This window comes from Chroicocephalus ridibundus, chromosome Z (genome assembly GCF_963924245.1).
Source record: "Chroicocephalus ridibundus chromosome Z, bChrRid1.1, whole genome shotgun sequence".
Lineage (NCBI taxonomy): Eukaryota > Metazoa > Chordata > Aves > Charadriiformes > Laridae > Chroicocephalus > Chroicocephalus ridibundus.
In genome coordinates, this window is record NC_086316.1 from 48124451 (window position 1) to 48195985 (window position 71535).

General features: G+C 41.5%; 1 protein-coding gene across 2 annotated transcripts; it reads left to right on the forward strand.

Moving 5' to 3' along the window:
* The first annotated feature begins 2718 nt into the window (after positions 1-2718).
* CEMIP2 (cell migration inducing hyaluronidase 2) lies at positions 2719-56296 on the forward strand. Of its 2 annotated transcripts, none has more exons than XM_063320164.1 (24): positions 2719-2815; positions 16962-17298; positions 22605-22745; positions 23286-23847; positions 26504-26673; positions 28055-28243; positions 31256-31425; positions 33916-34125; positions 34500-34705; positions 35284-35353; positions 38119-38247; positions 39893-39981; positions 42000-42131; positions 42634-42669; positions 43422-43577; positions 46336-46513; positions 47008-47223; positions 47940-48148; positions 48664-48849; positions 50328-50547; positions 51143-51238; positions 52382-52530; positions 53155-53261; positions 54021-56296. In XM_063320164.1, the coding sequence occupies exons 2-24, from the start codon at positions 16974-16976 to the stop codon at positions 54215-54217; spliced, it is 4143 nt and encodes a 1380-aa protein (XP_063176234.1). In that variant the 5' UTR covers positions 2719-2815; positions 16962-16973; the 3' UTR covers positions 54218-56296. The 2 variants fall into 2 exon arrangements, with proteins under 2 accessions (XP_063176234.1, XP_063176233.1); XM_063320163.1 differs by lacking the exon at positions 2719-2815 and adding an exon at positions 3847-3979.
* The last annotated feature ends 15239 nt before the right edge of the window (positions 56297-71535 follow it).

Here is a 71535-nt window from a genome sequence, read left to right on the forward strand (position 1 = left end):
AAAGAAACGGGCATGACCCCTCACTAAAACTGCTCCCTACTGAAACCCAGTTATGAATTATCTCTACATTCCCCCAATATGCATTTTAAACTCATCTTTTCCCTTAAACTGTTGTTATTTTTTTTTAACTGCTGATAACTTTGGTTGAAGTACAGTATGTCAAAGTAGGAATAGGCTCTTACCAAGAGCAAACCTCCCCTCAGCCTAGGCAGACTTTGTATTATTTCAGGAACTTAACTTTTTTTTGGCCACCTGATGTGTTGGACTCACAGAGAGGTAATTAAAAATCCATGTGTTTAGTATGATAATTTAAAACACAGCTACTATATGGAAAAGGTATTACCACAGAGTACCTGGGACATATGCCAGAAAGGCTTAAATAAGGGAAGAAATATGTGTGTTTGCTCTCTTATCTCAATAGACCAACAGTAAAAGTTTCTAAATTGCAAGGATCTGGATACGAATTCAGAGAATAGGACATAATTTTAACTAGCAACTGGATATACTTACCACTCTCCCCCAGTCTTTTTGTTCAGAAGGACAAAAGTTGGCTTCCTTCTCGCTTATTTTGAAATCATCAGACCATAGTGACTGCATTGATGACCTCTTCCAAGTCTATCTTTTGCTATTTTTAAGGTTTGGATGGTACACTTGGCCTAGGTTTTGTCGGCTTACACCCAAAGCTGTATGACAAAAGAAGTCATACCAGGTGGAGTTGTAATGCTTCAGTGCGCCATTTGTGTTTGATACACAGATTTCAAACACTCAGGTAATCTTACAGTCCAATCTTTCACATACTTAGAGGGACCATTTTAGTCAAATGTGTTCATCACTTCAAAAAATTATAGCTGTTGGGTGATAATTCCATTCTATAAGAGATCTAGTGTTTTTACAGCTGACAGGTGCTTGTGATTTGCCTGACAAGTATGTGTTGCGTGTATTGTCTAAAATACACAAGCACACACACACATACATATATAATGCAATATATTTAGTTTCAGACTACTTAAACTATGTAAAAGTGTCTTGTCCTTTATGCCCCCATATTGTAGCACTAGCAAACGTCTACCCAGCTATCACGGAAATGAGCTCTTTGCAGGCTTACAACTGGGAATGTTGATCACCAGCCTGTGTTTCTTCATTCTGCATACATGTATATAAAAAGTAAATACTTTCTGTTCCTGGACTTCCACCTTTCCAGTGGATAAGGAGTGTTTTGTGTTGATGAAAAACAAAAGTGTTTGAAGAATAACACATTTGAAGAGGTTAGTTCTATTATTTAATGAGAACAGAAAACATATCCATCTGGCAAAATGAGCTTTCCAGGATATTTTTTGTGGAAGTACGGGATTAGGTGAAAATAATTTTTCAAAGGAGAGGGAAGACTTAACCCTAAATAATTTATGGAATACAGGGATTTCCACAAATTAAATGGCATGAACGTTTTTTTACAATTGGCATTCCTGAGGAATAATTCATCATTATTTTTTATACAGGGTTATATGACAAAGGATAATTTAGAGTGTTTTCATATTAAAAAAACAACTTTCAGAAGGTCAGACGTACTAAAAGCAGTGCATGCAGTAAAAACACTACATCTACTAGTTATTTGCTGCAGTTTCACTGTACATGAACACGATTTGCCCAATTAGAAAACTGAATTAATAACTGGACATGTGCATTTCATGGACAAACACAATACTACATGTGTACAATGGATGCCCAGTGCCATACTGATTTTGTTTTTTAAGTGGGCATTTTCTTCAGCTGAAATAGTTGAATTTCACATTAAACAAAGATGAACTATCTTCCATTTGATTTCAGCTGAAGTCATCGGCAAATGTAAAAACACAGTTTACATGTGCATTTGTCGAAATAAGGCAAAAATTTACAACCACACGTGTTAGAAGGATTGTGCTCCTGGGCATTCAAAAAAAATTAAGCTAAACAAGAAGGAATAGAAACACAGAGACGTGATCAAAGTGAAGAAGAAACTGCTTTATTTATGCACCTACGGGCTTCCTTCTCTGTGATGTAGTGAGAAGGGCAAGTTACGAACTGTCCCAACCCCTTTTGTGTCTGCACAGGCAAATCCCTGTCTTGAGTGAAGTATTACTCTAAATCTCAGTCCTGAAAGCTATTGCCTGAAGCTCAGGCTGTGCAGCGGAGCTGCAGTCACAGACACCGCTTGAGTTAGTGCAGCTGCTCAGTCCATCACGGTCCTTGCATTCGGCAACTGCTATTTTGCGGCGGGGCGGTTTAGAGTTGTACTATCCGGAATGCTGCAGTCCTCGTGAAGTACTGCCAAGTGGAGGATCCTAGTATAAGGTCTAAAATCTCAGACCAGTTGCAGTTTATTTGCAGTTTATTGTTTAGTCACTAGATGTCTCCATATGCTGTAAGCAAACACAGACTATGCTTGCTGGTAAACAAAGAAGAAATCGCTAGAACTAAAGTTACGTGGAGCAGCCTTTATAGGAATATAAATGACTTATCACTTCGTTTCCAGCTGTCTGGAATTTTCCCAAGGAAATAATTACGTTGGAAAGCGCTGGCTGTATTTCCCGAGCCATTTCATTGAAAGTCCCTCGAATCTGATCAGGGCGCCTTTTTTTTTTTTCTTTTGCCTTTTTTTTCTGGATGGTTTTTTTTGGGTGGTTTTTTTTTTTTTTTTTTGGTAATGAGTTTGGCCCAACCTCGGTGCTCTGGAGACGGTGGGAGGTCCCAAACTTAAAAGAAGCCCGTTCTCAGATCTACATCAAAGCTGGCAGCCTGAGAGGCTGAGGTGCCGTGGAGCTGTGGGTCCCCAGCAAAGGTAAGTCCTGGGGCTTCACAGTCCTTATGAGTTTCTAAACCAGCTTGATGTTCTTTGCTGTGGAACAGCTGCAGGGACTGGTTCCTTGAAATTCAGAACATTAGGGGGTTCTGTTTGATTTTACTCCAAATCGGACTTTAAAAAATAAAAAAAAATAAAAAAATTACCAGAAAGTGGAATCAAGATTTTCCAGCCAGCTCTTTTCACAGTTTGGAGGCTTTCCCGGGCTATGACTCTTGTAAGTACCTTTATTTTCTATTCCCTTGCAGCCCAGTGAGCCTACAGGTAATGATAATCGTGTCCTACCTTTCTGCTTCTTGCCATCCTTGCCTCCCATCTGCTCCGCGCGTCCCTGCCTGCGGCCTTCACGGCGACAGCAGCTGTGTCCCCCCTCCCTGCCCTCCTGCTCCTTTACCGGCTCTCCCACAACGGGCACCTTTTACACCTCCCCCGGCAGCACCTCTGTCTGCGCGTATAGGGTGGATTTAATATATATATATCTATGTATGTGTGTGTATATATATGTATATATGGGGTTTTGTGTTTGGTTTTTTGGGGGTTTTGGTTTTTGGTTTTGGTTTTTTTTTTTTTTTTTAACCAGACATGAGCATCTAACGCCGTGTTTGGTCTTTAGCTGTAATTTAGCTTTTTTCCCCGCCGCCCGCAGGACAGCTGGGGATCGGGGCAGGAGGGCAAAGCTCCCGCCGCCCCAGCCCTGGGGTGCTGCAGGAGCCGGGGGGGAGGGGGAGGACGGGACGGGACCGGGGGCTGCTGCGGTCCCGCCGGGCCGGGGGTGTCCGATGATGGCCGTGCCGGGGGTGATCGGCCGGTCGGTGCGGGCAGCGCGGCGCCGGGCGGAGCGCGTTGCGGGGCGGGCGGTCCCGGGGCGTCCCCGCTCCTCCCCCGGCGGGGAGGCGGGGGCGGCGGGAGGCGGGACCGCGACGGCGGGGGCGCAGCCGCCTCCTTTCGGGGCCGGGGATCGTCGCCCCGGGGGAGGCGGGGAGGGGGGAGCTGGGGCTGCGGCCGCTGCCAATTGCGTAAGGGCGGCAGCCGGGGTGGGGAGCGGTGGGAGGTGGCGAGCAGCCGGGCGGCCTCCCGCCGTGTCCGGGGCGGGGAGCGCCATGCCGCCGCCCTGAGCGCGCCGCCGCGCCGCGCCGGGCCCAGGTGAGTGCGCGCTCGGCCGGGGCCGGGGGCCGTGGGCTGGGTAAAGGCGGCGGGGACCGGGGAAGGGCGGGACGGGACGGGCCCGGGCTGCCGGGGCGGTCGAGCCGCCCGGGAAGCGGGCCGGCCTGTGGCGGCTGCCCGGCCGGCCGCGGCGGCACCGGCCTCTTTTGTTCCCCGGGCCGGCGGGAGGGGAGAGAAGGAGGGAGGGGAGGGAGCGGGGGCGGCGGGGCGGGGAGGGCCGGGCCGGCGGCGGGCGCAGCCGCGGATGCCGGGAGGAGCCGCCGGCTCCGCCCGGGGCCGTGCGAGCGCGTCCCGGTGGCGGAGGCGGCGTGTGGCCCCCTCCCCAGCCGCGGCCGGGCCGGCAGGTGTGGGCTCCGCGCCCCGCCGGGGGTCTGGCGGCAGGTGCGGCGGGGGGGAGGGGAGAGAAGGGGGCGGGGGTTGGCAGGGTTTCCTCGCTTTTGTGGGCGCTCCCGATCCCGTGCTCCCGGAATCGGGCCGGCATGCAAGGCTGGGCTCGGACCGTGTCCACGGCAGTGGCTCCGCTGGGACCTGTCCCGGTGGGCGTCCCCGAGCGCCCGGGGCTGTGGCGGGTTGCCCTTCGTCTGCCCGGTAGCCAGCGGCCCGCTCCCGCTTGCCCAGAGGCACGGAAAAGACGGAGTGGGTGTTGTATGTCCTAGCCCTCCTAATAAAAGAGGGTGTGCGGTGATGAATGCGCTACATCACATCTTAGATGAGGGGGGGTGAGCTGAAGATGCTATCCTAGTTTATATTTTAAATGTGAATTAATGACACGGATTCTTCAAAAGGGAAGAGATTTGATACTCCTGAATGGTTATAAAAACAAAATACTGCCTGGGGCTTGACAAAGACAATGCATTAAGGAAGATAAAGCGGTGCTTCAGATTTTGGGGTGGCATCAGTCAAGTTTTGGTGAATCACAGAAAAAGATTTGTAGCAGCTCATCTGCATTCCTGATGAGAAGTGGCCCATGGGTAGCAGTAGGGAGGAGGGGTGGTTCATCTTTGTTCTTTGGAGCCCGTAGCTCCCGGAGGTGCTTTGTCTACACGGATGATGCGCACTGCCTGCGGGAATGTGAAATCTTCTGCCAGATCAAGTTTTTTGGGCTTGCTCCTCTTGCTCTCTGCCTAGTAATACAGCATCCTGCAGAGTGTACGCCAGGGGCTCAAGCTAGGCAAAGTGTCGAGAAGAATAACAGTTTTATGTAAGGCATAAGTAATGCCCCTAGCTATGAAGGGATTAAGGAAGAAAAAGAAGAAAAAGAAGAAAAAGGGGGGGGTGGGCGGGGGTGGGCTGGAAGACAAGAGGACTGCTCTGAGGTCCTTGCTAAAGTGAGATTGCTGAAGCGTCTCCTGAAATTTAGCGTCTGATCTGAACAGTAGGTGTGGCATGTGCTGTTTTGTGATGTGGATAGGTATTTTCTCAGTGGCAGACTGTAGGGTTTTTTAATTGGTAACATTAACACTTAAGTCCCACAATATTTTGTGGGGAAAGTGGTGGTGAGGGTTGGCCGGAAGCTTTTAAGCTTCCCATCAGACTTGTTGCTAATCGGTGGAGATACTAAGCAGTAGAGGACGGTGACCCCTGTGTGGAAGAAATGTTATTTTCAGCAGGCCCTGTAAAATCCACTAACGGCGTCCCAGCTGTAGCTGGTCCCACGAGTGGAAGAGTTACCATTTGGTGGCACAGTTCACATTTCTTGCAAGTTGACGAACCAGGGGATGGGGCAGGGGAACAAAAAGGTTGTTTTTCCTGTATGGCGTGAATATAAAAGCAGGTACAGCACAAGGAGATCTACTGATCCTAGAAGCTTGAAGAACAAATTGTGGAATTTCCCATTATTTTACAGTTTATTTAGTTTTTAAATCTCAGTTGATATAGCTTGTACTTGAAAGGAGGTTAGGAGGCTTTATTTCCTTGAGTAATGGTAGGGTGCAGTGAGACAGGTGCTTTTCAGTCCGATTTTAAGTACTTGAAAGCAACATTCTTATCACCAAAGATGCAAATAGATGCCAGCTTACCTTGGACAATCTGGACTAGAAACTGTTCTTTAGTTGCAGATAACTCATTAATTTGCTTTTCATGCCAAGCACAGTCAATAGCTTCCTTTATCTTGTGTCCCGCAAGTTGCAGAAAAATCTTTAATAAACAGTTTTAGCATACTATGTTTGTGCATTTTGAAGTAAGTCAGTTCAGCTTCTTGGCGTAGAAATCCTGTTTGCAGAAAATGAGCAGTGTTCTGCCCATAGTTGTTTTTCCTCCACCTGAGGGAAGAAAGATGGGTATTGGAAATGTCAAGGGTGTTATTCAGCGACTCAGTTATGTTTATCTTAACCTGTGTGAGGTAGCCCTTTGCTTCTTTACCCCTGGGAAGGCGCTGACCACCCTCTTATGCTGGGATCAAAGCTCCACCTCCTCTTTGTTCTGCCTTGCCCAGGAGATGGGGGGGAGCCGGGGAGGAGGGGGCGAACCTATTCCCCAGCGGTTGCTGGTGGCTGATGCTACAGCCTCCGCAGCTGTAGAGGTGCCCCCCCCCACCCCCGAGTACCCCCCAGCCCCACAGCTAAAGGAGCAGCTGACGGGTCTCATCCTGCATCTCGGCAAGGAAGCTTGTCCCACAGTGCCTGCAGTGACTCTGTTCTTCACCTTCTGCCTGCCTGCACCAGTGATTTGAAAACTGATGAGAGAAATTAGTGGGAAAATTATAGAATCACAGAATGGTTCGGGTTGGAAGGGGCCTTAAAGATCATCTAGTTCCAACCCCCCTGCCATGGGCAGGGACACCTCCCACTAGACCAGGCTGCTCAAAGCCCCATCCAGCCTGGCCTTGAACACTTCCAGGGATGGGGCATCCACAACTTCCCTGGGCAACCTGTTCCAGTGCCTCACCACCCTCACAGTAAAGAATTTCTTCCTGATATCTAATCTAAATCTCCCCACTTTCAGTTTAAAACTGTTACCCCTCATCCTATCACTACACTCCCTGCTCAAGAGTCCCTCCCCATCTTTCCTGTAGACCCCCTATTATCATCTAGTAAATCTCACTTTCTGTATTTTAAAAAATTATGTGATAGGAGGATAGTCCAAAGTACATCGGTAAAGTTCATCCTTTGCGTTAGCAAGGCAATTGTACAAAATCAGCTAAAATATACATCAAAACATGATAAAAATCTGTATTGTAAATTACAGTTTCTTGTTTGGAATTAAATCATTATTAAATTTGTTTCATTCTCAGTTTATTTTTACTAAAAAGGATTTCACTACTGATTTAATGGAGATTTTTTTGGCAAGACAAATGGGAATGAATTGTTTGTAGATGTGGGTGTAGAAATCCACAGAAGTATTTTCTTGGAATAGTAATACTGAGAAAGGAAATGGAGAGGGAGTAGAAAACTATATACCTTGAAGAAAGATGTGAGGGAGAAAAGTGATGTATTTGCCAATATGGAAAGGAAGTACTGAAGAATTCTAAAGAATGCAAATTCTTAAGAACTTGTAACTGATTTTATTCCTTTGCTGTGGAGTAAGTTAACAAAAGGGAATGTACTGGTAGCTCTTCTATTTTTTTGGTGCATGGGATTAAGAAGAAGGAGGGGAAAGAAAAAGGGGTAGTGCAGTCATGCAAAATGACTAGCTATGCCTGGCAGGATGTTGCAGGAGTTGGCTGTTGGGTGCAAAGTCCTTGGAGTTTCCTAGAAAGGAATTTACCACAGTAATCCAAAATATGAATGCAGCCACCAGCTCAGCAGAATGCATACTTATTGGTGGATTAGCGGGCTTTGTTTTGCTTTTTGAACACTTGCTTCTGTTATGAGATATCTCAAATAACGCTGTTGGTGATTTTTATAAAAGGGAAATGATAGAAAATGTTTTTTTCTTTTCTAAAATTGTACAAGAGTTTTTTATGTTGTGTAGGTTAATTCGCTGTACGTTATTCACCAGGCTCTCGACTTGCCTAGTTCTGTGACTCCTGCAATACCTTAGAGCCACAGAGGATGTTGTCATTCAGACATGCAGTCAAGTTATCCCGCGTTAGCTTAGCTGTGGAAACTCTTTTCACGAGGCTGTTACTTTTAAGGCTTTGTGCTCTCAGGGATTTAGCTGGTAAGTGCCCTGCCCTTCTGCTGGAGGCCACCATTCCTACAGCAAAATGAAAACTGTTGCTATGTTTCAGCTACCAGATGTCAGTCTGGTGCGTTAATTTAAGCCATCAGGTAAAGGTGTATTTTGTGCTGGTAGTGTCAACAGACCATTGCAGCGGCTGAGCTGAAGGGGGTATTTGGCCCTTATAGGAGGAGGTGATTTTGGAAAAGTGGGGGCAGAAGGCGGCAGCTAAGTGAGCTCTTGAAGCACAGTAGAGGAATGACCATATCATATCGAGCGAAGTGTCCATCCAGACAATTACCCGATGTCTGACAGTGATGAGTAATAGATGTCTGGTAAAGATACTGCATAATGTTGCTACTGCTTCCAGCCTCCAACAGCTTAGGGTTCAAGGACTTCCTAAGCTCAAGGCAGTATTATTTATCCAGCAATTCTTGACTGACTTCTATTCTGGACCTTGTTGCTCCTTCAGCCTACATAAATTCTTGAAGTCAATAGCATCCAGTACTGAGTCAGGTTCAGAGACCTCTGTATGTCTGCTTTTTCTCTTTTTTTTTTTTTTTCTTTTTTCCCTTCTTGGAAGACACATGAACAGTCATTTGCCTTCTGAGTGCTACTTCTGACTGTGTGGACCCATGTCATATATCCTCTCTCTTAGTCATCCTTCTCCAGGATGAAGAATCCTTTGGGGGTTCAACCAGCTAAGAGGTACTGATGTCACAGCTGTTCGCTTAGTGGATGTGATTTGGAGCTCTTAGCTTAATTATGTTTTAATGCAAACTCATTTAACTTGGCTCATACAAATGCAGGACAACTCTAAAAGAATGTGGGTGTGCAGCTACAGCAATTCAGCTTCTCAAGCAGCATTGTTTTCTTTGTGGCTGATGCGCGACTGAAAACTGCAGAGACAGTCCTTCAAGTAAGCAGAATAAGGGATGGCATATAATTTACTGAAATTTGAGTTCGACTGAAAAAAACCAAAACCTGTAAGAACTTGAGGGCTCTATCTGAGAAGAAAACCAGGTTAAGTACAAAGAACCAGGATAAAGAAGAAAGAAATGCATAAACTGATATGGAAGACAGCATGTGATATGAGTGATTTAATGTTTTAAATATAGTTTAAACATGACAACCCACTGATTATTAAGTCATTCTGTTAATACATTCAGGAGTTTCTTGGAGTATTTATCCTTATGTCTGTTGACCAAAGCTAAATACAGGATCTGACTCTTTTTCCCTACTGCCTCTTATCTCCTGTACTGTCATATATCTTTATAATCTATTTATGAGAGCTCTTCTAATTTAATAGGAAGAAAATAGGTATCTAATCTCACCTTCGTCCTCTTAAATGGACTTCAGAGAAGAATTCTTCTCTGTTTCATCAGTGATTCAAGGTAGTGCCAGAACTGGATTTCACTTCACTGAAGTATATGACCATCACATAGAAAAATTTTCTGCATTGAAGTCCTAAGCTGTAGCTGTTTTGGATGGGGTTTGTGTTCTAGAGACTGCACATACCTGTAGATACCACTGTTTCTTATTGTCAATAGAAGAAGTCATTTAAAAATACTTATTTTCCCGTTCTTAATTTTTATTCCTACCATCTTCTTCAGGTTCTTTAAGGTGAATGCTGCAAATCCGTTACTTTCGCGTGGAAGCTGTTGACTTAAACAGAGCTATTTATTTGCTTAAAAGTAGGCTTGTACTCAGATGCATCGCTGAGCTGAGGGAGACCAAAGTGTTCTGTAAACTAACCCTCACAATATCCCTGTGAGGCTAGTGACCGCTTTTCTTTCTCATGTTACAGGCTTGGGGCCCAAATAAGCTGTGACTCACGCAGCAAGCTAATGGCACATGCATAAGTAAAATGCAAGTTGCCACTCTTGATCTCTTAGGTGTGTTATTAAATCTTTAATTTCTGAAAGTGAGAGAAATGGTAAAAATCACTGAGTTTGTGTTGCCTATTTCAGCACACGTGCAGTATTTCCTTGTGTGCTCCTTTGGATCCTCTCTAAGTCATTGGTCGATTGTATGCAAAGAAACAAATGATTTCTGAATAATTTCCTCCAGCAGAACATGCTGTTGTTTTAACAATGCATGAAAAACAGAACAGAGTTTCCCAATTTGTGAGTGATTTATAAAGAATAACTGTGTCCAAAAGAAACAGAGGAAAAAAATGAAGTCACTGTAAGTGTCAGGCATCATTTTAGATACACAGACCACAGTGATGCTGTAGTTTCTGGCTTATGTTTCTTTGTTTCAATGGGCAAGATCTGAAGATGTTACCAATGTATTAGAGCACACTGAAAATGGCAGTGTCTTGAGGTCAGTTAAGAACACTTGACTGCTTGCAGGATAATGTTTGGTGCCCAGAAACTGGAAAAGACCAACACGTCCCTGCGGTTTCTGCAGTAAAATGCATCTTTCAAAAGAACTATGAAAATCCCTAAATTTTTGCATATGAAAACATGAAACTTTATGAAAAGTTAGATGTTTTCATCTGATGCATCAAATGCTTTCCTGACAATTATGTCAGTGAAACCACGTGACTGTTTCAGGACTCATTCACACAAACTGTGGGTGAAGGGCAAAAGCCCAGTTGTCATTGGAGAAGGGAATAATTTCTCTTGTACAAAACCCCCCCTTTCCCTCTGACCTTTCTGCCTCATCCTTAATGGAGATCTACAAAACGCCTTCAGAAGAGGCTAGGAACTAAATTCATGGCTCTCCTGTATGCTGTAAGCCATGAACCTTAGAGTGGTTTTGCTTGTCCTGCTGTAATTTCATACTTGTTCCTGCAGGCAAACTCATATTCCATAGGCTACGAATTACCTGTCTCCTTCCTTTGGGAAGCAGTCTTCTTGCCATCTTCTCCCCCTTGCCCCAGCGTCCTTTCTAATCCATAGATAAGTAAATCGTTTTGCACGCCACCTAAATATGTAATTAAACTTTCCCTACTCGTAATATAGGTTTGAAATTTGCTTCTGACTTGGAGAGAGATTTGTGTGCTCAAAAGATTTCATTAGACCAGCTAATGAAGATAACTTCTATCTACAGACCTTGTCTTATACTGTAAATATTATGCATGCTTGCACTTCTGTCTCTTGATCTGTGGTGCTTTGGAAAGACTTGTTTTAGGAAATGTGGTCCTCAGCTTGAGTAGTTTCCAGTGGTTGCGTATCATGCAATTTTATGTGTTTTCTGTGTGCCAAAAAGTTCACTAAAATTAGTAGTTGCTACACAAGAAATTAAGAAAATCTGGTACAGTGTAACTTATTTTGGATGAAGTTACTGTTCTTACTGTGTTGGTGTATCTGTTTTTCACTGACTGTTGCTATTTGTCCTCTGATTTTTTTTCTGAAACTGCTGGGCAAGGGAGAAGGCTCAGTGGTGACGTGCAGCGAACAGCGTATGTGAGAGAAGATGTTTAGAGTTTTCATGCTTTTTTTAGTCATCTGGGATTTTTCAGCCTGTTAGAAACACTGTTGTGATTTCCAGCAATTACTTAACTGGGTTAATGTCTTTTACCGTGCACATATTCTTTCCAGGTTTTGCACAGGTGGGTGGAAAAGTAGGTTCCTACAAACATGCTGCCTGTTATCATAGTGTAATTTCAAAACAAGGCAGTGGAAGAAAATGTGGAACCAGATAGGAGAGCATGTGTTTACTGGGAACCTTTAATTTTCGTAACAGTGAGGTTAAGATTTATTGAAGTGGGGACTTCTAAGGCGCTGGAAACATTGTCCTGAAATTAGTATCTCCACTGCAGTTGACCAGCTTGGAGGCTTGTGAAGGTGTGCACGTCATGCTTTGGGAGTTTGCTTTACACCACTTTCTGTTCAGTAATTATAGCTACTTACGAGCTTTTTAATGCTGACTTCTGGTCACTTTCCCTTCTTTTGGGTTTCTCACTGCCCTTTGATCTCGTACCAGACTAGTGCCTGGGCCAGGAAAGCAGCAGTAACCAATCTGGCGCTGGGCTGCACGCGGAAGTACTTTTCTTGATGTGTGTGGTTTTCCCCCACCCTTCCTTAGTCTTTTCCTTAATAGTGATTATATACTCTCAGATTAAATGGTGTGGTAGTAGGCCAGTGCTACAGCTGCTGGTGTTTGATAGCCCGGAGCAACAGAAGAGAGGTTTCTTCTACTTTCTCTTTTATTTTACTTTTAACGCCTGTGAACTGTGCACCCTTAAAACATGTTTTTAAGGGAAGCATTCATTTCTTTGCACTGTGTGGGGGTAAGTGCACTTTGTTCACGAAGTTTTGAGAAGGTGCAAGGGTGCGGGACTTCTCTAGTGCGTTTGACGTGTTTTGTTATACTAAGCATTCAACAGTGGAAAAGTGTGAAATATCTTGGTATATTTCCCACATTTTGGGTGGTGTCAGGTGGTGTTTTGAATTACCTCCTAAAAGAATCCAATTCCTTTCCAGGAAACAAGCCCTGGCCGAGTAACAGATAAGCATGCTGCTTGCTTCTGAGCGCAGGCTCACATCTCAGGAGGTTCAGATGTTATCCCTTGGTTGTACAGTGCATATGTTTCTAGTTTCTGCCAGTGTGGAACAATGTGGGCTTGTATGAGTGTGTAGTAGTGGCACAAGTTAAAAGTGGTGAAGGAATACGTGAGGAGACTGGAGATGTTGCAGCCTGTTTGGAGGCTCGTTGCTGTCTGCCTGCTGGGGTTTGATGTCCACAGCTCAGATGCTCTGTTGGCAGAGCCAGACATGCAGGTAATCACTGTTGTTACTTAGATGCTGAGCAAAATAAACTTTTTCTTTTTTTTTAAGGTGGTTTAAGCTGTGTTGGCTGATGTGATGAGTCTGAGAAGTACTTGCTTGCTTTCTTATGTTGTGGGAAGGGGTGCATAAGCAGAAGTCTGGGTTGTGTGGAGTAGCACTACTCTTGCAGAAGAGGGACATGCAAACAGTGAAGCCTTCCAGCAGATGGGCGGTAAGGAGTACATAGCGGGCTGAAACATCTGAGATGCTCTAGCTGACTGTGCATTGGAAGCTTCCATGGTAGTGGTGAGCTGGCAGCACGTACTTACGTGCATCCCTGGCTAAAAGTCCCCTGGTGAATAGTGGATTTGAGAATATTGCATAGTACCTTGTTGAAGGCTGAAGGGTAAAAAGTTTTAGAAATACTGAGGTAGCAGTCTGCCTGAATGGCATGGCAAATAACAGATTTACAGAGGCTGAGTTCTGTGTAACTCTGTTAGATAAGGTAACTGGTTGAATATTGCGCAAGAACTCGACTTTTACTGAAATCATGCTGAAGCAAGCCGCAAAGTGAAATACTGCGTCACTCTGTATACTACAGTGCAGTTGTAAAAGCGGTGGTGTTCTTGTCTAGCACTACACCATCAGGAGGAGATGCCCAGATCACAAGCTCCTTTAGGAGAACTTCTACTTCTGTGGGTTTAGGAGAACCTGATGACAGAAGCCAGCCCTTTCTGGTGTTTTTAATTGCAAATCATCTCCTGTGGCCTTTGACATCAACATATCATCATTTTTTGTGCCCCCCTCCTTTTTTTTTTTTTTTTTTTTTTCTTCAGAAGGAACACAGCGTAGGCATAGGTCAAAAGGAAATGGCAGACTTTGGGTGGAGAAGATGTTACATGGAAAAATTTAGGTGCATTGGCACTTGCAAGGAAATGTGGTATTTAAATAGTTCAAACAGATTTCCCCTCCTGCTGCTGCATTTTACTCAAACAGTGCTTGTGCAACCAAGGAACTGCACTCTCTAGAGTGTAACTAGCCATGTAGCAAATCATTACACTTGCATTTGTGTGGTGGTACCTAAAGACTTCCACAGACTGGGAATAAACAAGTCAGTGATTTGACTCAGATTATCAATGTGTCTTAATTTTAAAGAAAAGCCAGTAGCTGCTCTACAGGATAGAGAAGATCGTTCAGCTAGATAATTTCAAATAACATAGGAAGAGGGAAGGAAGTGTTGAAATGGTTACTCCTGTTGTACTGGAAAACTGTATAGTAAATCTTTTAATAGTGCAAAGTATCTCCTTATGCCTTTGTTTTATTATTTTTCTTTTGTATTGGGTAAGACAGTGATTCTGCAGTCTCTTTTCCACCTGCCTTTGGGGTGACCTGTGTTTGCACTTGAGTGGAATAGTCAGAAAACCTTTACAGTTTGCAAAATGAGGCTCGCAAACAAGGCAGAATGCTTTGTACAAAAAAAATATGCTTGAAATATGACACAAGTGTTTTTGCTGTCTGTTGTAATTAACGACTTTTTTCTTTAAAGGGAAAAGTAAGTTAAGTTTTACATAATCGTTCTGGATTTAGTTGATACAGCTGAGCAATTAACAAACTTGTTAACTCTTTGTATCATGTTATAATGAACGCTGTGTACTCATTTTGTCAGCCTTGTAAGAAAGGCAGGTATTGCTTTTGCAGAGGAGAAAAGCCATTTCCATCAGAGGTGACATAAGGGAATGACTAAGACAAAGAGGCTCCAGCAAAGGCTTGTAGAGCACCTTTTATCACACAGACAAAAGGACAAACTGATTAATACTGGATTAGTGTCTAGAAGGGTGGTCAGACATTTAACCAGGGCTAAGGACACTGAGCAAATTTTTACCGAAAAGGAAAGAAATAAACTAGTCAGATAATCCCTTTAGGTGTAGCGTAAAGAGAAGTAAACAGAGGCAGGACATCCGGGAAGAATTTTAGGTGCCTCGGACAGACTGTGAGCCCTGGAGTACCTAACCAATGGGAAACAGGGGAGGGAAAAATTCGGCCAGGATTAGGAAATAAAAAGGTGTGTTTCAAGAATGAAAGTGTGCCTACTTGCTAGGTCACTCACTCTTGCAAGAACATGAATAAAAATGTGCTTCACAGAGGATTCTGCCTGAGCCTGTTTCATTCGGACCGGAACTTACTTCTCACAGTCTGATAGACACATGCCATGTCTGAAAACTTTTAAACCAAGTTTAAGGAGTTGGGGATCCAAACCATTAAAAAAATCTCAATGCTGGATCAGATTGCTTCAAATTTTTAATCAAAAAAAGATACTTCAGTATTTGTTTCCGCTAGGCGTAATTACTGCCTTTGAATTAGTTGAAAAGCTCCTTCTCTACTCAGCTTTTAACACCACTTCTAAAACATAGAAATGATTTGAGTTTTCAATGCTGAGAGATGACTGGTTGAGTGTAAAAGCACGTGTGGTGAAAGCGAACTGTTCCACAGTCCTCATAATGCATTGAGCAGTTAAGTTTGAGAGCAGAGGATTAGGTTTGGGACATATTTTCTCAGAAAGGAGAATGCTGAAAATCGATTTGCCTCAATGAACAGGTGTGAGAAATGCTGCTGGAGGATTTGGCATAATTTTTGCACTCTGGGATGGCTACTCCAGTTAATGTTTTCAGTGCCTTTATTGCCATTGTGCGTACATCTGGAGATGCATTGTCTCCCATGAAAGGGTAATCCAGCCTGTTCAATAGTAACAACTCTTTTGCCTTGAAACAGTGAAGTATCAGATTTTGCAGGATGTGAGACAAAAGGCTCCTTTGCTGCTTCTCAGAATAAGGTTGCAGTTGTCACGTTTCTCCTTCACCAGCGTGCCTGGCACTTCAGAGTATAGCTCAGACTTCCCTTTGTTAATGGAAAAGAAAGAGGATCTTTATGCTCTTCCGTTATTGGTAGTTTTTATTTTCATAATTCATTTTGCTATTTAGTACACGTGACTTACGCCTAAATCCGCTTCAGGATTTAGTTTAGAAAGTTAGGTTTCAGTTAGCTGAAACTTGAGCAGCCTTCTCAAAAAATCCCTGTTAATAAAAAAAAATTAAAAAAATAAATCATGCCAGCTTTGTGAATACTCCATACAATACAACACAATTGACCAGAAAGCCTGGGAAAAGAGTCGAATGCCGTTCTGCCTGTCTCAAAGCAAACCAGAAAAACATGGTAGGTAGAACTGCTGGTGAGGATGGGCCAGGCAGTGATGTTTTTGGCAGGCTTTCCTCACTGGTTGCTTTGGAAAAAGATGGAAACAATGCCAGCAACTGGGGGGCGGGGGAAAAAGTAGCACCTATCGCTTCTGGGTGATAGGTACAGAGATCTGGAGCAGTCATGCTGCTTCCAGGCTTCTCAGCAATGAGAAAAACCACGAGGTCTGCTGAACGAGACGCATATGACTTTCTTACAGGACCATTCCTGATGCACCTTTACTGGCAACCGAATCCCACTGTGAGCGAATTAAGAGTTTGCAGGCTCTAGAGAGAGAGTTAATTAAAAGTGTTGACTAAGTTTCATCAGTGTGAATATAAATAAAATTGGTTTTGGTATTTTACTTACTGAATTTAAATGCTTTTTACTGCTTCCAGCGTGGAAGGAAGGCTTGTCTCTTTCAGCTTCTTTTCCATAAAGGAAAACAATGAGGAGTTTGTTCAGCTTCTGCATGCAGAAGAAATACATTTAGGCATTCTTTGCATAACTGTGGGGAAGAAGGGGTTGCTAGCTTTGTCGTCGTTCAGCTTGTTTCTTAATCACATAATACAAGTTAACTGTGAAAAATACCTAGTGGAACTATTGAAGAAATGGTCTGTGCTGTACTGTGTTTCCCATACACCAGATGCTTTTGAGTTTAATTTTGTTGAATATATATATGCTATTGTTTCAAGCTGTTACACTGTGGCAGATGACCAGTAGCAACTGAGTGATGGATGCCTTGTAAATGCCCACAGTTTCAGAGGCTGTTTTTCTTAAGAAAGCGTGTGGCTTGGAAATTCTTTTTTGTTGTTGTTGTTTGTTTCTTTTTTTTTCTTTTATGTATTGTACTCTGTATTCTGAAAGCCTGACTTTTTTTTTTTTTTTTTTCCCCTCTGTATGTGTTCCAGTGACTTTATAACATGCAAGACACTGATGCCAGGGGGAGCTCCCCTGCTTTCCTCCGGCCGCAGAACGGGAGCAGTCACAGGTCTTCGGGGTACGTTCCGGGGAGAATTGCCCCTCTCCGTCCCCCACCGCCTTCGCAGAGCCATGCTGCAGCCGAATTTACCTCTGCGAGGCAAGAAGCCCGGACAAGACTCCCATCCTTACCAGTGGATCAGCACCGCCGCCAGGCAGAAGCTGCCAGGCATAAAAACACTCTCATTTGCTTTGCCATTTCTAGCCTTTCACTTTTTGTTGCACTGGGGATATTTTTGGGAATAGCTTCAAAATATGCTCCAGATGGTAAGTTCTCTTGCAAACGAAATCATCCTAGAAGTTACGGTCCCCTTGAACGTAGTTCAGTAATTCAGCATCAGGATTAGTGTTAAAAGTTAAGTGCAAAAATAGAACACTTACAGCAATTTTAACAGAGAGAGAAGCAGTGTTTGGGGGCTAAGATCAGCTCCTTTTTCTCTTATCAGTGTTATTTTTATATGTTTTTACTGTGAATGATTTGGTTTACTTACATGAAGCAAACAGGCATAGCAGTAAACAAAGACTACTGGTGGGGCAGCAAGAAGCATGAATGTTGTGTACATGTAATTCTTTTTGTCTGCAGAAGAAGCTGTCTGATAACGTTCACACATTGCAGACAAAATAAAATCAGGTCTGTTTAACCAGTAACCGAGAAAGGTAGTAAAAGAGCGTTCAAGTAAAAACACTGAAAAATCTGTGAGAATTTACACCAACATGTGTTTCCTTTGTTAATACACAAATTGGGCAGGGACCTTTTTGATCTATTAGCCCTGGTTTGTTTTTTTTTTTTTTTCAGATGATCTTAGAAAACAGGGCAAGTTTCATAGAACTTGGAAAACTTGCCAAATGTGTCAGTGGTTATAAAGCATCAACAGGTGATGTGATAAACCACTGATCACTAAGTGTACATCCCTCTGGCCAAATAGTGCTAGGAGTTGCTATGAGGTGCAGTTGCTGAAGGTTGGTAGTATAGGGTGGAGCATGGGTTGTTTTGTTGTTTGTTTGGTTTTGGTTGTTTTGGTTTTTTTTAAGGCAGAAGTTAAACGGGGTTTTAAGTAGGAACTGTTGGCTATTGTAACACAACAGACTTAGACTCTTCAGTAGCTTTTGGCATAGTAACTCAAAAGATTCAGTTTCCAAAGTCAGTGCAACAAACGCTGAACAAATTAGATAATCAATTGAAGATTTCAGATGACAATAGAAAATAAATGCGCACATCTAACTGGAACACCCTTGGCAGTGGCACCTTCTTCTTGGTTGAAGTTTTCCTAATAATTGTGAAGGAAAACAAAAAAAACCTGAGGGAGTAGTGAATGGAAAGTTATTGTGATGTTGTGACCCAGACCACTGGTAGCGGGTACATATCTGCAGTAAGTACTTTGGTTACAGCCAAGTTCAAGAGAAGGCTGAAGGGTGACTTAACCAGTTGACTCTGAGAAGTACTTTGGCGGGGGGGAAACATCTTTCTGCTTTGATATCAAGACTGTAACTTTTAATTAACTAAAAGTTGTAGATTTTAATGTGGCTTTAGTAGAAGTGAGGTGTTATCTTGTGCTGCGGGATATGTAAAATAATAGTCCCTTTATGCTTTAAAAGCTGAAAATGTGAAGGAGTTTTCTTGCCTTTTTTAAAAGTGTAGGTGGTTTTGGAATGGTTTTGCTTCATCTGCATTAGTTCATTCCAGAGGCATTGAGTTGTGTGGATTTTTTTGCACTGAATGCATGGTCAGCACGTGGTTGATGGATCACCCGAGGTACTGAGGATGTTGCAGGAAGAGTTGCTGTGATTTAGTAGATGGGCTTTTTTTTATCTATGGTAGTGACTTAATGTAAGGACTAAGGAGTAATCCAAGGTAGCGAGTGCTTTCCTTCAGTGTCCCACTGCTTCTCGATGGAAGTCAAGGGCAATTTTCAGCATTAATTTTTGCATTGTGTCTTTCTGAAGTTTCACAGAATCATAGAATGGTAGGGTTGGAAGGCACCTCTGGAGATCATCTGGTACAACCCCCCTGCCAAAGCAGGGTCACCCAGAGCAGGTTGCCCAGGAACACGTCCAGGTGGGTTTTGAATGTCTCCAGAGACAGAGACTCCACCACCTCTCTGGGCAGCCTGTTCCAGTGCTCTGCCACCCTCAAAGTAAAGAAGTTCCTCCTCATGTTTAAGGGGAACTTCCTATGTTCAAGTGTGTGCCTGTTACCTCTTGTCCTGTCCCCGGGCACCACTGAAAAGAGCCTGGCCCCATCCTCCTGACACCCACCCTTTCAGTATTTATAAGCATTGATAAGATCACCCTCTCAGCTGTCTTTTTTCCAGACTAAAAAGACCCAAATCCCTCAGCCTTTCCTTATAAGAGAGGTGTCCCAGTCCCCTAATCATCTTGGTAGCCCTTTGCTGCACCCTCTCCAGCAGTTCCCTGTCCTTCTTGAACTGGGGAGCCCAGAACTGGACGCAGGACTCCAGATTTGGCCTCGCCAAGGCAGAGTAGAGGGGGAGGATGAGACCTCCCTCAATCCTGTATTATGCTTTGAGAAAAACCCAACAAGCACCTGTAGAATCCTTTGGAAACCCTGACATAAGAGAAGCACCAAGGAAAGCCTGTCTGGAACTGTAATCTTGCAGTGTTGTTGCCACAGCGGCTCCCCAAAAGTCTCCCAACAGGTTGAAAGGTTGATATGCTCAGCTCCAGCCTAGCACACGCGGTGCTGCAGCCAACGGCACCAGTTCCAGCTAGGTGCGTTCTTCGTAAGGCCTAATTGGAAATCCATATTGTCAGTAATTTTGATGGCTGTTTAAAAGGCAGTGGAGGGAATGTGAGACTTAGCACTAATTGTGTGTAAATCCTAAACCTCCGGCGTACCTTCCCCAAAGGGAAAATGATACTTGTCTGCATTTCTGTTCCTGCCTGTCAGCTGCTCTTTTTCTTCCTCCTTGCTTTTATCTTCCTGTCATCATCTTTTTTTCCAAGGAGTCCTGAACACTGGAGATCAGGGAGAGCACTGGAAATGCAATTTCCTTCCTCATTTCCAAGGGCTTGTGCCGCAGGGTCAGGATGACAAGCTGGGGAGGTTCTCGAGGAAAAGTTCTGCTTGGCCTTTGCAGCTCTCGGCTGGAGCTTGCCCAGGGTAAACAGGATCCTCAGAAAATGTAGCTGCCAAACTGTGATAAACTTCTGCTAAGCATAATATAACACTGATAACTTTTTCCCAGAGGGCTTAAAAACTCCAGACTTGGTGGCTAAGCAGGTAGAAAGCAACTATTTAACTACATCTTGAGAACTGTTTCCTGCCTTTTCTTCTGCCAAATTTCATATCCATGCTCCAGCACATGGAAGGTTCTAGAATATTTTTTTTTTTTGGCAGGGTGGTTTTTTGTGTGTTTTTTTTTTCCCCACCATTTGGAAAAATGTCACTTCCCCCCATTTCCCAACTCAATTAGAAGCAACTAAACCTTAAGGAGAGCCGACCCGACCCGTTTCTATAAAAACGCTTCAAAGCAGAGGCTTGACTTGGAAAATTCTCAACATGAGTGGTTAAATTTGGCAAGGCCAAAACTACCTAACATTTTCTGGTCTATGCTTCTGTTTTTGTTTAACCCTAACTGCAGAGGCAACGACTGTGGTCTGTAAAATCTGATCAGTAATTTTGGAGGTAACATATGGTGAAGTATTAAATATTTGATGTTTCCCTGCACCCCACTGCAGTTGCTAAGGGAGAATTTCAAAATACTTTTTCTAAGCACATCTGATCTGATTGCCAAAAAGTTGATCCACCGTGCTTCAGAAGCAAGCTCGCATTGTAGGAGTGCCTATTTCTGATGCTGATGGCTTCCTTGCTGGATTGTAATGTAAAATAGATATAAATTGTTATTTTTTTTCCGAGTTATTGTGCTGTAACTCTTCTTTCTGACTCAACAGAAAAAAACACACTTACTAGTTCTTCTCTTCTGTGAATCACGCTAAGCAGAAATGATCAGGTTGCTGACTCATGGTTTCCTCTCATTGCCCTTTGCTACCAGCCAGGAAATATGTGTTTCTTCACAGTGCTTGTGTGTGTGGTGTCTGGGGGAAGGGGTTTAGTGACTCTGCATGAGTCAGGCAATAGACCTGCATTTATCTGGGGAGTGCTCAGCAGTCTTGCTGGTTGCGATGCTTCTTGCTTTTTGGCTTTCCCTCATGTGCTGAATTTGATTTTTCTAAATGCTGTCTTCTTAGGATCCCCCCCCAAAGATTTTCTTTTGTTTTTATTTTTATATTACTGCTTGGATGCCTTTTGCCCTTGTGCAGTTCTGCTAATTTTTTCCCACTGGTAGTCAAATCTTGGTTTATGTGGGTTTCCTGAGTTGGAAAGGATTTGAAATGTGGAGAGTAACACCAGAGGAAAAACATTTCTGTCAGCAAAACTAAGGCTGGCCTGTGTTAAACTTGTGGATAGGTTTTGCTTTCTTTAGATTTTGCAAGAATGGGCTATTACTAACAGCTTTTTGCCCCCAAAGTTGCACTGCAGATGTGTGGGTGCTTTTCTCCAGAAGATAAAATTTGAAAAGGCTATTTTGACTCATACTCTGTTGGGCTGGTAGCCTGTTTATTTTGGCATCTTTTGCGTTGTCTTTTGCTTAAGAAAAACACTTTCAGTCTGGCTTTTCTTTTGGTAATAAAATCAAAGGAATATATTTCCCGTTTTTGTAGTATGTCTGTGCTGCTGCGTTACTCAGCTGCTTAATATGCTAAAGATGTGCATGTTGTAAATACCACACCACTGTTAACTTCGCCTGAAATCGCACAACCCTGTTCACTTCTTGCTGCTGCTGCTTCTCCTGTTCTGGCCTCACAGTATGGCGTTATTGCCTGTGTAGCACCAGTCCTTCATCAGGGTTTCAGCAAGGATTGCGTGTGTCTCTGCTCTCGCGTGGTTTGAAGCTGACTTCCGAAGGAGCACAAACCATGAGTTTAGACCCAAATGTCGTGTCTCCCAGGAAACTGCTCTAACCAGTGAGGTATTATACCAAGTATGCTAAGGATGTCTTGTCCCTCTTTATCCCTTACTGACAAACCTACACTGAAAGTAGCAATTCGGATGCTTAAAAGCAAGAAGGGATCAGCCTTTCTTACACAGCGAGAGACCTTGAGGGAGGCGAGATGTTTAGATGCTTTACAACCATGTTGGTAGCTGGCCTAGGACATCCAGTGCTCAGTGTGCCTGCTGTGGATCCGCGTGCTTCCCACTTCCCTCTCCTCATCTGCTGGAGTTAGTGTAGAAAAATCTCAAAAAAATCAGATGGGATTCAGAAGTGCCTACCGTCAGTAGTGTATGTTGACAGTTCAGTCTGTGGTCATCAGTAGTTTAATTCAGTGTAAGAATGCCTTCCCACCCTTGAGAGTTTAGCAGCCTTTCAGATAACTTTTTGGCTTCTTGAATACAAACAGTAGCATCAGTGGCTGCAGTGTTGTAACCACAGAAGGTGGTGGGAGTCGCTTGTGGGTGACCGACTCTGCCTTGCTCGTGTTCATCCTGGTGCTGTCTTGATTGACATGATGATGCTTGTTTTTCAAAAGCTGAATTTCACATTGTATTGCAGAGAATTGTCCTGATCAGAATCCTCGTCTTAAAAACTGGAGCCCTGGAAAAGATCCTGAAAAGAGAGTTTTTATCAAAAAAGGGGATTTGTTTCGTCTGAACTCAGACGCCACAGTACACTCTATAGTTATACAGGATGGAGGTATGAAATGGCATGATGAACATCATGCTTCAGTTTACTGCATAGTTTTTACTTCTGTGATTACGTGAAAAATGTATTGGAATTTTATGTTGCTGCATATTGATCAGTTCTCCTGCTTTTACTTTTCAGCCTGCTGTCAGGCCAGGAATATAATTAAAAAGATGAATGAACACTGTAGAGTCTTTTCAGTGGAGCATTGACGTGGTTTTCGGTAGGGTATAGTAAAACAAGGCTTGCGTAGTAGCCTTCCTTGTACAAGATATGATTTGTCTTCTGATGGGGACTGTGGTATTTTAGTAATTCTACCATATAGACAGAAGAAAATAGGAATAAGCTGACCAAATTCTTAGAAAGATAAATCATAATTGGCAGGAGGTACTTTCCCAAATATTCTTAAACATATATAAGAGCATAACAGCTTAATTAATGGATGTGAAAAATAAATCTGTAATTTTTCTGTTGTTCTTGTTGCAGAACTTGGTTCTTTCAGTCTATCTGAATTTTGCTTTGACTTACATAATTTTTTCTTTTTTCCTTTAGGATTACTTGTTTTTGGTGATGATAAAGAAGGTTCTAAAAATATTACCTTGAGAACTCGATTTATCCTGATAAAGGATGGTGGAATGCTTCATGTTGGAGCAGAGAAATGCCGCTATAAATCCAAAGCAACTATTATTTTGTATGGGAAGTCAAACGAAGGTGCTGATGTGCCAGAATTTGGCAAAAAATTTATTGGCGTGGGCCCTGAAGGAACGCTGGAGTTGCACGGGCACCAGAAGTTATCGTGGACTCTTCTGTCAAAGACTATGTATTTCTCAGGGCTGGCCTATGGTCATTATACATTTAAAAGGAATTTTTCCCGAGGACTAAATGTGAGAGTGATCGATCAGGACACAGCAGAGATTTTGGATGTGCTGAAGTTTGATACTCATGAATTCGCAGAAGAAAGCTTGAAGCTCCAGAACTTACTGAAAAATGGAAGTCCTGGTCGCATTGTTGCTATTGCTGTAGGAGACTCAGCTGCTAAAAATCTACTGGAGGAAACCAGAGTGACCATTCAAAATCTCCTGGGGAGTAAATTTGTTAGAGGATTGAGTTACAGGTAAATAATTTATTTTCCTTCCTGTGCAGAGTAAGGAATAGATACAGATTCTGCCGCCTTTTGGGGATTAAACTTTGGCCGTGTCTGTTCTTAAAGTCTTCAGAGGATTCTTGGTGTTTCCTGTAGCACTGCAGTAGTAGTGTTCAGTGTGCAGTATCTTGATAGCGCAGAGACTGACAGTTACAGGTATCTGTGTGATAGACTTTATTACTTATTCATAATTGCTCTCTTTCACTGTTCTTTACAGAACTGTGTGTGAGGAATCTTTTTCTCATTCAAACGCACCGATAGAAAACAGTTGCTAGGTGAAGCTTTTAATGCATATGATTTTGTCTGGAGTAGAAAGGAATGCCAAGCTAGAAACTCAGTACAGGAAAGGGATGCTAATCCAGTATATCAAACAGCATCTTATTTCATACATGTACACTGCTGAAATGAAAGTACATTACCCCTCCACTGATTCTACAAGGGAACTGATCTGTAAAAGTATTTTGTTACTGAAGTACACTTGTAAGGTGTTTCTGTATCTTTTGACCATTCTTTTCAGATGGTCTACATGGTTTGGATGGTGGGATAGTAGAAGAGATACAAGAGGAATTATTGCACATGACTTTTTGCATTGTATGTTCTGAACTTGGCTTTGTTCTGCACAGGGTTAGCAACACAAGCAGAAGGGACACCAAGTCTCCCAACTAATTGTCAGTCTGTTTTTCAGCTTCCATTAAGATGGTGTTGTATAACCTGCTTCTGTTTTCCAGGATATCGGTCGTTTAGTTTTTCCGTTCTATTCTTACCCCTCACGATCCTTCAACATCTGGATTCCAGTTAGTTTCCTCCTTCTGCTTTGACAGAGGTGGGATGAGAGTCCGGATGGCGTGTTCTGACCTCGGTTCCCGTCAGGAGCACGTTTGTGTCCAGTGGCTTTGTAAACCTGTGGTCGTGGGATGGAAAGTGCTGGCAATGCTGCCTCTGAAGCAGTTTGGTCGGAGGTGCTGACACCTGGACATCCCCTAATAGGTGCCACCTTTTGAAAGCAGGCAAGCCCATGTGGCTGCTGTTCAGGTGTCTGGACAGCCAGCCCCGACCTGGCCTGGAGGTGTGGGTTTCTGGTGTTGGTCTCAGCCATGACCTCCACGCTGGTTTGTCTGAAATGAGGAGGTTCAGCCCGCAGCTGGGAAGAAGCAGCCTCTCTGCTGAACTGATTCTTGTCTGTTTTCATTAGCCGGTAGAGGCTCTGTAAGCACATAAAAGTGGCTCGTTCCACTGTGGAAGGCGGATGAGGAGCTCTCCCCGAGTGGTCACTGAGGAAAAGCAGCGCTGTCACTGTAAAGCTAGTGAAGTATATTTCAGCATGGGGGTGAATACGCCGTTACATCCCTCTCCTCTTTTGCCTCTCCCTGTGAAACAGCATGCATTAAAATATCTTGATAATTATTTTAAATGTTGGTATATTAAATGTTCAGTTTGTTTGCTGCTATTACTGAAAAGCTAGCCCAGTATGTACCATTCCTGTGAACACATTAGCACTAAACAGTTTAGTTTGGCCTTTTAATCCCAAACAATGAGAACACCATGAGGGCACCGAAATAAAGGCAACCAGGTTGAAGGTAGTTTTAATATCTGACTTTGAATCAATCATTGGCAACAGACTATAGTCCAGCTAGCTGATGCTGTTTTCATTTGGGGCAAATGATTCAACTTAATGATGCAAAATTGTTCAGCTTTTTAATAGATGATCTCGACTACTTCCTCTGCACACATAATTATGCCATTACACAGCAGTAAAGGACAGCAAAATAGTCTTGTTTTTTGACCTTGATGGAAGCTTTCTGTGGCATGCGATGTGTTTTTCATTTCCAAAAACTTGGATGCATTGAGCAGAGCTGTAGGAAGGGGAAGCAGCATCCAGGACAGTTCGCTGTTGCATGCTGGTGTTTGGCCAAGTAGGTGTCCAGCTGAGGGGAGGGCCAGTGAGGGGGGGAAAAGCAAAAAATCCTTGGTCTCAGCCTCCAGAAACATCGGTGACACCTCGTGCAAAGGTTGTGTAACTGTATGTGGTTCCTTTTCTGGGTCTGCGCATTTTGAAAGATTCAAAAGGTATTGCCCATCCAGCACAGTGATGGCCAGTGGCTGGCGCTGGCTGTGTCCATCCCTCCCGGCCTAATGCACGTGCCGCCTCCTGGGACTCCTGGCCCTTGCGCTGGGATGCTGCCTGCCACAGCGCCATGACGGCAGCAGCCGCAGCTGGAATGTGGACACCAGCTCCTGGTCCTCCTGTGCCCCAGTAAAGCTGTTTGGGAGTAGGATCCTGTATCGCTTCTGTCGCTCATCTCATGCGATGCGCTTTTTGGGAAAAGTGTATCTTGTTGGATGTTGTACTAAAAATGTATGTGAAAGTCTTCTCCATTAAGAGCTTTTTGCTCTTTTATATTTGCCAATTTGTATATAGGACACCCAATTATTTTAAACTTTGTTTCTTTTCAGTGAGGTCTGCCCATTTTTCTTCTGCATTTGGAAGTTGCATTTTAAAATTATTTTGGAAGAGCAGGCAAAAGGATTATATGTGATTTCTGTGCTCCTTGTCTTGTCCTTTACCTGTTTGTAAAGAATTTGTTAAGGACCGTTCTATTTAAACACTTACTTACGTTTTTCACAGGCAAGCCTGGGCTTTCGTTGGTGTCATAGGTGGTGGAAATTCTTCCTGTAATGAATCAGTGAGAAACTATGAAAATCACAGCACTGGTGGGAAAGCTCTTGCTCAGAAAGAGTTTTTCACAGTGGATGGTCAGAAGTTTGTTGTGAGAGCTTACAGCGAATGGAATGATGGTAGGAAAGCATTTTGTGAAATCCTGCAGTTGGGGAAGCAGTAAAAAAAATATTGTGTGTGCTTTTTTCACTGGAACTGTTGATTGCAATTTAAATTTCTGAGTGCTACTGTAAGTTTTTTGAGATTTTTTTTTTTTTTCCTTGCTATGGATGAAGCGTGAGGACACAGTTCTTCAGTACAACCTATTTTCTCAGTCTGTTTGTGTACAGGATGTGAACAGCATAACATTAAGAGTCTTCATTTTTAATATATTTAGATAAGAGATAAGGGGTCTTACAAAAGGCTGAAACAGACTTTTTTTTTTTCTTGTCGCTTAGTCATTTTTCAGCCATGTATATTTTAAATGTAAGCTTCTGAGGTGGTGATTATGATCCTAAAAAGAAAATGTGGTAGAAGCCAAGAGAGATCTTTTGTTCTTTAGAATTTTCTGTTGCTGTTTGATGCTGAACTTTACGCAGCTTTTCTCATACCAAGTTGAATCTGTGGTGTAAAGAGCCTGGAAGGCCTACTACTCATTTGCTTTCATCCTTTACTGATTTTTGTATTTAAGATATTTTTGATCTGAGTTTTGCTTTCTAGGGACAGTCATCTTTTTCTGTTTGTAGAATCACTAACCAATATTTTATTTGCCTTAGAAGATTTTTTTTTTTTAAGCTAGCTGGGTATTTATTGTTTAAGTAATTGAGCTATTTGCTACTACTCCTTTACTGTCATTACAGCCCTATGAAAAAAGTATATATATATTTAAAAAAAATAAAAATCCACCAACATGCATCTTTTACTTGCTGGTACTGTAGAGTTAGGGTCAAGAGTAAGCAAGATTGCTGAACTTAACGCAAATCCATTGCCAGGCAGTGAAATAGCATGTGTGTGTAATTTTGCCTGCCAAACTGTTTTATCATAGAATTGTCTAGATTGGAAGGGGCCTTTAAGATCGAGTCCAACCATCAGCCTACTCTGCCAAAACCACCACTAAATCATGTCTCTATTAGTTGTGAATTAAAAGGAAAGTCCCCCTACTTTTTTTTTGCCAGATCCTCAATTAAACGTCAGAAAAATGTCACTTGAAGCGAGCAGAGGTAGCTGGACCTACAAATTGTTGCCATATGATATTAGGGTTTTTTTTTTTAAAAAAAAGTCATAGACTATTTTTTTTTCCTGTCACTGTTCTTATCTCTTCCATTTGTTTTTTTTTTGATATCCACCAAACAAGCAGGCTGTAATGGTATCTCATACTGGCACATGTCAGAGCAAAATTGTACTTAAGAAGGCTTTGGAGCTTGTGAAATCTCATACACTTTGTATTAGTATCTTCTTGGAGATGGTGTCATATAAAGGTGAATATAATCTTACATTGTGTTTACTTTTTTTTTTTATTAGGTGTCCCAATTTCAGGCTTCCAGGTGGAAGCTGTAGGTGGAGTGATACTTAATCTTCTGGATGATGTTAGTAGTTGGGCGCCTGGAGACCGGATTGTGGTCGCAAGCACAGACTATTCAATGTATCAGACGGAGGAATTCACCCTCCTTCCCTGCCCAGAGTGTACCAAGCATCAGGTCAAAGTTAAAGGTATGAGCAGTCACAACTTGAAGAAGCGTGCGAAATACTTATTAACAGCAGTGCAGCCTGTTCATATATCTCCCTCGCGCTCGCTCTCTCTCTCTCTCTCTCTCTCTCTCTCTCTCTCTCTTTGTTGCTGTATACAGGACCATGTACTTCTCCTTCTCCTTGCTGTAAAATTGCTGCGCACGATGTCAGGTCTGCCTCACAGCTTACCATACTGACTTTCTCTTTCTCCTGTCTTCCCAGGCTCATTGAACAGTTTAGTTTTCTTCCAAGGAGATTATGCTTGTTTTCCTTTCTTGGCTCCTTTTCACTAGTTCTCTTTATATGTGCTTAAATGGCTGTTGTGGTGATTACCATTTCCTTTGACTTTAGCGCCCTTTCCATCTTTTGAAGTGCTATCATTATAATTTTTTCTGTTGTTATTAAAAAAGGAGGGGGGGGGAGGGAAGAAAAAAGAAAATGTCAATGTTTGAACTTTTTTCTTCCCTTTTCCTCAGTTTCCCCTCCACCCCCTACCAGCAAAACGCATATGAAATATGTGGCGCTTCCAAGCCTCTGCTCACACAGGATATCCCTGAGTAGTTGCAAACTGTTTTTCCTTTAGGCGTGATGCACGCAAAATGGTCACGCATGTTGTTGACCGTTTCCTTTTTTATTATCTGAGTCATTCTGCTTGACTTCACGAGAGCCTCCCGTGGGACCAGCTGCCCTGCTCTGCTGGCGTCTGTGTTTCCCTTCTGCCACTCTGTGCCCCATCTGTGCCAGCGCCCTCCTCCCTGGTGGCCCACCAGCCTCAGGTCCTGAGCCTCCCCTCTCTCTCCCTTCTGGTGGGCTGCAGTATCAGTTTCTAGCACAAACTAACTAACACTGTTCTGCAGCAGCTGATCAGCACTCTTCAGGGTCTGGTTTTCTCCCATTCACCTCTGTATGGTGCGACTTCCTCTTCTTTGAACCATTCTGCCCTTCTCTTTCTCCATTCTCAGAAGTTTTGCTGTGAATGCGCTCAAATTTTCCGGTTCCTATACCTTAAAAGACTGACTGTAGGTGCAGTTTGCATCCCACAGCATTTGCTAGTATGGGTCAGATACAGGCTTTGCTGCATTGTGAAGATATGGAAAAAGTGTCTCTAAGTTCACATTATATGTTGGAGAATACCCGGGTGTGTGAAGCCGCAGAGCTGGCTTAGTGCCATTGGGCATGACACTTCCTGGGCTTTGGTCTTAAGTGTCCCACGTTCTGTGTGTTATTGGGCACAGCATTTTAAAGAGCAAGCTTAGCTTGAAGGTTGTAGTATGAAGTTTAAGAAGGTTTTTGTCACCACTGAACAGTGTATGTACAAATTCCATTTCATCTTGGAATTCTTGTACTGTGAAAAAGCAGCTGCTTTTAAAGGATTTAAAAAATGAAAAAGGAATTGTTTTTTTTTTTTTAACAAGATACAAAGTATGGCATAAAATCCAAAATCTTGGCTTCTTTTTTTTTTTTGTTTAAATAAATGCTATCTGAACTATATATAGATCTTTAAAAGATGTTAAAGCAGATGAACTGGCCTATCTTAGAATCACAGAATCATAGAATTGTCAGGGTTGGAAGGGATGTTAAAGATCATCTAGTTCCAACCCCCTGCCATGGGCAGGGACACCTCCCACTAGACCAGGCTGCTCAGAGCCCCATCCAGCCTGGCCTTGAACACTTCCAGGGATGGGGCTTCCACCACCTCTCTGGGCATCTTGGTTTTTTTTGCCCCCAATATCGAGTTTCTTTTGTCATAGTTACAGATACTGTTTAAAAAAATCCCCAAATCACCCTATATATTTGTTCTTCAAAGAACGAATTTTTTATGGAATGGCAAACTTAACATGCTGAAGAGCTCACCATACTTTTAAATTATTTCTTGTATTTTTTGCTAAGTTTTTAGCTATTTTGGCACCTTTGTAGTAAGAAAACTAAACAGTATTCTTTTGCAGAAAGCCTAATTGCTCCTTCTTCACTTGATTTATGTACGCTAGTCAAATATAGAGAAAAACAATAGGTAAGCCTTCAAGGAGAGGAGTGCAGTCCCATTTAAAGACATCTATTGTCTTTTCAAATCCTCAACGGCAGGTACAGAATTAATACCACTCTTGATTCTACTTCGTATTGTGGTCATGACCAGTTTAGGCTTGTATCCTTTTGTAAGCTTTGAAGGGATAGTGACAGTCTGTATTCAGGCTATCAATAAATGGGAAAAAAAAAACCAACAAAAAACAAGGGCGGGGGGGGAAATCTTTTTTTTAAAAAACCTCACATAATTTTTTTTTAAGTTTACAGGACCAGATAATTTTCTCAGTTTGTATAGTTTATGTGTCCTCAGAATAGCTGTCTAAGAAAGAGCAAATTTAGGTAGGAAAGCAACTCCTCTTCTCTTTCAGAGAGGGTTGGATACAGCATTTTCTAAAGGTGTTTTGGCCGTATTTTCAGTTCTTAATTTTTCATTGGAATGGATTAGGAGCCAGCATCTTTTAAAGCCAATCTACATTTGTGTTTCATTAAAGATTTTTTAGATACCTTGGATTCATTTAAAACTTTCTTTGTTTTTGGTCTGTTCTGTTCACAAATTATTGGACTGAGATTAAGATGCACTTGCAAATAAAATGTTGGTATTTGTTTACGATTAGTTGTCTTACTAAAATAAAAAATATGTAGATGGCACTTTGTTCTGGAAGGAAACATGGAGTACCGCACTTGATTTGTCATCTTGCAACATGCTTAACTATCATTGAGTCAACTGCAGTCTGGAAGGGGGGAATTTGCTTGGGGTTAGCTGGGTGAATGTTTGTCATCTCACAGTTTTATGCTTTTTGTGTGCCTTAGCACAGAAAAGCTAAGAGAGAGCAGCACGTTGAGGTATTAAAATACAGGGGGTTTGTTGGTGCGATTAGCTTGCTTATATGAAATAAGTTTGGTTTGGTTTTAATCAATGACAACTCTTTTTTTTTTTTTTTTTTCTTTTCCTTCAAAACTGTTTTTGGGCAGAAAATCCACAGTTTCCGCATGTAGGAGAAATTATTGATGGAGTGGACATGAGGGCAGAAGTCGGAGTTCTTACGAGGAACATCTTAATCAAGGGGGAGACAGAAAATACCTGCTATCGTGAAAAGGAGTGTCAGTTCTTCAATTACGATACATTTGGTGGACATATCAAGGTCTGGAAAACATTTTAAAGTAGCTTTCTGTCATGTAAAGGCATATCGAGGGCAAAAAGATGAATGCTAAACATGGAGGGATTTGAAAACTTCATATCAATTCATACAGTTGCTCTGTGTAGAAGTCACTTCGTTCTCAGCTTTTGCAAAATTACGTTTAACTCAATAGGACTTAGTCTGCAGAATTGGAGGAAGGGATATCAATGCATGAAATGTTGTGTGGCAGGGATTAAACCTCATAAGTGACGTCCATGCACGTGTATCCTGTAATACACCAGAATAAAGTTTGATCTCCCTTTTCTGGCTTCCCTGCTTTCACTGCCTTTCTCCTTCCCCAAGTGTTGAGCATTGAATCCTAGAGATCTGCCTCATCTGAAATTGGGCAGTAGAGAGGCATGGAGAGGAAAGAAACGGAGTTGGACCATGGTGGTTTTTTATTTAATTTTTTTAAAAAATTGAAAGTAGTAAGGTTATGTAAAGGAAACTGCTTCTAATTTCTTGTATTACCATAAACATAAAGAAAGCTGGGACACAGTAGTGATTTCAAAACTAATATTTAAACTTGTATTTACACATGTTTTTAGATGAAAGGATTGAGCAGCAGTGACCAGCTCTTCACTGATGCTGGAGAAGTTTGAGTTCTTTTATTTTAAATGCAAATGCATTTGTGCTCATTCTGTGCTGGTCACAGTTTGAATTTCTCTTTCTAATATATTTGGATGCAGATTTCAATTTTATAGTGGTGGACATAATGGTGGGAAAGAAAATATGCCGTTTCCCCACTGTGTGGCAGCTTTTGTTTTGTGAAGGCGAAGTAGGTGGGCTCAAAGCACTCTTTTGTGTTTAAGATAATGTAATGAAAGAAGGTAATGACAAGCTGTGAATCTTGCAAAGAGTGACCTTGATTGCCACAATAGCACAAATACAGCAGACCCCTGGGATGTCTGGAAGATAGAACAGAAAACAAACATTTTGAGTCATCAAAGTTGTTAAACAGTTCCCAGGAGACGGTTCAGAGCAGCTGAGTTTCAGCTGCCAAACCCAGACTTCAGCACTAAAAGCATTTTCGGCTTATGATAATCTTGCTGCTCAAGCAGAGGGAGCCGAGGCACATTAGCAAATGTTAATGGACTCAGGGGTTTTGGTCATCCTGGATTTTCTGCTGGTCATGGGGACAATAGCATAAAGGAGGCTTAGTGGCAGTGAGGAGAGGCGTTGGTTCGAAGTTATACAACCGCATTAGTGCTTTTAAGTGTTAAGAGTCGGAGATCTCAGGGATGCCTATCTTTGACCATCCGTCTGCATTTTAGGTGTATAAATCTTAGGAGTGCAATTAGAGGAGGGGGGGGAAAAAGTCAGTATTACTTATTTCCCCAGAGTACAAAGTACCTATGAAAATGGTTATTTTTGATAAATGCCCACTACAGGTAAGTTAATGAAATAATAAAAAAGGGTTTTTTCTCAGCTTAGCTCCTGGCAGTTTAGCTCTTGCACTTGGTTTCTGGTTTTGTAGCAGGTTAGGTGGAAGAAAATACTTTTGCTTTCCTGTGTTACTAGTACAGCCCCCATTTTACTTTAGTTTAGGTAGTGTTACTGTTGAAGCTGTATGATTTCAAAGGCAATTTCATATCTTCCTTAACAATGAAGTTCCTCTGGACTACTGTGCCCAGTTTTGGGTTCCCGTTGCAAAGAGGATGTAAACGCACTGGGGTATGTCCAGTGAAGCCAGTGTGTGGGTCTATGTGATGATGGGTGAGGAGCAGCTGAGAGAACAAGGCTTGTTTGGTGTGGGGAAGGCAGAGAGAAGGGATCTCGGTGCTGTCTTTAGGCACTGGGGAGGGTTCAGGGAGGCCAGAGCAATTCTTGGAGGTGCGCAGTGGTAGGACAAAAGGCAATGGGACCAAGCTTCCACAAGGCAAATTCTGCTTGGGTACCAGGAAAATTAAAGGGAAGAACCAGTTGACATCAAACGAGCATCTCTGTGGCTGGAGGTATTCCTTGGGCAATGTACTGAGCAGCTGTCTTTAAGCTGACCCTGTGCTGAGTGGGTGATTGGACCAGGTGTCTCAACAGGTTCCTTTGAATCTGTATTATTCTGTGGTTTTATTCAACTAAGCCTGTCCCAGGTGGGCTACGCTGGTACAGCTTCTGTATAGACAGGCCCTGGTGTGGATGGCTTCTGTTTATTTGGACAGTATGTGGTTATACATAAAGAATATTTAATGTGCCAGCTGGTAAAGACCAAACAGTGAAGTGTGGCAATGTGTCTGGTGAAAATTGACTTGTTTAGCCGTATGGGGATTTAGCTTTTATGAAGGTTACTCTTTTACAAGGCAGTAACAATTGTTCTAACTCTTGCTGTGTTGGCCTGTGGTAACTGTGTACCTCTAACTTCTGTACATCTGGTGTGGATGATGTATTAACTTACATTTCTGTTGGTTAAAAAGCAAATAGTTGGCTATTCATTCTGGACTTCTCATTATATTTTAGATTTTTAAGAATTTCACATCTGTTCATCTCTCCTATGTGGAATTGAAGCAAATGGGCCAGCAGCAGATTGGGAGTTACCCTGTTCACTTTCACCTTTGTGGGGATGTGGATGAAAAAGGAGGTTACAGTTTTAAGACATACCTGGAAGGTCTTTCCATTCATCACTGTTTTTCCAGATGTGTGACTGTTCATGGAACTAATGGCTTGCTGGTAGGTGCAAGGAGAGTAAAACATACTGCGTTATAAAGAACTTTTAGAGGAAAAAATAGTCCTCTCCGTTCTTTGACCTTAATGCTCAACAATGTTTTTGTATTGCAACAAACAAATGAACAAGTACAAACAGTATCTTACTTCTAACAGTTCTTGCCATTCTGTTTTCTCAGATTCTTACAGGCAGCTAAGCTCTCCAGACATAGTAGTGTGTTTGTAAGGGATAAATAAAACTGTGTGCTTGAATCATCTGAACTGCTGATACTGAAGCTTCACTCTGCAGCTGTGCCAAGACAGTAAAACTAAATGGTACTTGTCAAATAAATCTCAGTAAATGCTATTGCTACTGACATAATGAACTCGTATTTCTGCAGATAAAGGACACCATTGGCTATGACACACTAGGTCACTGTTTCTTCACAGAAGATGGCATTGAGCAGAGGAATACTTTTTTCCACAACCTTGGGCTAGTCACGAAACCAGGCACTCTTCTTCCTACGGATAGGAACAGCAGCATGTGTATTGGTATTAGGGATAAAGTGTATGGAAGTTATGTCCCAGTGCCAGCCACAGACTGCATGTGAGTATTTCATGGTGAAAAAGTAAAACCAAACCAGCTGCAGCAGTTAAACTGCTGATAATCTCTTGACCACATAAGATGGGAACATTTTTATGTATAATTTAATGAATGCAGACACCTTAAATGTAGTTCACATAGTGGTGGTATTAAAAAAAATAAAAATTAGCATTTAGTCTTTTATTGAAGAGAGAAAATAAGTTGTTTTGTAGGAAGGTTCTTGTTTTTGCGATGCTTGTTCAACAGACTTTTAAGGGTGCATCTTCTGTGTAAAGGCATGCAATTCTCAAGTTGTCACTACTATTTTTTCTGCATACTACTAATCTCTTGGAGAAGCTTGTTTTTTAACAAGTTTATCATTGCATGAAGTATCTGAACAACATTAAAAAAAATACCGTGAATTGAACTAAAAAAAGAAGCATTTTTGACTGCTAAATGAGGGGGATTGTGAATTTTATTTCATATGTGAAGTAGCGACTTCAGACATCAGTTTAACTTTTTCTGATGTGCTTGTTACAAAGGGGAGATATTTCTGTAGGAGCTAGAATTTTTTCATAACATCTTTCTGAATAATATTTCAGGGCGGTTTCGACATTCTGGATTTCTCATCCCAACAATCATCTTATAAATAATGCAGCAGCAGGTTCACAGGTGAGGCGTATGGATGTAATTCAACAGAAACTGTTCATGGCAATGGTATTTCTAAAACTGGCATTTGGCATTTACACTGCCAAAAATACACACTTTTTTATTTTTATATATGAATATGTTCTTTTTATATTTGGCAGAATATTGGCATTACGAGTGCTGGGTTTGTCTAGGTGTGCATTTAAGAGATGCCAAAAATCTTTTTTCTGGCTGGAACAGAAGAGATATCTTCCTCTTTGTAGTTAATAGACCTGACAATAGTGTCAATGTGTGTACATAGAAACAAATCTTTTATTTCCAAAGAACTAGTGCATTTCATGTTAAGGCTTCTGTAGCTTCTGTAGGTTGTTGTGAGTTTACTGTGTGACTGCTCTGCAAGATTTCTCTGCATAGCAGTAGTCACTGGAATGAGAAATGACTACAAAAAAAAGTACGTTGTGTAAGAAACAGCTAAAACACTTTTATTGTCAGTCATTAGTCACTTGTCCCAGCAGTGACTACTGATAAATGTTTTTACTTGTTGTGAACCTTATGTTGGTGCAAATCTCTTGTCACGGCTGCTTGCAAAGTAAAGCTGGACTACTCAGTATGTGTTGTGGAGGAGGGGGCTGAAGCCTCTTCTACGTTGAATGAAAGGCTGAGATGTGTGTGGTTTTGAGTGGATTTTTCTGAAGAGATCGGTGGGAACAGAACACAGGGAAGACTGTTGTTGTTGCAAAGGCTCCAGTGCAGGAAGTAGAGTATGAGCGTGTGTCAGTTCCTTCTTAGGCACAGAGTACATAATAAACTGCTTTTAATAGAACAGAATTCAAAATATTTAAATGATTTGAAATACCTAGAGTATAAAAAAAAAATTAGAAAATTTTTTTCTGCTTTTTGTGTGGTCTGGCTTTTTTTGTTTCATTTTTTTTTTTTTTGACAAACTTTTCTGGTTGACTACCACTAGGAAGGATCTGGATACACTTAGCAAATCAAGCTGATTCTTCTCTTCCCAACACAGTGTCTTTCCACTTACCCTGCTTTGTGTAATATTCCTTTACCTTGTTTTGTCATTGCAGGCTATGTTAAAGTAAATAGCTTTCTTGATCTGATGCTTAAAACCAGCAAAGTTTTTTCTGCCCCTGTAGAGTGTCACAGTAAATTTTAACTTCTATTACCAGAATGTGCCTGGTCGGAGTAACATTTGTCTATGTTACGGAGCTTGCCTCTCTGATATACCTCCCATGCATGGATCTAAGCATATTGGTATAAAGGGACTACAGCTTACGTTGTTTCAGCAACAGAATGCTTCAACTGTATTGATAACAAAATCTGCACTATAGAGCTTTTGCTGGTATATAAAATATAACAATTCACAAGCAAATGAAATAATTCCATTGCCTCACCCAGCTCCTTCATTACACAATGAAGCCTATTGTAAGGGTGTTTCGGCAATAGATGTTTCTTTTGTTTGAGTTGTATATGAGAGAGAGGGTTGGAAAAAAACCTTTTTCATTTTTCTGAATGCTTGCAAGTGCTTCAGGAGCTTTTAAGTTTATTAAACTTTTTTCCAAGCATCAGGAAGTGTTTTGGATAAAAATTGCTTGAGTCTGCCAAGCACAGAGCTGCATTTAATTATATGTGAAGTAACATTTTGGCATTTTTATTAATGGAACAACCACATTTGCTTTGGAATTGTTAATCACCAGCAATGTCAAAGTGTGTCATCATTACGGATGGGAATATGTTACTGAGAAGCAGAATTTCCAGGACTGTTTGGAAAATTAGTACGTCCTCAGAGTGAAATGCGTGAAATCCTTTAAGTCAGAGTGAATTTCTTTATCCACATTTCTTGAACATGAGGATGATGACTATTTTTCATGAGATGGAACACTTAGTATGCAGGGTTTCTTTAGCTGCTGTTTAACGCTTTACTGTGCCTTACGTGATGATTCTTTTTTATTATTATTATTTTATATGGGCACAGAGCGTGTAGTCAGACAACATTTTTCATGTTTGAGGTATCTGCTATGCAGGTGCTGTTGCAATGCCACCTCTTGTGAACCCCGATGTGGTTGAAAGGGGAACTTTTATGGGTCTCATTTAGCAGATAAATCCAGCTTCTTTAAGACCAGGGATGTTGAAGAAGTGGAGAAAATGAACAGACGCTGAAATTATTACTGCATGTTATTGGCACAGTGCTCTGAACTGGCCAGACTTCTTGATGTGATTTTTTTTTTTCCCCTTCTTCTGAAAGCTCTTGTGGGTTTTTTGTCTGTGTCATTAAATTCTGATGGGAGCAGAGATGAACAAACCTTCGTCAGACTGTAACTGTTAAGGAGGAGAGGAGTGGTTTTGAGTATTTTACTGTAAATGGTATGATTTACTAGTAAACAAAGGAAAATCAAGCGTGTGTGATGAAATGTAACTGAAATGCAAAAATTACATTAACTCTGTCACTTTTCTGATTTGAAATACAAGAGAATCTTAAATGTGTGGCATTACATGGCTCTGCTGAGAAGCAATACACTTCTTAAGTGCATATTATTCACTAGAATATAGCCTTATTTGCAAACTTCTGCTTTCTCGCTGGTCTCTTATTTGGAGACTTCATTTTGAAAAACATATTCTATTGTGCACAGTTGGTTTGGGCTATGTTCTTACTTGCTTTCTTACTTAAAATATCCAAGTTCAACTTAGTGTATGCTGATTTTGTGATTTAGACGCATCAGCGGTGGTAGTAGTATCAGACTCACTTATAAGTAATGTCATTCTCTGCTTACTTGCAGGATGCTGGAATATGGTATTTGTTCCACAGAGTTGCTACAGGAGATTCTCATAGTTTAGCTATTGAAACCAAATCAGAGCTTACACCCCTAGGAATCTTCTATAACAACCGGGTTCATTCTAATTTTAAGGTAATGTACTATCTCATTAAAAAAAATTCAAGGATTGTAACTATTCTATGTTAGGACTTGTCTGTTTACATTTCAAGCTGGTTAGGTGGTGGATTCATGCTGTGTTTGAACTGCATGATTCTATCTAGGTGTTGTAGAACGGTGTATAATCGGCATGTGTATGGTTTCTTGCCACAATTCAAGTAATCACTGTGTATAATGTGCTTGTAAGGGACAAACAACTAAAATCAATTAATACGTCTAATGAAACACACTTTCTCAGAAGTAGCGTTTTGGATGCTACACCCTTACTGACCGCATTGTTTTCCACTCTGACAAAAGCTGACCCTTGCAGCATCAAATTTTATTACGGTGGTTGTTCATCTAATAGCTTCCTGGAATAGCTGTGACTTGTTTTCCTGAGTTGCTAATTTACAGGAACTCAGGTGTTTGCACACGGTAGCAGTCTCTGACTAGAGATTGAGCTTCCAGGTCGCCCTCAGGAGCCCACTCATCGGCAAGAGTTAGAGGGTTCTCCACGTAGATACAGGCATTCAGTATTGTTTCATTAATGTGACTTTAGTATCTCTTCCACATTCGGCTAAGTGAAGTTACAGTCCCTACATTAATGACTTCATTTGGAATCTAGCTGCTCTGTGTGTGTACATATATGTATAAAAATGTAATGACAGTTACAAAGCCACCTAGCTTTAAATATTTGTGTTTGAAGCTTACCTAATAAAGATCAGGATCGCTATTGCTTTTTTTTTTTTTTACCAAGTGAAATTGATTTTATTTGACAGTTGGGTGTCTGGGATACCAAGAAGTGATGCACTGTTTTATAACAGTTGTGTTAATGGTGTGTTTGGGACTGCAAGCATTTGTTCAGATTGGAATTAAAACATGCTGCATACAAAAGTGCATTGTAAAGAAAAAAGTGTTTCAGCTGTGTGGCTCATATTATCTTTAAACAAGAGTATCAGTTCGTGTTCTAAAATTCCGTGTTAAAAGAGCAAACTCCACTAGCAGGTCTGAGGATCTTCTTGTGTAGGAGCACTCAGTTGTAATCATAATTTGGATCAGAGGTGAAAGGAGCTGCAGGTATTTGTGTATGTAATTCAGGTTAAACAACACAAATGCTTCCTTCTACTTCTGTTTTCTCAAGTAAATTATTTCATGCTGGATTATTAAGTTCCAAGTTGATGATTGGTTGAGCAAAAACCAGCTTCAGTGGTGAAGGTAGTTTAGTTTTAAAGTGAAATACAAAGTATTTTTCACAGTGTTGTGTTTTTTTTTTTTTTTCCCATTTGTGACAGTATTTTGAATTCACCACAAGATTGACTTCCATATTTTCCAGAACAGCATCTGGAAATAAGTGTAAAACCTCAAATAGATGTTGTGAAAGAAATCTGAAATTAACTTTATTGATTTTTCCATTACTTTTTTTTTTAGTCCCAGGCTATTCTTCTCCTCTGCCAAACTAGCATAGACAGATGCTGTTTTTTCCTTAGACAATGTCAATTAAGGCCAAACTGAAAGACCAAAGAGTACATGTATTGGAAAATACATGTATTGAATGCAATGTAAAGTTTAAATTTTAAAAATCTAATGTTTACGTGATTTTTAGTTCTGGGTATTATGAATTTTCTTTCCTTGCTTGTTTCAGGCTGGTTTGTTCATTGATAAGGGTGTTAAAACAACTAATGCTAGCGTTGATGATCCCAGAGAATATCTTTGTCTGGACAACAATGCAAGGTAAAGGATATTGTCCTTCAAGTGAGTGAAAAGTGGCAAAATTCTGAGATTGGTCTTACATTCACATGAGGGAAAAACATTTTTAAAACAACATAATTATTTAAAATTTATTTATAAAATATTAGTTAACCATTGCTCATTAATTTTACAGTTTATTAATGTTACAATTTATTAATGTTACAATTTATTTATAAAATATTTAACTAGTTCTAAATAACAACCAAACAATAAGTTCATATATATTCTTTTCCCTTATTTGTTCATCTGTTTTGGGAACAACAGAGCATGGTGTGCCTTTAAGGGAGGTGGCTGTTTCTTCTGAGCCCTTGCGCAGGGTAGTTTTCATGCTCTTAGAAGTTACTGTTTTTAAACATGCTCTCCTATCACGTTTAAAGTGGTTTCTGGAATTGCTGTTAAAAGTAAAGTCTTATTTTAAAATCGGCTCTTCTGATTTATGACTCAGTTTTAAATAATCGTGAGAAAAAGGCTTAATAGAGCCAAGGAATACATCAATACGCCTTTTGTACTGCTGAATGCTTCCTATAATAGATCAGTGGTAGTTTTACTGAACACTATTTAGAGAGAGAGTACAATCAACCATGTTTTCTTCAGTTTACAGAGTGAGAGAAAATAATGGAGAGTCTAGGAAAATTCCAGGTTATACTGCGCCTGGTTAGTCTTGTCCTGAACTTCAAATAAAATAGCCTGAGATAGTGGCCAAGTGACAGTATTGGATAACTGTATCTGTCAGTGTTTCACTGTGATAACTAAGCATTAGGACTGAAAATGTATTTCATAAGATTATCTTTATTTCTGGTTGACCTGTGTTTAGAATGAGGATAGCTAAGTGATAGTTGCAGAGAGTGAAGTTCCTGATTTTGGTGCTACTCAATACTTCATGATTTGGAAATGAACTTGCTAGTTCGAAGTTTTGACGGCAAACCCGTACAACCCTTGTGGATTACCTCAGTCATAGCAGGTAGTCAAGAGGGACATATGAGGGGCAAAATGCCCGGTAAGAGTCTGTAGGGTGTTGACAGGGCATCGACAGAGGATGCGAGAAACTCAGTGCATGAGATGGGTTTCACATTTCACATCAGCCAAGGAAGTATTGAGGCACTCTGTAACTACATGAGGCCACTAAGCATTGTGCACGTAACCAAACTGGAGGGGTTTAAATGTTAATTGAGGAGCCTGAGACTGTCAAAAACAAACATTCACCCATTCTCCCCTGGGGCGGACAGGGCAGATCCAAAGCACAAGGTGATCAGGATAAGGGGCATATGTGTCTTTACCTGCTGAAAATGTATTTTTGTAATTTTTTAAAATGTATTACTTTTTCTCTGGGATCTTGGGAATAATCAAGTGAAAGCTTCCACCAGTCTTTAATCAGGCTCTTTCTTCCTGTTGCTAAAACAGTTTCCAGCCATAACTTACCATAATAGACCATCTTGGTGGCAATGCAGAGTGTCTCGGTTGGAACAGAAAAATATCTCAGGTGTGCTCAAAGAAGGAGCACTCCTCAACATCAGAAGAGTTTGAAAGTTTTGAAGGAGCAGTTAGACAAACCTTCAGCTTTTATTTTGTGTAGCACGTGTCAGCCCTGTGTATCCTTCCAAGGAGCTTTAATTCCCTCCATCAGACTTTCACGTTAATGCTGCAATAGAAGTGGGGAGGGACTACTCTGGGGAGGGCAAAAAGAAAAAGCAAGGAGATAAAAGAAAGTTAGGTGCAGCTAAAGAAACTTGGGGAGATTGAGCAAAGTCCCGTGAGAGTTATTGGAAAATGGAAGTTTTAAGTTCTCGCTTCATTGTACCCCAAAGACACTTTTTTTAGAATAGAGCGCTAGACCTGTCCCTGGCTTTGGCTTCTGTCATTCCAAACGCGAAGCAGAGCGGACTTTGCCCATCAGATGAGCATGAGTGTTTACCTGTCAGGCTTTCTCAGCCCAACGTATACGGCATGTGTAAAAGAAACTACATTCTTATATTGGGTGTTTGTGTTTTTATCTATGCCAGGTTTCGACCTCATCAAGATGCAGACCCTGAAAAGCCCCGAGTTGCTGCCCTGATTGACAGATTAATCTCTTTCAAAAACAACGATCACGGGGCCTGGGTCAGGGGAGGAGATATCCTCATTCAGAACTCTGGGTAGGTATCTGGAAGCAAACATCTGCATGTTGTTAAGAAGTTTCCCCTGAAGTTTTGTTTATGAAAGCGCGTTACAACAGGGTTATAATAGAAGACTGATGCTTAACTCGAACTTCTCAGTATCTTGAACCAGTTTCACACCATCCCACTGCTTTAAATGAAACAAGATTATATGTGATTAGATGACAATCTACATTAAACAGCAAAAAGAAAATGTGTAATAAAAAGAAGTCTAAAAGTTGGTAGACACAGTAAATTTATGAGGCATCTATGGTTTCCCTGAAACTCTCGTGTTCCTACTTAGAATATATAGAAAATTATTTGATTTTTTTTTTAAACAGCAGCGTTTCTATGAGAGTTATTAAGTCTGTGGTGATTCTAAACTCTGTGAATAGAAAAATTCAGGTTTTCTTCAGGGCATGGTAGTAGGTAGGTGTAGCTTACAGGAGCTTACTGTAGGATAATCCAGAAAGCATGACTAAAGCTTTTAACTTTCTTTTAGGTTTGCAGACAATGGAATAGGTTTGACGTTTGCTAGGTGAGTACTTAATATTAATCACTTATGTTTTTTCCTGTCTAGAATCTTAGAAGCTATACATCTGTCTACTAAAATTAATAGGTATACTTTCATAAGCCCCGATTCTATTTCCAGTGATGCGGATGATGTTATAAAGGCTGTAAACTGACACAATTGCCAAATCTTGCACTTTAATTCAACCTATGCCTGGTTTACACAACAGTTTGCTACCTCTTCACCAGAAGGGTTATGTCTATCCAGGTATTTTTCGTACTGTATGATTCCTTAGGCAGTTTTGACTTTCCTCTTGAACAGTTGAAAGTGAGTAAAGAAAAAGAACGGGGATGAGCATTTAGAGGGGGCAGAGTCCCTTTCTAATAAAAAAGAATTGAGTAACTCCAGTAGGAAGCCAAAACTGCTGCTATTTAGGTTATGACAGTCTGGTTCTAGGATTGCAAAAGTGGGCTGTTGTGAAAGGAGGAGTGCTGCACTACAAAGGGGAGATAGAAAATTTAATGCTTAGCGCTCTGCTAGCATTTCAAACACTTAGCCTGTAATACTGTTTATGACTGAATGTATTGTTCTGTGTATTGTAAATGAAGTCTAGACTGCTCTGCTTTAGGAGGACTATTACAGAAGTAAAATCAGGACAGAAGTAGGACTGTTACAGAAGAAGTAGTAGGACTGTAAGAAATAGAAGAAGAAGTAGGACTGTTATAGATGTAAAAGTAAGAGTCTTGGCTAAAAGCTTGTCTCTGACATTGCTTTGATAGTGATGGGAGCTTCCCAAATGATGAAGGTGCCAGCCAGGAGGTATCTGAGTCACTGTTCATAGGTGAAAGCAAGAATTATGGGTTTCCAGGTGGCCGAAACAAATACGCAGGAACTGGAGGAATAGACAACAAGACGCGCACTCTGCCTAGAAATCGGTAAGTATGTTATGAGTGAAGCAAGTAGAAATTACATGAGAAATGTTCTCTGTACCAGATGCAAACACCCTTCTTGCTTGAGTCCTGGGAGACTAGGAACCTATTGAAGGTGATCCTGTCTTTTTCTTTTTAACAACTTCTGTGTAGCTGTGTTGCTCTCACCTTTCTGCTGAGTCAGTTTCCAGCTGATGCTGCCACAGGTCACTCTTCCCGAGTGATTTAAGTTAACCTACTTAATGAAACAACATTTGGGCTGGGAAGAGAGAAAGGAAAAGCTTTCAGGTGAAAGGATTCCAAGGGTCGGTTTAGGATTAGAAACTACAGTCTGTCCGTGAAAAATCCCAGTCTGTGACCGTGATCCTTGTCTCTTCTCTCTGGCTTGCTGTGATGCTTGTTTAACATAGTGCAAGTCCTACCCTCGCCAGAGAATAGAAAAGAAGGGTGAGGTAGGCCTAGGCCACCCTGGATTTTTGCTGCTTAGCCATTTAGTGAAAAGAAGTTAATGTGGTGATGATATATAAGGTATTCAGTCCAGTTGAGCAGAATCACAGAACAGTTGAAGTTGGAAGGGACCGTGTCCAACTCCCCTGCTCAAGCAGGTCCACCTAGAGGTGGTTGTCCAGGACCACGTTCAGGTGTCTTTACAATATCCCCAAGGATGGAGACTCTATAACCTCCGTGGGTAACCTGTGCCAGTGCTCAGTCACCCTCACAGTGAAAAAATTTCTCCTTATGTTCAGGATGAACCTCCTGTTCTTCAGCTTGTGCCCATTGCCTCTTGTCCTATCACTGGGCACCACTGGAAAGAGCCTGGCTCCATCATCTTTGCACCCTCCCTTCAGAGATTCCCACCTGAGCCTTCTCTGCTCCAGGCTGAACAGTCTGAGGTTTCCCAGTGTTTCCAGTTGCTTAATAATCTTTGTGGCCCTGTTATGGTTTGAGGAACCAACAACAATTTATTGTCGTTCAGACAATTACTCTTTCAGCTGATGAATCCTTTCCCACCCAGGAAGGGGAATCAGGGGAAAAACATGGAAACCTGAGAGTTGAAATATAAACAGATTTAATAGAATAAGACTAAATAATTAATGTTAATAATACTAAAAAACCAATATTTATATAGATACCAATATAAAATATACGATGATACTTGGCCAATTATATCAGTGGGAAGCTGTGCATTCCCCGCAGCAGACAGCAAACGTGGGACACTGCGAGCACTGCAGCTTTGGGAGGAAGGGAAGGGCTCAGGGGTCTGGCAACCGGGGCAGGAAGTTCTCAGGATTGCCGCCATCAAGGAAGAGAGAGAGCTTCGCAGCAAACTTTCTAATTTATATTGAATATGACATTCATGGTATGAAATAATCCTGTTGGCCAGCCTGGGTCAAATGACAGGGTCTCGCTCCTTCTTGCTCTTTCTCGTTCCTGCACCTCGCCAACTCAAAAACACTGAGACCTCAAAACCCACTCACCATAGCTGGCTATAAAGTAAATATTTTCACAAATTCAGTCACTAGCGTCTTCTAAATGTGCAATTTTCCCTAGCATTAGAAGAGAGATTAGTCCTGTGTCACTCAAGCCAGGACAGGCCCTTTGTTGGACTGTGTCCCATAGCACCAAGTCTGTTTTGTACGAGGGACAAGCACTCTAGTTGTGGCTTCACCAGTGCTGAATAGATGGGAAGGGTCACCTTCCTCCATCTGTTGGCAAGACTTCTCCCAGTGCAGCCCAGGATATCATTTACCTCTTGCGGCAAGGGCACATTGGCTTATGGTCGTCAAATTGGTTTCCACCAGGACCTGTGGGTCCTTCTCACTGGCGCATAGGGTTGTTCCTCCCTAGGTGCAGGACTTTGCACTTCCCCACGTTGAACTTCATGAGGTTCCCATCTTCCCATTTTTCCAGCCTGTTGAGGTCTGTCTGAATGGCAGTATGACCCTCTGGTGTATCAGCTGCTCCTCACACATTTGTCCGCTCTACAAACTTGCTGAGACTATGTTCATCCCTATCCTCCAGATCACTAATGAAAATGTTGTACAAGATTGGAGCCAGTATTGACCCTTGGGGCTGCACCACTGCTCTCAAGTAGACTTCATGCCACCACCCTCCGGGCCCAATCATTCAGCTAGTTTCCAATCCACCCCACTATCCTCTCATCCAGCCCATACTTCATGAGGATCTTATGGGACACAATGTCAAAAACTACTGAAGTTTAGGTAGACCATGTCCACTCCTCTCCCCTTAGCTACCAGACCAATCATTTCATCACAGAAGTTTATCAAGTTGGTCAAGTATGACTTTTCATTAGTGAATCCATGCTGGTTTCCAAGATTAGCTGCTCCGTCACCTTCCTGGGGATGGAGCTGAGGCTTTCCAGCCTGTAGTTCCCTGGGTGTTCTGCCTCGAAGTTAGAAGTGACAGTTGCTTTCCTCCAGTCTATGGGCACTTCTCCCAGTTGCCATCATTGATCAAAGAGCAGGTGGTATTATTCTTATGCTGTATTTCACCTGTTGGGAAAGGGGCACATTTGCAAATGTACAGAGATAGCTCTTCTAACAGGAAAAATCAAATAAACGGGATTTTTTGACTCATTAGGTAAGTGCAGAAAAAAGATTTCCTTTACTAAGATCTAACCTGCAAGTCATTCTCTTAATGTTGCTTTCTTGATTCCTTTGTGAAGAAATGTATTTGTTACACAGATTCAGGGTTATCATGGGTTTTGTTACAGGATGCTATAAATATTTGCTTGCATTAACAGGACATTTCCAATCAGAGGCTTTCAAATTTATGATGGACCTATTCACCTTACCAAGTGCACATTCAAAAGCTTTGTGCCAACTCCAGACAGATTTACCAGTGCAGTTGGATTCTTGATGAAAAATCCATGGCAGATGACACCAAAAAACAACATTTCTCTTGTGAAGTTTGGTCCGAATGTAAGTTTATTACAAGTTTTCTTTTATTCTTGGAAACTACTTTCTTTTCTTCTTGCTGTATTTAAAATCAAGATGCAGGGGTCCTAGGTCATCTTTTCCATACATCCCTACTACAGAGTTTCTCTCTGTGTTGGAAGTCACCCAAGGTGTATCCTTTGTCTCCCGAGCAAAAAATAATACCAAGGGAGACATAGGAGATATGTTGTAATAATGATCTTTTTCATGGCTAATGGTAAAGCTGAAAGGAGACTTTTGTAAGGTTTTGCATATCGTTAGTAATGAGTTTTCAGCTGCAAATATTAACACTGTTAAAAAGCAAGACCTGGCCTGAGCCTATTACTAAAAATCAACCTGTCTATTTTGCCAGATGCCACTGTCCTTGCCATAAGGTTTTTAATCAACCTTGACAAATTCCTGTGTCTCTGCAGATGTACAAGTGTTAATCTGTGCTTCGTCTGGGGGGAAAGAATAAATATTTTAATTGTTGTTGCTAGGTTTCTTTGAAAGTCTTCTTTGGAAAACCTGGTCCCTGGTTTGAAGAAGGAGATCTGGATGGTGACAAGAACTCAATATTCCATGATCTAGATGGTTCAGTGACTGACTACAAGGATACCTATGTGGGCAGAATGGATAACTACTTGATTCAACACCCCAAATGCATTAATATTACAGAATGGAGTGGAGTGGTTTGCAGTGGGACCTATGCCCAGGCTAGTACTCTTGTAGCTTTCTGTTTGGGGCAAATCTACAATATGAAAAACTTGCGGGGGCAAGGGAAGTGTAAGAACCACAAAATTACCTATCTTTGTATTTAAAAAATCTTTGATGTTTTAAGAAGACTTTTATGCATATTACACTTTTCAGCTGGTTGTGTTTATCGTGTTCCCTTCAGCATGCAAACTGGGAGTACAGTATTAGATGCTGCAAGGTAAAACCAAACATGTATGCATGCCAGGACTTCCATGTTGCAACCCTAACTGCTAAAACTTTTTTTTTTTATTGGAGGTGTTTTCTTCCACTGGAGTTTTGTCTGTCTTTTTTTCCACAGAGTGGATTCCAAGGGGTTTGGTTTTTTGTTTTTTATTGTTTTTTTTTTTAAATGGAGATGTTAAATACCACCTTCTGAATACAAATCTCATATAGGTGTGATTTCCATTCTAGGTGAGTTTGGCCAAGTACCATAGCTGATTCTACATATTATTTTTTTTCTCCCTCCTTCCCCATTTTTTGTCTGTAAAATGGAAAAAAATCTACAAAAGTTTTTCAAATAGGGCTCTTCTTCAGGACATATTTGTGTATGGCATAACTCAGAACGTCAAATTGCAGCGTTTTGACTAATGATGTACTACTGATCATTCTTCACTGTTTCATTTCCTTTTGCACAGTGTCCGAATCTTTCCTCTTTATCCTCCTTAATATCCTGTAGGTTTATGTCCAAACCTGGAATGGACAGAATCTTTCCATGACTATTGTTCGAGATGAGTACCCAGCTAATCCCATGGTTCTTCGAGGTATTAATCAGAGAGCCGTCTTTCAACAATACCAGCCTGTAGTGATGCTCCAAAAGGGCTACACAATACATTGGAATGGAAAAGCTCCAAACGTCACCTATCTTTATCTCATTAACTTCAATAAGTATGTTTACTTTCTTTTATGTCATTGATCCATAAGGCAATGCTGAAGTAATGTCCTGCAGAATTAGCATGTGTGAGTTTGCAGGCATCAGTAAGACTGGATTTTAGGTTGGGTTTTTTCATCATTACAAATACTGAAGTGTGAAAAGCAAGAGATTAAACAATCGACCTGCACCTAAACTTAAACTGTTGTTCAGTACAGTGTCTTTAAGGAAAATCCTTTGGAGAAGAGAGCGTGCAAATAGTGAACTAGAGCAGAGTTGGAGTTTAATAGTTCAGCATACTTGATTTTTGTTGCCAGATGTCTAACGTATAAAATCAAATATATCCTGAGAGTATCAAAATTACTGTAACATTTAATTGAACACTTTGTGTAGAGAGGGAAAGAAAGATCTTCCAGTTGAGAGTTTGGGTGATTTTTGTGTTCCTGTTCCTTGGTTTTTGAGTGATCTGTTTGCTGCGTATTGTCATCTGAACTGTTCCTACAGTGAATCATACATTTTACTTTGTTTTCAGGAATGACTGGATTCGTGTTGGTCTTTGTTATCAACCAAATACAGATTTTTTGATAGTTTTGGAAGCCTTTCAAAGGCGGTCATCTGCTCTGTCAAGCAAGGTAGAGCGCTACACGCCTGTATCTTCAATGATGGAGCTTGAAAAGAATCGATCAGACAAGAAGTTTTACTTCGACAACAGTACTGGGTAACTTTGTAACTTGATCCTATTGGAAGATGTTGTTTAACCTTAAAATGTCCAGTTTGATAATCTTAAAAACAACTGATTGAGGCATCCGCATAAGAGGAAAGTTGTTGCAAAGGAGCCCAAAGCCTATTTGAAAGAGTATTTTATGTGACTTTGAATCTCCAAAATACAGTGGTTGTCGTTCCAATACTTTTTCAAGATAACCAGAGTCACTACAGATATTTCTTACCTTGCGCCTGGGGAAAATGTGGTATGTGGTGTGTTGCCAGAGCAGTGTCTTTCAGGAAGGAACTTCTAAGTTTTCAAAGAAAACATGTGCTGCCTTGTTAAACTGAAAATTCTACAAATTTCCAAGAAGTTTTCTGTTCCAAGTATACTTTAAGAAGGTTATTTTTGAAAATCCTAATCTGTTTTCAGCCTTCTTGAAAGTACTTCTCTTTCAAAAGTACTTCGGACAGAGGCCACTGAGACCCTTCTGAAAGTTTTAAAGATATCATCAACTTTTAATAAAATAAGTCTTACATAGAATCACAAGGTGGTTCAGGTTGGAAGGGACCTTAAAGATCACCTAGTTCCAACCCCCCTGCCATGGACAGGGACACCTCCCACCCGACCAGGCTGCTCAAAGCCCCATCCAGCCTGGCCTTGAACACCTCCAGGGATGGGGCATCCACAGCTTCCCTGGGCAACCTGTTCCAGTGCCTCACCACCCTCACAGTAACGAATTTCTTCCTAATATCTAACCTAAATCTCCCCACTTTCAGTTTAAAACCATTACCCCTTGTCATATCATTACACTCCCTGATAAAGAGTCCCTCCCCATCTTTCCTGTAGGACCCCTTTGGGTACTGGAAGGCTGCATGTTGATCTTTAATTTATAATTTGTTCTCTTATTTTGTTCCCTTATCTGCTACTTTGTCTCTCTGTAGTAAATATGCAGAGGAATGTAGCTTTTGAAAAGACATTTACATTTCTTTTGTCTGAGAGCTAACGGTCAAATATATAATAGGAGAATTACCAGTCTTTGTGTACTATGAACGTTAATGACCGGTACCCCCTAAATTGCATTTCCAGGTATTTGCAACAGTACAATTACATTGTCCAGTGCTGGTGGGTGAAGCGGAATACCCAAACAGTTATTGCTGGGTATCTGCAAAGATCTGTGATCAAAGAAAACATTTGTGTTGTGCGGTTTGGTTTTTGTTTCCTGCAAGTCACTGATTTGAGGAGAGGCGGTTCTTTTCAAAGCATATCTTTATGAATGCATATCTCCTTTAATTGTTGGGGATTTCAGATATATCAGTAGAGACTTCCTAACTCTAATAAACTGTAAATATTTTTAAAAAGGTTGAACAATGGTGAAGTGAATACTGTAGTTTCTCTGCTTCTGAAAATCATGAAATACAGCTGTTTAGGTTTAACATAAATAGCTATCTTTCCAGCAATTGATCTGTATTCTTTTTCCCCCTTTTGTGTAGATTACTGTTTTTATTTCTTCAAGCCAAATATAATAGGGATGGTCACAGTTATTGCTCATCTCAGGGATGTGAAAGGATCAAGATTGTGACCAAAGATTCAGCAAAAGGAATCAGTAACTGCATGGCAAAAGCTTACCCAAAGTACTATCAAGGACCAACTGTCATAAAGCGGATGCCAGTAAAAACTACTGTACCATGTACAAAATGTGGCACAACTCAGGTGAGATAAAATAAGCAAAAACTTTCATGAACTGTATAGTTGGTGTTTCTGTTTACTCACTTCAAGGCAGAATTTCAGTCTTGCAGCACAGAATACTGCACCTACCAGCTTGTGATGGTCACGTTGTTAATGTCCTGTACGCTAGAAGGCGGGGAGTCCCTCGTAGCGCAAAGGTTTCAGCTTTTGTTATTTGAAAAATATTGTTCCACCTCTCACTGAGTGCTACTGAGAAGGGACATAGGTAGATCTGGTGTCTTGTACAACAGCGTTGTCTGTACTCCATGTAGAGTAGCTTTGCTGCAGAGATCTATATGGTATTGGTCAGCCTTCTCTGTTCTTTGCCTGTTAGCATGAACTTGAAATTGCATTATCCATTTTAGCTGTACAAGCTAAGAAACATACTGGAAGTAAGGAATAAAGTGGGTTACACTATACAGCATGATATTTATTGGCATTGCTAGTACCATAAATAATGCCACTGACAAATGGATGCATTTGCTTTGGAGCACGGGTGGCCTGTTGTAAATTGTCTGGCATGGTAAAGTGTTGAAGATACATGGATCAGTGTACTTAATGTGTTTTGTTTGATATCCAGATGGCGTTCACCAGTGATCCTCACAAAAACTACCTCCTTGTGCAGATTAACTCATCTGGTAAAGAGTTAGGCAGAGGTCAGCAAGCATTTATTTCTGTAAGTATTCTCCATGGTTTTCTTCTAACTGTCATTCTTTTTAGCAGTTTATATTACAGCAGTTGTACAGCTCTACATAACGCTGCTCACTTTTCTTCACTGAACGGAAAGTGTCAGTTCTTAGTTTAAAAACCAAGCATTCAAAAAGCTGATGTTTTAACCGCAGAAAATGAGGCTCCGAAGCTTTGTTTCATATTCAGATTGTTTCCTGCTGGAGAGAAAATTTGTACCAATAAGGGAGAGTTAAAAACTTTGAGATTCATGTTGAAACCTGGATGGATGTACATTTATTAATGGCTGCTTTTGGACAAAAAAAAAACCCAACCAAACACAAACAACCTGTTATTGTGCTGACAGATTGGTGAGTTAATGGGATGAGTTACGCAAGCCAATAAGCTTTGCTAAACTTCTTCAAAATGGCATTTACAAAAGAATCCATAGAGATTTCTGTATTTATTCTGATGCAGTCCTGATAAGCCAGTGATGTGATAAACGTATCAAGTAGTTTACATCACCTTTTCTATTTGGGTGCTGAAGGAGACTTGCATGTGATGCTGTAATAGCATTTGCAGGCATCCTCACGCCACAAAGCTTTGCGTCTGTACGTGGTTTACATTCTGCAATGTCAGTATGTTAGCTTGGTTGTAGTAAAACCCTTGAGTTACCTAGACAGACGAATGGCACATGAGCAGCAGGACTGTAGTAGCTGTGGACTTCCATGGGAACGTGCGTGCCGTATCCAAAGCAGTAAGAGCACTCTGTAGGAAGAAAGTGTGCTGCGTCAGGGGCAGATTAACTGTACTATTGCCAAGAAGTCCAGGTGGTGCAGTATCTGAATTTTAGCTTCCCAAAGCAGGAGCAATGACTGAGGCAGATGGTAAGTCACCTGAAACGTATGATCTCCCTGTAGAAGCCAGGAACTGAAGGCTCCCGTGCAATTTCAGAAGTCCCACTGAAAGCCTCCCCTCAAGGAGAAGAATTAAGAGGTGCGAGGGAGAAGCAAGTATTTGTAAGGAAATTAGTGCACCGCTGTGTCTAAACTAGTTGAAGATTAACGCTTAGTACGGTAGAATCGCTGTTGAATTCATATTAACTTTAAGAAAGAAAGAAAAAGTTCATTTCTCTTTTTCTCCTCCCATTCAGGTCAATGACACTATGTTTTCCTTCAAGGATAATGGTATACTTATTGTTGTAGTTGATGCCTGCATTGGCACAGTGTCGGGAAACAAATTATTTTCTGGAGTAGACATTAAGCGTGTAGACGGATATTTAAAATCTGGAATTCCGCAAAGGTACATGTAATGAGCACTTATTTCCAGTATGTCCTGTAAGCTGTAGCTCTGCTCTCTAATGAAGATTTGAATAATGAAATCTATGCAGGAGCACTGAAAGTGGGCAAACATGCATTAAGTTGAGGGGGAAGGAGAAACATAGGAGCATTTTCACAGACAATTTAACCTTATTTGAGAAGACAAAGCAACTCAAATTTTGAACACGTACAATTTTCCACTGTTGCTTGTCTTTCACCTTAAAAAGATTTATTTTTTTTTAACAGAACATCATGTAATAACACTTTTTTGCTTAAAGCAAAAATAACTTTTTGTTTAATAAGGTCACTGAAGGACACTGAGAAGAACTATGTGACAAGGTATCATACAGCCCTCTCCTTATCTAGGGAGAAAACTTATCATTAAGCCAGATTGAAAAGTTAGTGTCAGAAAAATCAAAATTTTAATATTCTAATTTTTGATTAATATTTAAACTTCATTTTTTTTTGTTTCCATGTCATGAAATGACATGGCGTGAGTACTCTTAAGGAAGTGGACTATGAGGCCAGCTAGCTGTATAATCTTGTAGCTGAATATTAAGAAAACTTGTTTATAACAGCTGCTGTCTCTGCACTGTTTCTGCTGCAGGTCTATCGTTCTACTGAGCACGAGAGGTGATGTAGCAATTCCTAATAATTTATCAGACGCCTTAATGTCCCTGGGGACAGCCAAACCGCCTTATCTTCAGAGTAACGGTTGGTGGAAATTTTGCACATTTCTTTGACACCGCCTTGGTCTGTGTGTTTGTGTTGGCGTGGTGGGTTTCTCATGGGGTGTGTGAAGAGGATGCAGCTGGCGGAGGATGGTTGCCAGTTTGCACTGGTGTGGGCTGCTGTGTTTCAGCCCTCGTTGAGAGGGGGGAGGATGGGCACCCCTTCAGCAGATAGGCAGAAAACCGTTTCTGTTGCCCCGAAGAGCATTGTCTGAAGCTTGTTGCAAGCAGAGAAGTTACTAGCAGTTCTTTGTGCCTGTGGATTACAGAAACAGAGCCCCAGGCTTTTTTCCCAAAGCCTGTGTTTTGTGCCTCACCCAGCAAATTTATTTTTAAACAGTCTCCGGTGCCAGGCTAGTATTTCCTGTTCTAACAAAATTTGAAGATGGAGATGGGAAGCTGTCATTATTTTGAGGGATGATCACTTTATAGGCCACAAGGGGTAGCACATGTCCTGAACGGGCCCTGACACAAGTCCTGTCTGAGAAAGCAGGTTTTATAGCTGTCCCAATAGCTGTGTTTTCAAATGAAGATTTCAGAGCGCTTAATACCAAATATTGAAGAAGGAAATTGCAAATCACTGTTTCCTTGTGAGGTGCACGTGGAGCTGGGAGTAGATGAGTGTCCTGAGTAATGTGGGGGAAGAATTTCTGAGGAGCTTGTCGCTTCCTTCCCAACTTGTCCTGTGTTGTGCTTGGACGGGCTTGGCTGGTTCAGTAACACTGAGCTGTCTTTGTCACAGGAAGCTTGGCCTTTCTGGGCTTCAGAGGAAACTTTAAGCCGTCCTGGGTTAAGCTGTTTACCGGTCCTGCTGGGCATGGGCTCGTTCAAATAGAAAAGTATATCCCTTTACAACTGGAAGAGTATGGCTGTGCCAGAGCAAACAAAAGCCGACGGAAAGACCTCGAGCTTCTGAAGAAGGCTACACGATCTCAATAAAGACTAAGATGTACATAAAAGCTGGGGGAAAAAATGTGAACTAACTTATTTTTTAATTTATGGCATTTTAAACTATATTGTTTTCCAAGTAAATCATGTTATTGTCTGACAGATGTTTGCCAGCATTGACCGCTTGAATGCCAATCTGTGCACCTTCTAGTTGTACAAAATATTAAAGAATTTATTAGTATTTGTATAAACAGGTTTCAGAGATTTTTCAGATGTTTGTATTTACTGTAAACAAGTTCCTTCTGTTTAATACTCCATTTGTATGTAAGAGGGTGTTCATAAAAGCCTTAAATTTTTGATAACAGGTGTTGGAGTGCATATTGGATTACTTGAAAGATTATCATTAAAGTCTCAATAAACAGCTTGAATTGGTCATTATAACTTACGCAGTTATCCTCAGCTGTTTAGGGGTTTTCCTGAGGGTTTATTTAGCAGTCAGCTCAGTTACATTCTCAATCTGCCTTCCAAGGTGTTAAAAGCCAATTTACCTTATGTGTGCAGCTGACTCAAGGGGTTTTAACCGCAGTAAAATTTTTGCTTTGCTGCATGAAAGATGGAGAGGGGGGATTCAAAGATCCAGCCCTGGGCTGGGTAAGGATTGTGTACTGTGCAACTGAGTTTAACACGGCTGTATGTACCAGCATGGCATACAGAGTAGAAAATGACTACCGTTCTTTGGGGTCACTGTTTACTATTCACCCCTAAATATACAGACGCCTGCAAGAGTTACTTCAGTAATCAGCCTGGGTATTAAGGCTGCAGTCTTGTGTACAGCCTGACTTCAGCTTTTTCTTTTAAAGCTTTTAGCCAGAAGGGCAAAGCTGAGATTATTATTCTCAATTTGTTAGGAAACTAAGCTTCTACTCTTGCAGGGATTTTTTTTTTTATTTTTTTTTTTTTAAGGCTATCCCAGCTCTAACTTTTAAGTGAATGGAAAGTGCTCTCAGTCATTCAGGCATGTTATATCTTTTGCCTTAACTTCAACTCTTTTAATATACTCATGTTGCTAATTCCTATTGACTTTTATATCAGGTCCATTTGATTTCTTTTGGTTTTGTTGCAATTATTTCACCTTTCTGCAGATAGTGTGAAAATCATGTAGAAGAACTGAAGCACAGCTGCCCTTTTTCAGGATCCTAGTCTTTGAAATCAAATTTCAGAGACTGTAAAGATGCATTTCATAATAGGGAACAATAGGTGCCATAGAGCTGAAATGTAACCATAGGTCTAGTAAAACTGACATAGTTCCTTTTTCTTGTATATGCTCTTATTCATTCTAGCTGGTATAATGTATCTACCATTCAGAGATGTTTTGTGCTTTGAATTCAAAATGGAGTGGCTGTTGGAAATGAACTATACGCCTGTCTTCTCCAAAGAAGTTGAAAAACTGTGGGGATTTTTTTTTTTTTGTGCTTTAAAGGAGAGGAGGCACAGTAGCAAACCTATTATTCTGTTCAATTAAAATATGCTACCTCAGTGCTACAATTAAACTGCCTGGTCTAGTATAGTTTCCTAAGTGACAGGGGAGGGGAAAGGAGCACAACACAAGAGATGGAGTTAACAAATAGATGACTGATGCTATTTTTATTTTAAAACCAAGCCAAATGGATGATTGTGTATTTTGCAGTTGTTTTGATGCACAGTTCTCTTATAATGTTTAAAAAAAAAAAAGGCATTTTGTTAGGGGAAGATGTGGTAAATCTTTAAGACTAGGTATAATGTTTGGTGTTACTAATGCAGGGCAGTGTGATTTAAATGCCCTGAGTGCAGTAGTGATAGTGTTTGGGGATTAAAATGGTTTTAAGACTTCTGCTATTCTGTGGGTCATGCTCAGCAGAGAAATACTGATGAGGCAGTGACCTTCAGCCTGGTGAAGTTAGCCATTGTTTATGAGATTCTACTGTTCTAAGCCATCTTGTAAAAACTTGGAAGTGTCAGGGGTATTCTGATGTAGGTCTTACTGATGGTCAATTGGACCTGAAGTTGAAGTGTTGTCTTTTGTGTAAATTTAAACACTTGATAAATAGCATAAATAAATTTTTACACCTGACAAGGCAATAAAATCTTGGGTCTCTGCTGTTCTTGTATCAAGTAACTTTTGTAGTATGTGTTGCGTGAATGCTGTAAACTGTTCTATTTCAAACACTGATAGACCTGTGAAGTTTATGGAATGTATCCTATTCTTCATTCAGAGACAAGTTGGGAATACTGGGAAAGGAGACACTAACGGTGACTGAAGTTATGGTTCGGTCTCCAAAGTCTGTCATCTTAAAGCCTGTCTGAGCTGCTAGCCTAAGTGTAGAGTCATTTCAGCTTGGTAGGGGCTAGTGCAATATTGTTGTCTACTTGTGGGCATCTTATCCATGTCTATAACTACCTAGTGGGGGAGTAAAGAATCATAGAATTGTCTAGGTTGCAAAGGACCTTTAAGATCATCAAATCCAGCCATTAAACTAACACTACGAAAACCACCACTAAACCATGTCCCTAAGCATCACATCTACATGTCTTTTAAGTACCTCTGGGGATGGTGACTGAAACGCTTCCCTGGGCAGCCTGTTCTAATGTTTGATAACCCTTTTGGTGAAGAAATTTTTCCTGATATCCAACATAAACCTCCCCTGGTACAACTTGAGGCCATTTCCTCTTGTCCTGTCACTTGTTAACTTGGGAGAAGAGACCAACCCTCACCTTGCTACAACCTCCTTTCACGTGGTCGTAGAGAGCACTAAGGTCTCCCCTCAGCCTCCCTTTCTCCAGACTAAACAATCCCAGTTCCCTCAGCTGCTCCTCATAAGACTTGAGCTCTAGATCCCTCACCAGCTTCGTTAGCTCCGGGACCTCAATGTATTTGTTGTAGTGAGGGGCCCAAAGCCGGACACAGTATTGAAGGTGGGCCTAGCCAGTGCTGAGTAGAGGGGGATGACCACTTCCCTACTCCTGCTGGCCACGGTATTTCTGATACAAGCCAGGATGCTGTTGGCGGCCTTGGCCACCTGGGCATACTGTTGGCTCACATTCAGACTGCTGTTGACCAATAACCCTAAGTCCTTTTCCACCGGGCAGCTTTCCAGCCACTCTTCCCCAAGCATGTAACGCTGCATGGGATTGTTGTGACCCGAGTGCAGGATGTGGTACTTGGCCTTGTTGAACCTTTGGCCTCGGCCCATCAACTCAGCCTGTCTAGATCCCTTTGTAGACCCTTCCTATCCTCACCAACCTCATGTCATCTGCAAACTTACTGAGAGTGCACTCAATCCCCTTGGCGAGGCAGATGATAAAGATATTAAAGAGAACTGATCTCTAGGGAACACCACTTGCGACTGGCTGCCAGCTGGATTTAACTCCATTCACCACCGCTCTTTGGACCCAGCCATCCAGCCCATTTTTTACCCAGCGAAGCATATGCCCATCCAAGCCGTGAGCAGCCAGCTTCTCCAGGAGAACGCTGTGGGAAATGGTGTCAAAGGCTTTACTAAAGTCCAGGTAAACAATTTCCAGAGCCTTTCCTTCATCCACTAAGCAGGTCACCTTATCATAGAAGGAGATGAGGTTTGTCAAGCAGGACCTGTCTTTCATGAAGCCATGCTGACTGGGCCCGATCACCTTGTTGTCTTGTATGTGCCGCATGGTGGCACTCAAGATGATCTACTCCATCCTTCTGGCACCAAGGTCAAACTGACAGGCCCGTAGTTCCCCAGATCCTCCTTCTGGTCCTTCTTGTGGATGGGCATCACATTTGCTAACTTCCAGTCAACTGGGACCTCCCTGGTTAGCCAGGACTGCTGATAAATGATGGAAAGTGGCTTGGTGAGCACTTCTGCCAGCTCCCTCATGCCCTCAGGTTGATCCCATCTGGCCCCATAGACTTGTGTGTGTCTAAGTGGTGTAGCAGGTCGCTCACCTGGACCCAGGCTATTCGTGATGGTGCCCAGTGGCACAGGACAAGAGGCAGCAGGCACACACTGAAATGCAGGCAACTCCACATAAGCGGAAGAAAAACTTCTACTGAGCGGGGTGGTCAGGCACTGGAGCTGGTTGCCAGAGAGGCTGCGGAGTCTTTGTCTGTGGAGGAGCACCTGTACCTGTAGCTGACCCTGCTTTGAGACATGTAGTGTCCTGGGCCATCTCCAGAAGTGGCTGCCAGCATGGGTGCTGCTGTGATTGTGTGCAGTTAAAATTACCGGTGTGGCCACCTTCTCTTCGAAGTGTACCAGGCTGCAAGGGCTGAGCCACACGCTTTTCACCTCATTCCTGAAACTCAGTGAAATCTTAAAAATGAGGCATCTCTGCCCCAAATCCAGTCCAAAAGGCATTGTAGTTGCCTCTTCATGGTCAGGCTTTGTATAGAGATAGATTGATTTCCATTCCTTACTCAAATGGTGTCATTCTGCAGTAAAGAAATTAAAATTTACTGGGCTAGAGAAAGGAAGGTGCATTTAAAGCTCTAATGTAATGTGTTAGACCTTTTTAGGGCACATCTGGGCTCACAATCTTGCTCCACAGGTTGTTTTTGCATTTTATTTTTTAACTGTTGTAATGCTTTAAAAACAGCAACAAAGAAACAATGAAAGAATAAATAAACAAGTTGCAGCAGGGGTCAGATTAAGTGTATTATCAGTAGGGCATTCCCTCTGGCCAAATACAGCGCTGAGAATCCGCTATACGAGGGGCTGGAGACCCATCCCTAAAGAGCCGAAATGATGGCAAGGACATGCTTTAGGAAAAGACAGATTAATTCTGCATATTCTGGGACTGCGGTGACAGCTGAGGCCCCAGATAACTTTTCACCCAGGACAAGATAAGTTTTCCTGTTTGCGGCAAGTCTTGTGGTTTCCTTTTCTTCCCCTCAACTCCTTTTCACATTATGTAGGAAGGATGTACCTCTGAGGACAGTCACCCAGCTCTCACTGAAAGGCCCAGTCTGCTGGGTTTGGTGATAGCTGTATCATAAGGTGCAGCGGTCAATGAAGGTCAAAAGGGATGTCATGACTATATTTGTTTAAGGTGATTCTGGTGTCATCCTACTGTATGCACATCTATGATGTGCAAAGAAAAGCAGTAACTTCTGAACTTCAAAATTGCAATTATGTGACAATTTCCCAGTAATTACTTCTCCACCTCTTCTGGTCATACTTGTTCTGGCACTTATAGGATGTTCTGTCTTTTCCTGGAGTTCACAACCATATTTTTCTTTTCTGATGCCTTCTTTTTTTCCTGTGTCTTGTGCTAGTTAAAATTCTGAAATAATACTCACTATTGAAGGCCACCTTTGGCTGGAGAGAATTTATGAGCTTTTAAATTATATGGCCTGGGAGTACTGCAATTTTACATATTGAAGTGTATTAACAATTGTAACTTGATAAAAAAAGAGAAAAGGCTTGTCTGACCATTGACTTGCATGACTGGGAATGATGGACCTGTCAAGTCATAGAAGTCCATTTCTCCTTTTTCTGTGATGAAACTCTGAAAAATAAATAGTTTTTGGAAACAATAGGAACAATTTTGGGACAGAGCAATCTGGGGTTCTCCCGAGATCAGCCTAGCTTTTTCTGATACGTCATCTTGTGCCTGCTCTTGTGCCCTTCCCTTAATTCATACTAAAAAAATTGAGAGACTTGTGCTTTTCTTGAAAGGTTTGTGGTTGTTGCGTTTGCTGTACTAGTGAGAAATCAACTTGCTCAGATCACAGAGAAATTTCAAAGTAATCAGTCTGCATAAACGTTGTCCTTAAAGGCCAACTTTTTTCACTTTTCTGATTTCTATTGTATTTTAAAGTACAAAGCAGGCTTAATTGTCGTGCCTGGGAGGCAAATTCTTTGTTTCATCTTTGTCCAGGTTGAATGGCGTGACAGCTGAATACTCTGATTTATAGCTTTTTTCTGAGGAAATGTTCTTAGAACATGCAATGGCCTGTCTTTATATATAATTTATTTTTAACAGAACATGTAGTGATATTTTGGGATAATTTTTGTGTGTATGCAAGTTTGTAAGTAGTAATTTTGTACTAGAGCTACTATAAACAGTTAGAAATAGACCTATCTCTTTCCTGTGCAGCATTTTTCCAGTGACATTTTCAACAGATACACTACGATCAGTTCAGGGTGTGCTTTTGTGTAATGGGTAGCTTTTAGGAACGGGTCTCAAATGATGACGTGTCATCTTTTTAATATCTGTTAGGTTCTTCAGCAGAAGATGGTTTACTCCATCTGCAGGGTGTGAACTATGATCTAATAGTTTTCTTCCATCTCTGGTGCAGATGACTGTGTATGTTCTCAGTAACAGCAGACAACACGACAGTTATCTGTGGTGTCATATTATTTATTTCTGAGAAATGATTCCATGATGAGCATCACTCAGTAGCATATATTGCACATTTCTGCTTTTTAATAGTATTTTAATAGTGTAATACAAATTTCCATATTGCAGCATGTTCTGGGTTAATTTTTTCTTTTTAATATTCCTAAGGTGATATCATATCTTTTTGTCCTTCACAACAGTGAAGTGCAAAGTATTAGAAGATATGAGCACATATAGTCACATGAATCATCGCAGCATGCACAACTGCCATTGGGTTCCTTCTGCTAGCTAGCCGACAAATGTAAAAGACGAGCTCATATCAGGCTTTAATAGTTGGACATGGAAGAGAAAAATTACATGTTCAAGAAAAATTTGTTTGCAGTCTCTTTTCCCTATAAGCCATACACACCTTTCTCCTTTTGCTTTGTAGGGACAGGATTTTCCTCACCACTATCACCCATAAGGGCTGGGATGCTGCTGTGGCTGAGTATCTTACTCCGTAGAACTTTCGGTTTCTAATATTCCCAGTGTTTTGTTGCCTGTGGATTTTTCTGAGTAATTGTCCATGCTACTTCTCCATTAACTCTGTTTCCAAAGCACCCTGGGGAGTGCGTGGGACCTCTCCTGTTTTCCCACCCTATTAGTCTACCCAAGACTGACTTGAATTTCAAAAATTAATCTGTCTCTTTTAACAGAGCCATTACCCAAAATATACTTCTGTTAAACTCTGTTGTCCCCATGACTGACATTGTAGCAACATGTTCAAGATCAGATAGATGCATGGAAATAGCTTCTGCAAATAAGCATCAGGTGTGGGGACACTGCCCGTGTCAAACCGAAGGAATAACGGCACAGAACTTGTGTAAAAATGTTGATCTCCACTGCCTATTTTTGTGTGCAGTGTTCCTTGCCGAGCATTGAACGGGCCCTTTGTAATCTGGGAGTCAGAGTGCATTTGAATTCTTCCATAGCTTTGATGTTGAATGAAACAGATTAAACACTTTACACTTCAGAGTATAGAATTAGAATAAGTACCAATGTGAAGCTTACAAATGTTGATATCCACTCTTTATGGGAATAATTGGCTGGGTTTTTTCTTACGAAGCTTCCGTTTCATTACTTTCACGCTTAAGTCATCGTGCACTCTTCCCCTCACTCCCTGCAGTTCTACACAACTCCATGACATCATTGTTAACAGTGACATACAAGCCAGTTTCTAAAATGAAGCCAATAAATTAAGTTCATACTAATAAGTATATGCCTAGCAATTACTGATTGTACAAGTAGTAAACCAGGGTCTTAAGTGAACTGCATTTTCTAGATTTATATGTGCTTAATACATGAGTGTGTAAGTAACTCTATATTTCCCAAAGTAGATCCTAAAATTACAAAAAATGTCTGTGTGCAAACAGTTCCTCTCTTTTCCTGTAAAAGCCTGGTGTTCAGGATCTATGAAAGGGTAAATGACATTGCAAATTGTCAGGAATCTTTACTGAAGTCATCAAGGAAAGTTGTTGCTGAAGGGGCCCACATCACGAAGTCTCGACACAGAGCTTAATAAGGACACAAATGCTTGGTCAGGAGCACAGCGTGCTGCAAGTTTGAGTTAAAATCATGCTTTCCCTCTCACAGGTGGATATACATCCACTAAAACCAATATGTGAACCCACATCTACAGTTAACCAAATTCTTATCAAGCACTTAAAAGACTCAAGCACTCTGTGTCTTCATTGTAAACATTAAGAATTCTCAGAAATGTTAAGCAAAAGTAATGAAGTTGAACAGAGACATGCCATTTGCTAGAATACACCTGTGATGTGAAAGTACAAAGTCAAATGACATTTCTCATTAGGCAGAGATACAATATGGGTTCAGGCAAATCCTTGATCTCTAAAGACGGTCATTACTCTTGACATCTTTGTAATTTTTTAAAGTTGTCATCACACAAATGCTTAACCTCTGAATAATCAGCTACACGAGCTTAAGGTCATAGGAACAAGCGTTTGAATGTAAGTGTGGGGTTTTTGTTCACGAGAATTGCTGCACAAGTCACTCAGCATTTTATACCTAAAGAGAGTGTTTAATTCTGCTTCTCTTTTTGTAGTCTGTTGATTCTTGCTTTAACTTTTACTTCTTGCAAACCCTGTTGTTCTATTGGATCTATAAGGTTTCTTCTTACACAATCATTTAGCCCAACCACATGCAGAGGAACCATCAGTGAGATTTTTGAGACAAAAAGCCCCGACAAAACTCTTTCACAATGTAACAGTGGGTAGGGAGGATTGTCAGTTTTCTATGTGTACACTGATTCTCTTGCAGATCTGTCTGCATCTTCGCTAGCATTGATATGTTTGCAGTAGTACAGTTTATGTTTTCATGTGAGATAGATAGGTTGTATGGATACAATTGCACATCTTTTTTTTTTTTGGAAGATGGGCAGACTGTTATACTGGCACCAAGAAAACGCAGCCCACATGTACATACATAATGCATTAGGATCTTCAGGATCTTCAGATCGTCAGGACTGGTCTTGAAATCCAAACCAGTAATTATATATATAAATAGTTTAATTTTCAGCCAAGTAGCCAAAGCTCATCTAGAAAGATTCTTTCATTGGTTGTGTAGAGACTGTCCCAGAGAAAATGTGCAGGGGCCACAGAACACCCAGAAAGAGAGCTGATTGATCATGGAAGAGAACGAGTTTAGGAAAGAAATGACTGTAAATGCTGGTGTGACTTTTCTTTTTCAGATAAAGTATGTCACAAACAGGAATGGGTTCCCGTGCAGGAAACAGCTCTTCCGTAAAAGGGGCCAGGGAACAGAGTGTATTAGGCCAAGGCAGTGACAGAGCAAACAAAACAAGTACAGCAGCTACTGATTTCCTTCCTCTGTCATGCCACAGTGTAATTTATTGCAGAGCTGCAAAGAAGCAATTACTCCAGCTTTTAATACAGGTGTCACCTCTGATTCAGATAGAGAGTAATGCATGCTCTCATCCTAAGAGATACTTAGATCAAAAGGTACCACCTATGCAAAGACAAATTCAGGCAGCTGAATATATTTGCTATCAAAATAGATTTCCCTGAGATATTACCAGAAAAAGGGAAGTTGTCTTCTGAAGGAAATTGTTCAAGAAAAGATTAGCATGAGGCTATAGAGTGCTTCGACTGAAGGAAGTAACATTTTTGTACCTCCAGTTAGCCGACACTCATGAAGCAAGAAGCGCTATGATGTGCAAACCCCCAACCTACCCATACTGATTTTACAAACACTGCCAATAGATGCAGAAAAAGCCCTCCTGTGCATATTGTGGTATCACACTCAAACATACACGAGCTCCCACAAGAGCAGCAGAGGTGTCACACCTGCCTGGCCAGAGCCAGCAGCCAGTGAGAGAAAGGATGTGGCTGGGCAGCCCAGAAAAAAAGAGAATCTGTAGCCAAATATTTCTGAAACGAAATGTTTTGTAGTGAGGCAGGCTTCTTGAAGCACAGCTTCCCTTGAGCTTTTTAGGAGAATTAACAGCTCCAGGGCATGTCAGACCCTGGGAGGCTTGCGCCTATGTGCGAAAGGGGGTTTTGGTGTGTCCCAGCTAAAGCCTGAAATGGTTTGCTGATAGGAGCCAGTCTGGGAGGAGCAGTCACTTGCTGGGGTGTGCTTGGACCCAGAAAAGGCAGTGCCAAATGGCAGGGATCTGGTATTGCTTTACTACTTGGCACCAGTCCAGCTGCTATTGCATCCTCTTAACAAAATCTCCCTGCCAGGCAAAGCAACAAAGAAAGGCTTGCCATCACGTTAACTGATTAAGGTGAAGCTGCTATAATAAAAAGGGGGTCACTTTAATTAATGGGTTAATGTGAGCCTCTAAATTGAAATCTCGATGGAGGGAATTAGAATAACCTCTGGGTGAACTTAGTTGGAGTTATCTGCCGAGCTTTGCATCAAGAAATGTAAAGCGTGGGTTGTTGTGAGCACAGATGAAAGAGTATCTTGGGTGGGAGCGCTGGGGAAATGAAGGAAGGATTAAAAGAGACAAAACAAATTACTGAAGAAGAGATTTCTCTTGCCTCTTAGCTCCCACTCCATCTTGAGTGTTAAGTTCCAGATGTTCCCCATTGAAAATCTCCAACAGATGTCCATCTTCAAATAAAAACCTGTGAGTAGGCTGTTGAGTAAAATCTGAAGCTGTTTCTCAGCATGACTGAGGATCGTGGTTTAATCAACCAGCAAAGATGTTCTCAGATAGCTCTGCCATAACTCTCTTGCCATTTTAACATTGTAATTAAAAACACAGCAACAAAACCTCAGAAGCTGTTGCCTCTTGAACAAAACACAGCAACAATGCATTGGAGACTAGGAGCAACTGAACTCAGTTGGGAGGTAGGAGTCTGGTTTGCTTTGCTAGCTAGTGTTTTTTTCTTTTATAGCTATGCCTCCATCAAAGTAACAGCTATTAGTCCGTGGACTCTTAAAGAGCAGATCTGCATGGCAATAAAGAGAGCTTCAGTCTTTTGGTACCGGATTGAAAGGTACAGATGGAGACCGAGGATGGCAACTGCACTGGGATATTTGGTGCCAGGTGATAACTGAAATAACAGCCTGCTCCAAAAATGCCATAGCAGACCCTATGGAGCTGTTTATTCCTAACCCAGTGCCTATGTATCTTCTTTAAGTACTGTGCAAGGGTTCAGGCCCCATGCATTTCCTGGCACGTCAAATCTGAAGGGGCCATTTCCACCTCTGTCATCTGAATCCTTTCTTCCTTGCCTTTTCCAGAGTTCTTCCTTCTGGATCAGTTTTTCTCCAGATGTCAAATGTCTAAAGCTCATTAGTCGACATTAGTTCAGCCTTAAACATCCATAAGATGTTCTTCTCTCTCCTGTTCTTAGTCATCGTGGTTTCACACACCCATTAAGAAAAAAGGCAGTCAGCAAAACGACACTTAGTATTAACCCTCCCATTTCCAATGGGAGGGTGAGGTTAAACACTAACAGCATAGATATGATCTAGAGAACATCAATAAAAATCAAGTTTTCGGACTTTGTACTGCCTATTTTGAACTACTGCCCCCAGTTTACTGCGTTCTTCCTCTATGTAAGGGAAAGATATTTCCGCTGACATTTATATCTGCATCACTAATATCAGTAGCGCTTCTGAGGTTTTTTCATGAGCCATGCTGGACAGTTTACATAGCAGAGCAAAAAAGTTAGAATCAAAATTGTTCCCAACCACATTACTGTGAAGGGAAAGCCTAAGGTCCCAAATAGCATTTCAAAACAATTTTTATCATTTATATGTTGAATAGGAATTATGTTATTCTTATGCCAGTTTGGTGTTTTTTTAGATATTGTTTATTTTCTCATGTAGGGCTTTAAATTTCAGCAGAGGGCACTGTGACCTTACTTAGAACTCAATCTGTTAATTGGGCTACTTGAGCATGAAAATAAATTATACCATTTTTCCACAGTGTCAGTCCTTAAATCACAGGGTTATACATGCAGGATTTACTTATTCTCCATTTGAATCACTGCCTCATCATCGTGGCTAAAAGGCTGGAAGTGAGAAAAAACACTTCCTGGAATTAATGTATTAAAAAAATAAATAATCTCCTTACTTTTCTGTAGGGGAAAATTAGCTAAATGAAGGCTTGGACATTTTTTCCCCCTAGGGTAATAGTTTCCCACAGTACCACCCCTGGTGTAGGCATTTTAACAAAGACTTTACAGCAGCTGCTACATCAGACAATAACAAAAAAAAGGCTTCAAAACTCCCAGACCTCACTGGTATATACAACTCCCTGAAGCACAACCTGCTGTTCTGTGCATTACCACCCACACAGGGCAAAAGCACCAAACCCACCTACACTGCAATTAAACCTGGGGGAGGCCAGGAGAGACCGTCAGATTGGCATCCCCGCTCTCCTCCGGGAGCCAAGCCTGAGCCGCGAGCCTCAGCCAGCCCCCGGCTGCCTTTTGGCCTCAGCACTTGCATTTCAGCACGAGCACATTGGCTTCCAAGGCTTGCTTTGAGTCTCGGCCGCTGAAGGAGTAGGTAAGCACCAGGAGTTTGCTAAAATGAGGAAGATGCAAGGAAAAAAAAAAGAAGGAAGAGGGTTTCCGCTGCCTTCCTCCCCATCGGGCAGGGATGTCTGGCATTGTGCCAGCTCGCTCTGCGGTGGAGCCTTTCATGATGGATGTCTCACAACTAGAATGGCAGGCTCAGGTAGGAGCAGCAGAGGTAGCGCAAGATGGTGCCCTATGGTGCAGTGAGGCCACGAGCATCACCTACTGCAAGCCAGCAGTGTGCCCTTGCCCTCACCAAAGGTATAGCAGCCACAGAGTCTCTGGCAAGAAGCTGGGTGTGAGGCGGTCCCTACTTTGTCAAATGGTGTGAGCTGAACAACTCCTGTGGGAATAGGAAGCAAAGGTGTTGCTGCCGGTTGCACTTTTACTGATTCAATTTATTCATCTGCTACGCAGAAAATGCCAATAAAAGCATAGATAGCATCTAATAGAAAGAGATCTTTCATGTGAGGTGGTTTAGATAGCTGATAATATTCCCTAAAAGATCGATCAATCATTCTTTCAGGTGTGCATGTGTATATTTGTAGCTATTAACAAAGAAAAGACGAGGTCAGGATAAAGAAAATAGACTAATATAAGCTAGTAACCCCATCCTTTAAATTTTCTGCATTGAGTGGATTATATCCAAAACTTTTAGCTGCTATTTTATCCGAAGGTCATAGTTGTATTAATTCCTCAGAGACCATACATAAATTATCAGGAGGTACAATGGTTGCTTTGAGCTCCCCAACTAGAAAAGCTTATTTAAGGTATTTCCATTTGGTTTTGATGGTAGCATATGTCTGAGGAAAACCAGTTTGTTTTCTAAGAATGACCGTGTTCTTTGCCTCCCTCTCTGGGATTAAACGTGCTGTTTCTGCAAAGCAGAAATATGAGGAGCAGTCACTTGTGCTTTAGACTGCAGGATTATAATGCTGGGCACTAAGGGGTGCTGTGATGCTAGACACCTATTATGTTCTGTGGCCTGTGACCCACTCTGTATAGCTGACCAGCTGGTGTTGGTTGTGATCCATTTATTCACCAATTATGTACCAAAACACCTCTGGGAGCGTGAGGCTCCTCGTTATTTACAGGCATCTAATACCAATGCTGGAAACATGTAACACAAAAAAGGAGACTTTCCTCTGGGCAACATGTTAGAGTCCTGCCATGCTGGAGTCCTATATCCTAAGCGTTATTTCTAGCCCCATGGGCATGCAACATACCTGGCAAGCACAATAGATATGCGTTGTTTGTAGCCAAAAGTTTGTGGCAAAATTGCCCACCACCTTGTTGACAGGGTGTCTTACTAGAAGCCGTCAGCAGAATCCCTCTAATGAGACAACTATTTCGTCAAAATGTACTAAATAACAGATCTACCTGCACATAAAAGCCATGTGCCATGCAACAGTGGCCTCTGGCTAGTTATTGTTCCTATTCCACCCACAGCACCCATGGGAAGAGTTGTAGAAGTTCAATTTCTCTGACCTTTTCTGTGTTTTGTTTTGGGGTAAACATGACAGCTGAAGCTGACAGGGATGCTCTGTGACAACTTGAGAACAATGTCTTGGTTTTTACTTCTGTTACTTCTGTTTTTCATTTGACGTGTTACCACCCTTGCTGCCGTCAGAAGATTGATGGGTTTCCCAGGCCAGCTCCATTTGCCTGGTACATTCCCCCACAGCCCCCTTCTCTGGCCACTCTGGCCAGGATGGCAAAATCAAGCAACTTCAAAACCATAATGACCCTAGCATTGGTTGCTGATTCTAAATGATGCCTTTCCCATCATGTTCAAAAGCCTCTCTGTTGTGTTTTGTTGAGAGTCTGTAGGTAGTGCTGGTTCCTAAGAAAGCAGTCTCACCTCTCTACTCTGAACACTTACAATATAGCTGTCACTTATTCTTTTAATTGGTGTTTTGTCTTGTGAAATGTACAAAGAAATCCTACCTATTACACTGCCTTTTACTTGCCACCCCCAGGCCTGTATAAAATGGGAGTCATGGAAAATAATAAGGTGGGTTGTTTGACTTTTAAAGGAAGTTCTAAATGATTATGGAAAGGAGAAGGAGGAAAAGAGACACACTGTGCACCTGTACTGGCTTGAAAAGGAACATGGGATGACCACAGTGATGAGAACAAACCATGGCATGACTGGTATAAACCCTTCACTTCATCTGAAGATGGAATCTATGTAACCAAGTTGTCATTTTTACCTATGGATTTCTCAAAAAATCATATTTTTTAGTTGATTTCTAATAATTTGTGGCAAATCCGTTGCAACAGAAATGAGTTAGAACTCCAGTCTGCCTGTGTAAATAGCATTTTAGTCATGTAAGATTGCATCTCTTGTGGGTTAAATTTCAAATTGCAAAGTCCATGAAAGCACAGCTGTGCCCTGTCAGTCTTCAGCAGACTGCAGAAAATACTGAGTTTGGTGTAACAGCATTTCATAGAATCATAGAATCTTTATGGTTGGAAAGGACCTTTGAGATCATTGAGTCCAACCATACACACACAACCCCCCCAAAAAAACCACGAAAAACAACAAAAAACCCAAACAAACCAACAAACTAAAATCTCTGCCCTTCAGCACATGCCCTGAAGTGCCAAATCTAGACACAGAGGTGTGTCTGAGAGGACAAGGTGGTCTGAGAGAGGGACAACAGTGCAGAGGAGCCGCTGCGGTGCAGAGCAGGTGCTGAGACATGGGAAACACAAGCATGAGGTTGGGTGGCCCCATCAGCCCCAGGGGTAGTTGAGGGGCTGCAGGCAGGAGCTGGGGGAAATGCAGGATTGCTCACAGTGGCTGTGGGCAACTGGGGCTGGTGGTGGAGCTGGCTCTCTCAGGGCCAGAGAAGGGAGTCCAGTGCCCTCAGGGCAAGAGCATCCTGTGTCTGAGCGGTTTCCTGTGAGATCTCCCCTCAGCTGCATGTTTGGGGCACATTTCTGCCATGGCCATTGGCAGACGAAGGAGTGGGGAACTTCCACTGGGCAGAAGAGAGTGCAAGGAGACTATGGTGGGGATTTCAAGAAGGAGAAAGGTGATCTGGTTCAGCATTTGTTCCCCATCAGCTCCTTTCCTCTGCCCTCTCTCTTCTTTTCCTTACATACTCCTCCTGCAGAGGCAGCATCTCTCCCAGTGTCCCTATCAATTACACTAACTATGCTGATGACTCTGAATATACTAATATGTTTAAACCATCAATCCTATTTGATTCTTTCCTTGCAAATTGTTTAAATTGCCCCTTCAGGGCTTAATGTTCTTCCCTTTACAAATATTGCAGATTCTGTGATGATGGCTATGTTTTCATTTAAAAGGGGTACAAGGTGTTATTAAATTGTGATTATTTATTTTGTAATCACTTTTGCCTAATTTAGATCTGATAGCTGTGAAAGTGATTCCCCCTCACAGTTAACACTGGCTGTGGTTTCTCGTTAAAAATTGTGTGCAAATCCACCAATTGTTGCTGATTTCTTTCTGCTCTCCCCTTCTCCCAGTCTTTAATACAGTTCTGCAGATTTTTGGTTAGCTCGCTCAGCAGTGCTTTTCATAACAGATTTTTGTAACATCTGCTGCTACGTACACAGACTGAGTCTAGCTATTACAAACTCTCGGGATGACAACACATACATTTCATTGTGTAATATGAAGGGGGATAGCTGAAAATTGCATACCTGTTTTCTGAATACTGAGAGGCTAGCAAATATTTGCAGGCCCTGGATGTTGTGATTTAATGTAACTTATTTCTCCAAGCAGAGATTTGGTTGTCTTCGTCTAAGCAGGCTACAAGACAAGCAAGGCTTTACGAAAATTTGTTGAATACAGACACTGGTTAAAGAGAAGGGTCTTCTCTGTGCTGAGGCTTGGAAACTTTGACCTGAACAGAGTGGCATGGTAAGGACAGTAAAATCTTGAGTCAGCCCAAAAGCAACTGCTTACAAAAGTACGTCCTTCAAACCCATGAGTTTACGATCTAAGCACATGTTTAACCCAGCAGGCAACACTGTATTACAAACGCTCTCAAACACAGTTTAGAGCCAAGAGCAGCAGACTATGTTTTTACCTCAAGACCTAGCTTTGTTACCCTGCAATGCTGATGGCATGAAGATCTCCAGGCATATTCACATAGAATCATAAAGCTACAGAACATCTCAAGTTGGAAGGCACCCATAAGGATCATTTAGTCCAACCATATGACTGAGACTGTCATCCAGAAGCTCCTTGAACTCTAAAAGGCTTGGTGCCGTGACCACTTCCCTGGGGAGCCTCTTCCAGTGACCCTGCTCTGTACTACCAGGATCTGATGAAGTGATTTTGAAAAAAGCCTTTCTGTGGGAAAGACATCCATTTTGGCCTGTGTAACAACTGTATTTCCCAATTAGTTCTTCTTGCTTTGTAATTGCTGGTTTCGTATTATGGCAAGAGTTTCGATGGTTGTTTTAGCAGGAGAGAACTGTTAGACAGGTAGTTATTACAATACAAATATTTTTAAACCCGTTATTTTCTGCAGGCAAGAAGTACTGTTCAGATACTGAGATACCATCCACAAGACAGAGTAAAAATGGATGCAGATAGATATTTACAGATATAAATAGTTGTGGGATCCTGGCAGTAACTTTGGCTTTCAGTGCTCATATGCAGCATGCACTGCAGCTGCTCTTTGGGACCCTCATTTGCTCAAGTTGAAATATCATCAGATTCATGAAATTATCTCCCTTACATCGGAGGTAATTACATGAAAGCTTTTGTATCCCAACTCTGCAGAAGGCTTTTCTCTATTTTGCTCATTCCTCATTTATCACATATCAACTTGATGAGGAAACTTTCTTTCCTGAAATTTAACTTTTCTGTCACATAGCTCTGCAACAAGTAAATAAATCTCAAATGGAGATTTTTGGGAAAAAATCTTTTGAAGCAAGATTTATTTTTTCATCAAATACCTTCGA

Excerpts from the sequence above, each read along its gene's own strand:
- CEMIP2 (XM_063320164.1), top strand. The coding sequence starts at position 16,974 with ATGCAAGACACTGATGCCAGGGGGAGCTCCCCTGCTTTCCTCCGGCCG. Across the intron at positions 22,746-23,285 it reads TATAGTTATACAGGATGGAG|GATTACTTGTTTTTGGTGAT; the intron begins GTATGAAATGGC and ends TTTTTCCTTTAG. Across the intron at positions 48,850-50,327 it reads TACTTCGACAACAGTACTGG|ATTACTGTTTTTATTTCTTC; the intron begins GTAACTTTGTAA and ends CCTTTTGTGTAG.